This window comes from Danio rerio, chromosome 15 (genome assembly GCF_049306965.1).
Source record: "Danio rerio strain Tuebingen ecotype United States chromosome 15, GRCz12tu, whole genome shotgun sequence".
NCBI classification, from domain to species: domain Eukaryota; kingdom Metazoa; phylum Chordata; class Actinopteri; order Cypriniformes; family Danionidae; genus Danio; species Danio rerio.
Window position 1 is genome coordinate 3,748,975 of NC_133190.1, and position 72,089 is coordinate 3,821,063.

General features: G+C 37.5%; 1 protein-coding gene across 7 annotated transcripts; it reads left to right on the plus strand.

Moving 5' to 3' along the window:
* The first annotated feature begins 4,826 nt into the window (after positions 1–4,826).
* On the plus strand, positions 4,827–31,846 carry nek3 (NIMA related kinase 3). 7 transcript variants are annotated; one of them, XM_073924328.1, is made up of 14 exons: positions 4,827–5,354; positions 14,488–14,581; positions 14,655–14,752; positions 17,023–17,106; positions 17,963–18,030; positions 18,171–18,257; positions 19,307–19,361; positions 20,012–20,212; positions 22,021–22,129; positions 22,211–22,381; positions 23,863–23,991; positions 25,721–25,802; positions 25,901–25,976; positions 28,514–31,846. In XM_073924328.1, exons 2-13 carry the CDS (start codon positions 14,500–14,502, stop codon positions 25,968–25,970), a joined length of 1,236 nt encoding a protein of 411 aa, XP_073780429.1. In that variant the 5' UTR covers positions 4,827–5,354; positions 14,488–14,499; the 3' UTR covers positions 25,971–25,976; positions 28,514–31,846. The 7 variants fall into 7 exon arrangements, with proteins under 7 accessions (XP_073780429.1, XP_073780424.1, XP_073780426.1 ...); XM_073924323.1 differs by lacking the exon at positions 4,827–5,354 and adding an exon at positions 12,522–12,861 and having other exon boundaries at positions 17,023–17,127; XM_073924325.1 differs by lacking the exon at positions 4,827–5,354 and adding an exon at positions 12,522–12,861.
* Positions 31,847–72,089: the final 40,243 nt, after the last annotated feature.

A 72,089-nucleotide genomic window follows, 5' to 3' on the forward strand; every position in this document is an offset into this window, starting at 1 on the left:
GAACCGTGGAGGTCGTACCATACGGTTCAATATTATATTGAGAACCGTGGCATCCCTAGTGTTTGTGATTCACACCCTGCGCCGGCTCTCTCATTAGTGTGGCATGAAGCTGCTCCTGTGATGTGCTGGCATAATGAGAATATACCCATGATACCTTGCACACACAGAGGGAACCTCTGTCTCTTTCATTCCTGCTTCTGAGAGCTCCTGTGCTTTTGGTGCTAAGTGTCTCTCAGTCGCGCGTAAGATCTTTTCCCTCCCATTGATATTGCTGGAGACGGCTGGAAGTTTTGAGGTGCGCCGCGTGACACATTGGGGTCAAGCGAACAGAGCGTTTCTCCCCTCCATTATCTCAGTTTGACATCTCACCACTGGCAGTCAGAGACGACACAGCAAAAAAAAAAACAGTTTGATATTGCTACAGCCATTATATGCAACCACTTCACTGAAAACGCTACTATTATTAGGCCTGACATGTGAAGGAGATGTGAGAAAGCGAGTTCTGCTGCCAAGAAATCGATAATTAAAACCCAGATGGGCCAATTATGTGTAATTAAGCATGTCGCAAGAGTTTGGCTTGATGTGTTCAAGTTATCAACAAAATCCCACAAACAAAAAGTACATTATTATAAGTGTAGTGACTTTCAAATCAAGCAGTTCAATGTAGAAAGCAGAGCTGATTTCAAAAGGCCCTAAGCAACTTGGAGAGTAGGGCTCTTGTCAGTGCAATTATAAAAATATCAAAATGACTCCTAAAGCAAAGGTTTAAACTAAAAAAATGGGCAACCCGGGCTCATTGTGGGCTCACGTAGTCCCGCGGACGTTTCTGGAGACCGCGGAATACGTCCAGGCGGGTACGTACGGCTGCAGTTTTTGTTTTCGCGAATCCGCGAGAGGCCGCCGTTGTGCGCTTTTTCCCCATCTCGAAAGTCACTCGCGAGCGCGGTTCGCGCCCGCGCTGTTCTCGCGTCCACCCGCCAGAGGCCACTGTCCGACTGACCGGATGATTGACTGCGCAACCGGCCAATCGGCTGACCGCCCTCCTCTTTCCCTCAACCCAACCAATTTCACCGATCGACCCGCCCGCTCGCTTCCCTGAACCCGAGCAACGGTTTTACATTTTTTGTTTTTGTTTTTATCCCACCGCGTTTTCGGATTTCGCCGCGTTCGCGCCCTGTCACGAAACTCGTTCACTTAATTTTTGGGATTCTGTTTTTGTCTTACCTGATTGCTGGAACTGCTCTCCCCCGGACTCGAAACCGATCACCGTGGTCGACTCCTCCTCTCCGCGTCTCTCGAGCTTGCCGACGTTACACGGTGAGCTGAGTGGACAAACGGGTTGCAGCGGGAAAGCCCTCCACAAGAAGGTGAGCGGTCAGCCGGCAAGCGCGAAAGGGGAACAGCATCACACCGCCCCGCAACGTTCGCTTGAAAAAATAATAAATGCAGCAGTACGTACCTCCCGGGACGTATTCCGCTGTCTCCAGAAACGTCCGCGGGACTACGTTTTCAGAATGAGCTTGGGTTGAAAATGGGAATTTAATTACCTTTACGTGGTTCCATAACTTTACGAGTTTCGATTTTCTGTTGAACACAAAAGAAGAGATGTCAAAAATTAAGTATGAAGTCTAAAACAGATCTAAAATGTGAATCGAAAGGACTGAAGTCAATTTAACATCCACACGGATGCCACCTCCTACGCCTTGTGTTTTGATGGAGCTCTCTGTGTGACTGCAGTAAGAAAAGTCATCGCTGTGCACAGGGCCGGAGTGGGACTCCTTTTCAGCCCTGGAGTTACAAGCCTCAGACCGGCCCACCTCAGTTCACGACTGACTATATTAAAGTAAGGTCATTTCCAATTCAGTTGCTAATTACACTATCACGTCTTTTTTTTGAGAAAACAGCTGCTTTAGAACTTCAAATGTTCAACAACCCTAACAGTATTATATATCTTAACAATAAAAATGAAAACAATAAATTGTTCTAACGAGGATCGAACCCGGGTCCGCGGGGTTTTAACCGAACGTGCTAACCGCTGGACCACAACAGCTGTGTACAGTGTGGAGACACAATTAAGTTTTATTATCATTAAAATAGATATGAAGAGAAAAATTGCGATAAAATAATGAATAAAAAGGCTGTGGTCAAGTAAATAAATAAATTTAAAAAGTGTGACTGCTGAGAGCAACAGATTCTGGAGCTAGGGACACCGGCCCTCGCGGCCAAAAAACGGACCGGCCCACCGGGAATACTCCCGGTCCTCCCGATTAGCCAATCCGGGCCTGGCTGTGCAGAAAAAAACACCTGATGTCACGCGCTCCAGCATGAAGAAGCATGCCTAGCATCCTAAAACATCAAAAATGTGAATTAAAAGGATTAACATCAATTTAACATCCACATTGATGATGCCCCTTTTGAATGGCTGTTTAAGCCACGATCACACCTAATTCATTTATTTATTTATTTATTTTTTGTGGTGACAGGAGCCTTTTTAAAGTGGTTTTCCATTGGGATCAACTATTTTGTTCATTGTTTTTGCACTCTGCGCATCTTGCGTTCTAACCACCTGCTTCAACTTGTGTTTTGATGAAGCGCTCTATATGACTGCAGTAAGAAAAAGTCATCGCTGTGCAGAAAAAAACACCTGATGTCACGCGCTCCAGTAGAGGTCTGCATTTCCAAATAAATTGCGGGAGCGGTCGGTAACGGGCTTAATTTGGGACTGGAGCGGGCTGTCTAGCAATATCGCGGATATTGCTATGCGAATGAGAGAGAGAGAGAGAGAGAGAGCTTTTCCTGTGTGTGTGCTTGGTGCTTGTGTGTGTGTGTATGTTAGTGCGCGCGTGCGCGAATGAGAGAGAGAGAGAGCTTTCCCAGATAGCAAAATACACTCGGGCCAGTTCCGGCTAGATTCTCACCTGCCGGAGACTTACCACTCAGCCCGGCTCCGGCTGCCGGACTCCAGATGCTTGTGGACTCACTGCCCGATTCCGGCCCGAATCAATCAGGCCAGATGTGGCGGCCATAAGCGAGCCGACGCTGCCGCATCCGAGCCGGAATCGGCCCGAGAGTAATGTGCGCTGTGGCCCGGAGCTGGCGCGACTCAGTATTTATTTACCTTTATATAAAACCTTTTGGTATTACATTGGTACTTGATACATGGTATTACAAGCATTTGAGTTGATATAACAGCAAAGACCTGTGTGTCTGCTTGGGGCTTGTGTCTGTGTTAGTGTGCGCGCGCGCGTATGAGAGAGATAGAGATTTGTCTGTGTGTGTGTGCTTGGTGCTGTGTGTGTGTGTGTTTATACAGACAGCTTGGCTGTCTGGACTGTATAGCTGGGGGATTTTCGGTTTTGTTCTCCCCCGCTCTTTAGCGGATTCGGGCGGGGCGGCCAGAAAACGGGGCGGGTCGGGCAGCGGGACAATAAATTCTTAATATAAGCGGGAGCGGTCGGGTTCGGGCTAAAACCTGGCGGGTGCGGGCGGGAGCGGGATTCAAAATTTAGTCCCGCGCAGATCTCTACGCTCCAGCATGAAGAAGCATGCCTAGCATCCTAAAACGTCAAAAATGTGAATTAAAAGGATTAACATCAATGTAACATCCACATTGATGATGCCCTTTTGAATGGCTGTTTAAGCCACGATCACACCTAATTCATTTATTTATTTATTTATTTTTTGTGGTGACAGGAGCCTTTTTAAAGTGGTTTTCCATTGGGATCAACTATTTTGTTCATTGTTTTTGCACTCTGCGCATCTTGCGTTCTAACCACCTGCTTCAACTTGTGTTTTGATGAAGCGCTCTGTGTGACTGCAGTAAGAAAAAGTCATCGCTGTGCAGAAAAAAACACCTGATGTCACGCGCTCCAGTATGAAGACAGATATACAGAGTGGTTGCCTAGTATCATAAAACATAAAAAATGTGAATCAAAAGGTCTAACATTAATTTAACATCTACATTGATGCCTTTTTGAATGGCTGTTTAGGCCACGATCACACCTAATTAGTTTTTTGCAGTGACAGGAATCTTTTTAAAGTAGTTTTCTATTGGAATCAAATATTTTGTGTGTTGTTTATGCACGAACCGTGCATACTAACCACTTGCAATGCCTTGTGTTTTGAAGTGCTTTGTGTGACTACCGTTAAAAAAGTTATCTCTGTGCAGAAAAAAAACCTGATGTCACGCGCTCCAGCAAATAGACAGTGGTACAGTATGGGCTAGCATAATAAAACATCAAAAATGTCAATCGAAAGGACTAACGTCGATTAAACATCCGCATTGATGTCCTGTTGAATGGCTGTTCAGGCCATGACAACACCTAATTAGTTTGTTTACATTAGTTGCAATGACAGGAGTCTTTTTAAAGTGGTTTTCTAATGAGATCAACTATTTTGTGGGTTTTTATATGCACTCTGCGCATCTTGCGTTCTAACCACCTCCTGCGACTTGTGTTTTGATGGAGGCCTCTGTGTGACTGCAGTAAGGAAGTCATCTCTGTACAAAAAAAAAAACACCCGACGTCACGTGCTCCAGCATGAAGCCCCTTTATACAGTGTGGTTGGCGAGCAAAATAAAAAGTGCAGTGCTCTGTTCTTTTGAAGAGTCTTTTCTAAAGTCAGCAAAGCGTGTAAAAGTTTGATCCACACCCAACATCAAAACCTTCATCACCATTTTACTTTGTCTTGTTTTGATGCCATAATTGTCTGTCTTTAATTCATAATTTGTCTTCTTATAATTTTCTCTAGATAAGCACCACATTGCAGAATGCCCTTATATGGAACTGGTTTGGGCGTGTATTATGCTAATTACTAACCCCTTGATTGCGGGTGCTCATTTAGAACACTCCAAATAAACAGTGGCGTAGCGGACGGGCCCGCAGGGCACGCACCGCGGGGGGGGCCCCGCGTGATTAGGGGGCCCCGCGTCGTCGTGATTTTCAATAAACTCTTGGGAACAACTGTGGTCGGAACTCGGAACCAAAGTTCACAGGTCTGTGTTCTCTAAACACCTTTCAAGCGGTGGACTACTTCATTGCGATTGCTTGCCGCCAATGTTGCCAACTTAGCGTCTTTGTCACTAGATTTAGCGACTTTTCAGACCCCCCTAGCGACAAATCTAGCGACTTTTTTGTGTGTTATTGGAGATTTTTTTTAGACTGTCATTTGTCCATACTGTACCGTCCCTACTCTTCTTAACGAGCTGCGTGTGATGCCGCCGGCCCCTCCCCCGCCTCACAGCACTGACAGGCGGCCCAGTCAGTCCTCTACAGCAGCCTCTCCCACCTGCAGCCCGAGAGCAGATCACGCCTCTGCGTACCGACGACAAATGATTTAGCACAGGCAGTGTGAAGGTATTTCCCTTGTACAGTCAAACCGATCTACTTCTACTTTGTTTTAACAATTTAATTGGACCGTTTATTCTTTTCTTGTTCACAATCACAGATATTTTAGTGACAGTTTCTGAACTTGTCTGAGTTTATTACATGAGAGAGATTACGGCACATTCACTACACATCTATAATGACATACTGTATTCAAACAGCAATAAATTTAGTTAAATAAACATGCTTATATAAAGTGTAGTGCAATTATAAATACCCCTTTATTAACCATATGCTGTTAAACAAACAGAAACGGTAGAACGTGATGACGTAAGTGATATGCAAATTGACGTATGACGTATTCCCCCCACTTCATCAGGGGGCCCAGTCAGCGATCCCTGCAGGGGGGCCTCAGCATTTTGCGCTACGCCACTGCAAATAAACTAACAGAAGAACGAGCTCAAGAACAAACTCATCGGCGTACGCATGTGTTTTGAATTAGATGGAAAATTTCCATGAGAAGTTAATGTACACCATTATTATTCATCCATTCATTCATTTTCTCGTCGGCTTAGTCCCTTTATTAATCTGGGGTCGCCACAGCGGAATGAACCGCCAACTCATCCAGCAAGTTTTTACGCAGCGGATGCCCTTTCAGCCGCAACCCATCTCTGGTAAACATCCACACACACATTCACACACACACACACTCATAAACTACGGACAATTTAGCCTACCCACTTCACCTGTACCGCATGTCTTTGGACTGTGGGGGAAAGCGGAGCACCCGGAGGAAACCCACGCGAAGGCAGGGAGAACATGCAAACTCCACACAGAAACGGCAACTGAGCCGAGGTTCGACCAGCAACCCAGCGACCTTCTTGCTGTTAGGCGACAGCACTACCTGTGCCACTGCCTACAACATTATTAGTTTATTAATTTTGTTTATCAATGTAGTAAAGTACAAGTCATACTTTTCTAAAATTTACTTAAGTACAGACGTGAAGTAAAACTAATTACAATCCACCACTGCATCTAGAAAGCAGAATATCATGCAAACTCGCGATGTTCTATAACAGCCATATATCAGCACATGAAGGTAGCACTCGTAGAAAATGCACACATCATAATAATAATAATAATAATAATAATAATTCGTTACATTTATATAGCGCTTTTCTGGGCACTCAAAGCGCTTTACACAATGGGGGGGGGAATCTCCTCATCCACCACCAGTGTGCAGCATCCACCTGGATGACGCGACGGCAGCCATTTTGCGCCAGACCGCACACCACACACCAGCTGATTGGTGGAGAGGAGACAGAGTGATGATATGCCAATCATGATATGGGGAGGGTTAGGAGGCAATGATGGACAGAGGCCAGTGGGCAGATTTGGCCAGGATGCCGGGGTTAAACCCCTACTCTTTTTCGAAGGACATCCTGGGAATTTTAACGACCACAGAGAGTCGGGACCTCGGTTTAACGTCTCATCCGAAAGACGGAAAGACATGATGACGAAAGACATCAGGTTTAAAGGCTGCTCTGCTTCAGGCTGGACACGTGCTTTCATGACACCTATAAAGCCTTAAACTGCTCCCTGAAGGAGGACGATGCTGTTTGCCATAAATCTTGTTTGCGCATAAAACATTTGAAAAGGCGTGCATATCATCGTTTGGCCAAAGTTCAGATTTCACATTTGTCTTTGGATTAAATACCTCTTGGTTTTTGGAGATTAGTGAAAGGTCAGCTGTAAATGTCAGCTGTACTTTGTGTAATCTGGAGACGTTTGATTCAGTGTTATGCATTAGTCTACAATGTGTGCCAGTAAAATCTTCCTGGATGCTCAAAGTATTTTTTTATGACCGGCACATTAGCATGGACCATTAGGTAATGAATAAAAAATGCAGCCTAGTCTCATTGGAAATCGGTTACTCGTGCAAAATTTTAGCGAAATGTAAAATATGCTTCTCCGGGTATGTTTCGTTGTACGTTTCAAACGACAAATCCACTAGAGGGCACTGTCTACGTTTTCATTCATTTACTTTTCAGCTTAGTCCCTTTATTAATCAGGGGTCGCCACAGAGGAATGACCTGCCAACTTATCCAGCATATGATTTACACAGCGGATATAATTCTAGCTGCAACCCAGTACTGGGAAGCATCCATACACACTCAAACAACCACATACACTATGGACAATTTAGTTTTTTTAATTCAACTATAGTGCATGTGTTTGGACTGTTAAAGAACATGCCAACTGACCTAGCCAGGGCTCGAACCAGCGACTTTCTTGCTGTGAGGTGACAGTGCTAACCACTGAGCCACTATGTCGCCCTATAATCTAATATAATGTAATATTTTAATCATTCCTTGCTGTGTAAAACATATGCCAGAGTAGTTGACGATTCAGCGAAGTAGTGGTCGCTGGGTCGCTGGTTCGAGCCTCGGCTTAGTTGGCGTTTCTGTGTGGAGTTTGCATGTTCTCCCTGCATTCGCGTGGGTTTCCTCCGGGTGCTCCGGTTTCCCCCACAGTCCAAAGACATTCACTACAGGTGAATTGTGTAGGCTAAATTGTCCATAGTGTATGAGTGTGTGTGTGTGTGGATGTTTCCCAGAGATGGGTTGCGGCTGGAAGGGCATCTGCTGCGTAAAAACTTGCTGGATAAGTTGGCGGTTCATTCCGTTGTGGCGACCCCGGATTAATAAAGGGACTAAGCTGACAAGAAAATTAATGAATGAGTTGGCGGTTCATTCTGCTGTGGCAACCCTTGATAAATCAGCAACTAAGGCAAAGGAAAATGGATAATTGAATAATATAATATGTAATGATTAATAATATATAATGATTTTGCGTGCAAATATAACAACAATGAGAAAATCTGCCGACTGCATGTGAATGTATTTTACATTTTCTGACATTTTTCCATATTTTGACCTTTCAAAACCCTCTCAAGATTTAAACCTCAGTCTGCTGTTAAGCACTCCCACAAATAAAGGTAGAAAAGCTGTCACTGGGGTGCTTACCTTTTCGAAAAGTACAGGCTCGAACCTAAAGCAACTTTATTGGTACATTAAAGATCGACAATTAGTACCGAATTAAATTTAGTTAACACTTAAAACGTACAAAGGTGTTAGAGATATAATATCCGCATGTTAAGTGTGACGTCCGGGTCCAAGCGCTCAATCAAACTGTATAAGGGAGACTCATCAAATGGTAATAATAAACGTTTACAAAGCAATTTAATGCTTTCGAAAATCACGATCGCAATATATATGTCCATGCCTAATATCCGATGGCCAGAAAGTGATTATTTTTTTAAAAATTGTTAAATTTTTGGTATTTGTTATGCAGCAAGCTCAGAGATTGTTGCGTACACTATGATTCTATATAAAATTAACTTTAATGTGTGATAGGAATAAAACGTGATCATAAACGAATGATTCTTCCACTCAAATGAGTGGCGGCTTGGACCCGGAAACAGTATTACATACGTCACCAACACGTCACCACTTAACAAGCGGATAGAAGCGTCAGCCAGTGAAATTCAGTCAGCTATTGGCCACTGTCTAGCTGGTGTATTTGCATACAGTGATCTGAATGGCTGACGCTTCCGTCGGCCCTTGAAAAGTTGAGCTGGTCTTCTGCAGCGAGCAACGCCTCTGAAGTGGCGCTGACGGATCCACAATGCAGTTCGGCAATGATGTCACCCATTCAAAGTAAATGGGAAGCATTGAAGCTGACGCCTCGTGTGAATGGGGCGTTACATACCTCTATTTCAGACCAGCACACCCATGAGTCCACAAAGTGGCGCAAATGGATTTGCTATTTAAACAATGTGACGCAAAATGTGAAAATTAGGGTTGCACTGGTCTGAAAATAGCATCATATCGTGCCAAGCATGTCTTGCGCCCTATTGCGCCAGGTGTATGATAAGACCCTTTATGTGATCAGACTTCAGTGTTCTCATTTAGACATGTTCACTAAAGCTGAAAATGACTAATCACTCCATTTAAATCCAGAGCCCTATTTCCCTCCAGTACGGCCGGTAAACTAATGGCCGGCCGCTGACATTAACGGCGTGCGGTAATGAGCAGTCTATCGCAAAAACCATAAAATAAATGTGCGTCTGGACGAGGTTCAGCCAAATGGAAATCAGGGGTTAAGTGAAGAATGCAGCAGCTCATTTCACAACGCGGGGAATTCATATTTCTTTATGTTCGCTGTGGGGATCTATTTTTTCATTAAATATTAATAAAGCTCTTTCCTCTGCATGCATGCTTTCATCATGTACATATTTTAAGAGAAGGTGTTTACAGTCATTATCTTGATGCTTTCATTAGCGCTCGTCAGGTTCGTTTTTTTGTCAAATTCATTGCATCTTTATATTGTATGAATATAAATCAGAAATAATAAATAAATAAATTGATTGTGACAATTGGAATATTCTTAAATATATATATATATATATATATATATATATATATATATATATATATATATATATATATATATATATTCATATTCATTCATTGTTTTTCTTTTCAGCTTAGTTCCTTTATTAATCTGGGGTCGCCACAGCCGAATGAACTGCCAACTTATCCAGCATGTGTTTTACGCAACGGATGCCCTTCCAGCTGCAACCCATCTCTGGGAAACATCCATAAACAGTTACTCACATTCATACACTACGGACAAATTTAGTCTACCCAATTCACCTGTACTGCATGGCTTTGGACTATGGGGGAAACCGGAGCACCCGGAGGAAACCCACACGAACGCAGGGTGAACATGCAAACTCCACATAGAAACGCCATCTGAGCTGAGGCTCGAACCAGCGACCACTGCGTCGCCATATATATATATATATATATACACTATACTACACAATATTAACATAAATGATAAATAAAATAAAGAAGTAAAAAAAATAAACATTTATTTATATATATATATATATATATATATATATATATATATATATATATATATATATATATATATATATATATATATATATATATATAGCAAAGGTTTTAACCTACTAGGTTAACTACTTAATTTGTTTAGTACCACAAATTTTAAGTTTAGTTTTAGTTTAGTATTTAGTAATACTAGCTTATTATTCTTTGCAAATTCTAAATAGTGAAATCATATTAGCAGCCAATGACTACCAAAGTACAACATTGTTCATGGTCACAAATAAATAGTGCTTTGAAGTCATATTTAGGCCTACTTTGATTTCAGATAGAATATTTAAAGTATCCCTGCTGGAAAATCTAGCTTAAACCTGCCTACGATGGTTGGCTAGTTTTAGCTGGTCGACCAGCTTGGTTTTAGAGGGGTTTTGGCCATTTCCAGGCTGGTTTCCAGCCATTTCCAGCCTCGTCTTAGCTGGTCAGGCTGGGAAATGCCCAGCTAAAACCAGCTTAGCCAGGCTGGGAGCCCAGCAACACCAGCTATGTCCAGCTTAAACCAGGCTCAATATGCAGATCAAGTTGGTTTTAGCTGGTTTTAAATAGTATATGGATAATATAATATAAGACAAGTTCACTTTTTAAAAAAAGAAATGAATGGGTGAATAAAAAACTATTTTACCTCAACAGTCTTACACTATGTGTCAGTTGTTGTTGATTCAGTACTGATGCTAGGAAATGCTAAAGGCTTTATATGAAGCATCTGTGCTCATAAAGCTTATTTTGTCACTCGCTGAGCTTTTGAACATAGAAGTGACTGCTGATTAAACCATATACTGTAAAAAAATGATTAAACAAGACACATCATATATTTTTAACTATTTAAAAACTCGTCTTTGATATTTACTAAAGCCTCTCCTGTCATCTAGAGGTTAACTTGAGTACAGCAATGGCAGGTTTAACTGTTGACCTCTAGAGGGCGCTTCAAGGCTCACAAACCGAATTCTCCGTTTATTCTATAAAATAATAATAATAATAATAATAATAATAATAATAATAATAATAATAATAATRATRATATATATATATATATATATATATATATATATATATATATATATATATATATATATATATATATATATATATATATATAACTACGATCTTAATTATAAAAGTCCTCTCAAATGACAAATCAAATAGAAATGTGAAATGGAATCTAAAAAATGACAGGAAGTAATCAATAAAATAGTTAACAATAGTCAATAAAATGGGATAAACACACGTTTTTAATATGTTTTATTGATACAAAAGTCGCTTTAATATACATTTTTATTGTTGTTATTTTTAATTATTGTATTCTATAATCTTTGTTGAGGACGAAACCCGCAAAAACATTTAAAAAATGAATACGCAAATAAACAAACGAATGAATAAATAAATCCACAAATTCCTGCATAAATAAAACAATTAATATTTTCCTGCCCCCCTTCAAACGTATTTTTAAACGTATTTCGTATTTACTCTTACTGAGCTCAACATGCAAATGAGAGGCTGTTTATTAATTAATGCATTTATTTATGTAGGAATTAGAGAATTTTAATATTTATTTATTTATTTGCGTATTTGTTTATTGTTTTATTTATGCCGGGATTTATAGATTTTACTCTTTTTTTGTTTATTTGCGTATTTATTTATTTATTGTTTTTGCAAGTTTCGTCCTCCATATTAGTAAATATATTCTTAAACAAATATTTAATGTGTTTAGGTTGTACCTGTTTAACTTTTTTATTATCTCGGGCTATTGATTTCATTCGTTAATTTTTTTTTTTTTTTTTTTTTTTGGCATAGTCCCTTAACTATTGATTTATAATTTATTTAATAAATATAAATAGTGAACGGCATTTTTTATAATTTATAAGAGAAATAATAGTTAAAATTAGTTAAAGCCTGATAGAAATGTATATATTTTTTCTTATTTATTTATTTATTTATTTATTTATTTATTTATTTATTTATTTATTTATTTATTTATTTATTTATTTATGTATTTATGTATTTATTTATTTATACGAGAAATGTATAAAGTTGCTTTTTCAAACAAACAAACAAACAAATAAAGCATCCAAAGAAATGAATAATTTTTTTTGTTTTTATGCTGATAGAATAAGAATAGACATTTAAACAATATATGTACACAAAATATCAACAAAGGGAAAAGAAATCTGTGCAGTCCACGCCACAGGTCAGAGGCGTCATCGTCGCTACGTCATGTAAATACGGAAGTGATACTGTCGCGTCGCGTCTCTACCTGAAATTTTATGGCAACAGTGCAGTCATAAGCAAAAACATAATTTATTCAGTTTAAAGCTACTCAACAATTACAGATAAAAGACTTGCAATTCAGTTGTAAGTTCCTGTAAATAATAGCGCTATATTGTTATGTATTTCTGCTCCTCTACGTTGAGTAATAGGAGCATTATCCCGTGTCGGAAGTTGATATCATGGATCAATATTCAGTGGTGAGAGTTATTGGTGAAGGATCTTTCGGTCGAGCTCTGTTGGTTCAGCCGATACATGAGGAGAAACACTATGTTATGAAGGAAATACGACTGCCAAAGGTAACGACATTAAATTGTAATGTGACCCTGGAGCACAAAAGCAGCCTTTACTGTATGCTCCTGTTTGTCTCTGTTCATGAGCGAGGCACTCACACACAACAGACAGAGAGAGGGAGGAAGATGTTTGTGGGGAATGAAAATATTTAAGGCAAAAATTATTATAATTTGAAATATTATAATATATAGTTTGAAATCTATTTCCCAAGTGCTGTTTAACAGAGATGTTTTTCCAACACATTTTTAAACGTAATTTTAAAAACATTATATATGTTTAAAATTATATATATATATATATATATATATATATATATATATATATAATATTAGTTTTGTCTTTACCATGATGACAGTACATAATAATATTCTAGTCAAGATAGTCTTGCAAGATAGTATTCAGTTTAAAGTGACATTCAAAGGATTAACTAAGTAGATTATTTAGGGGAGTCATTGTTGGTCAAAGGAGGTTTATTCTGCAATAATAATATTAATAATAATAATATGTCCAGTCAAACTAAAAGACAGGACTTTCTCCATATGAAAAGTCATGTAGGCAGTTATGTGAAACATTTCATTTCTTTTTAAGACAAAGGACAGCCTATTGAAAGGGGTAAAATCCAATAAATGAAGAGAACTCAAACTAACTGAGTACTGTAAAACCCATTAAGTTAAGCCAACTTAAACCGTTTGAGGGCAAACAAACCTTTTGAGTTTATCTAACTACTATGGGCCGTTTTCACTGGGTGGTACGGTACGGTACGGTTCGGTTTGGTACGCTTTTATGTCTGTTTCCGCTGTCAAAAAGCATTAGCAACTGAACCGTAGCTTACCACTTTTTCAGCACCCTTTTGAAGGGGAACCAAACGCTATTGGTGTGCAGAGATACGTCATTCGCTTACGCAACAAGTCAGAATGAAAACAAAAGAGCCACCATGTTTAAAATACACAGCTGAGAGATCTTTCACAGCGTAAATATTTATAACATTACATATAATAATGAGCCATGGTCGACCCGGGCTCAAACAAAGCTTGTCCTCGTCCATCATGAAAATAGACTTGAAAGTCTTGGGAAAATCATGGAAAAGTCGTCGAATTTTGGTAATTAAAATGTGTATGAACCCTGTCCTTGTGTTAGTAATGCTCCGGTTTCCCCCACAGTCCGAAGACATGTGGTATAGGTGAGTTGGGTCGGCTAATTTGTCCGTAGTGGATGTGTGTGAATGTGAGTGTATGGGGGTTTCCCAGTGTTGGGTTGCAGCTGGAAGGGCATCCGCTGCGTAAAACATATGCTGGATAAGTTGGCGGTTCATTCCACGGTGGCGACCCCAGATTAATAAAGGGACTAAGCCGAAAAGAAAATTGAAAAACAATCATGTGTTTTCCCCTATGGCACAATTGGTAGGGATGTTATTGTGGGTGTATCTATGTCGATTAAGTCTATGCAAGTCAGAGTGAACTTAAAGCCAACTTTACCCAAATAAATAAACCTTACACCAATGGAAAGCTTATTTATTCAGCTCTCAGGTCACTTAATGTATAAAAAAAAGACCCGCACGACTGGTTTTGTGGTCCAGAGTCACGTAAAAGAAGTCCTCAGTGGATGATTTTTCCCTCATGCTTTTATTTTAGGCAGAGTCTGGGATGAAGAAGAGCAGAAGTGAAGCTGTTCTTCTGTCCAAAATGAAGCATCCCAACATCGTGGCCTTCAGAGACTCGTTTGAAGGTTTGTCTGTAGTGTGAATGACTGAATGCTGGAGATCAGAAGTATGACAGGTCGTGTTTCTGTGTTTCTTCAGCTGACGGTCATCTGTACATCGTGATGGAGTTCTGCAGTGGTGGAGATCTAATGCAAAGGATACGACAGCAGAACCGACTGCTGTTCTCTGAGGAACAGGTAATCACAGTCATCCTGCTCTCAGATTTAGTCTTTTAGTTAATCTGGTGTATACTTTACATCAGGGGTCACCAAACTTGTTCCTGGAGGGCCGGTGTCCTGCAGATTTTTAGCTCCAACCCTAATCAAACACACCTGATCAAGCTAATCAAGGTCTCACTAGGTATCACCCAGGCAGGTGTGTTGAGGCAAGTTGAAGCTAAACCCTGCAGGGACACCGGCCCTTCAGGACCGATATTGGTGACCCCTGCTTTACATGGTTTTACTACAAGGCACGTGGAGCTGATACGCGGCTGCAATGATTGTTAAATTATTTGGGATATAAGATTAATGTATTTAAGAAACAATAAATATAGTTATATATTATAATTATATATCATAGGTTTATTTATATGATTAAATATCATTGTACTTATTTATTTTCTACTACGTGGTGCTTTTTTAATAAATACAATAATTAAAATTAAATGTTATAATAATAATAATAATAATATTAATATATTAAATATTTATTTATGTATTTATTTATTTATTTTCTATTACATATTTCTAACAATTTAATCATTTATTAATGTTTTTATAAATACAATAATTAAAATAAAATTTTACAATAATAATAATAATATATTAAATATTTATTTATGTATTCATTTTCTATTACATAATTCTAACAATTTAATAATTTATTAATGTTTTTATAAATACGATAATTAAAATAAAATGTTATAATAATAATAATAATAATAGTATATTAAATATTTATTTTTGTATTAATTTATTTTCTATTACATAATTCTAACAATTTAATCATTTATTAATGTTTTTATAAATACAATAGTTAAAATAAAATGTTACAATAATAATAATACTATATCAAATATTTATTTATGTATTATTTTCTATTACATAATTCTAACAATTTAATAATTTATTAATGTTTTTATAAATACAATAATTAAAATAAAATGTTATAATAATAATAATGAAAATAATTATAATATATTAAATATTTATTCATGTATTTATTTATTTTCTTTTACATAATTCTATCAATTTAATCATTTATTAACGTTTTTATAAATACAATAATTAAAATAAAATTTTATAATTATATATTTATTATTTATTTACATATTATTTATTTATTTTCTATTACATAGTGCTAACAATTGAATCATTTATTAATGTTTTATAAATACATTAATTAAAGTAAAAGGTACTGTATATCATTATAATTTATTATAATATTTATATAATTAAATATAATAATTATTATATTCATTATACCATAATAAGAATATAGTAAAAAACAATCAATGAAGCATTTCAAATGAACGAAAATGAATGTAAAAGTAGTTTATAAAAACTTATAAAATCCAGTAAGACTGCTTAGGCTAGGATTAATGAAAAATAAGTCTTTCTGTGGGCACCGTTTTACATGTGGAACTGTCATTTGGTGGCTCCATTCTGGACAAGAGTTATTCAAAACCTTGAGAAATGGCTGGGACAACCTTTACCTTATTCCCCATAAGTTTGTCTTCTTGGTGATACGTCCACTCTACAGAAGGGAATATTTAAACACAGGCTGTACTAGTCTATTATAGCTGTGAGACTGGTGCTGTGAAATTGAAAGAACTCAGATACTCCCTCTTTTAAGGATTGGATTGAGCTGATGCCTTCTACTGCATTATATGAGTGCATGTTAGCAAGGCTTCAGGACTCCACCCATACTTTCAATCAGAAATGGGGAAGATTTTTACAGTATTTGGAGAGCATGTAAAGGAAAAATTAAAAATGAATAGTTATATTATAATTTTTGTTTTGTTATTATTTTTATTAAAATTTGTTTACATTATTTTCCTGAGTGTTAATTTTGTGAATTTTATGTTGTGTGGAGTATAAAAGTAAAATAAAAAAAAATTTAAAGACAAAAAAAGAATAAAGAAGCCTACATATAAATTAAACATATTAAAATTTGTTAAAACAATGTGTTGAATTGCCTTAAGTTTAGATTATATAGATTAAGATTAGATCAATTAGATCACAGCAGATTAAATAAAAATCCCATTCTGTTGTTTTTCTTACAATAATAAATATGAATATTTTATTTATTTATTTGTTTGTTTGTTTTAGTAGTATTTAGGGTGAAGTGTGGTGCTAGTTTAGCATCGGCTTTACCGTGTACATTTCATATTTATGAGTTCTGACCTGAATTTGTAATCCATCAATAATAATCAGTACATTTGCTCTTGTGTTTCTCTCTGTTGTAGATCCTTAAGTGGTTCGCACAGATGTGTCTAGGCACCAAACACATTCACGACAAGCGAGTACTGCACAGGGATTTAAAGTCAAAAGTACGTGCTTATGGATGTCTGGTAATTACTTCATTGTTTTAATAATGTTAATAATAAATAAATTTCATAAATAAAATAATAATAAAATAAAATAATAATAGTTGTGCAAAACAAAGGAAGCCAAATTGTAATATGTATTTGCAGTATTTTGTTTAATTTTATCTATATTATACAATATATTATTTTATATTATCTTTTGTGCAGTAAGTTTTCTATTTTAGAAATTTTATTTTTTTAAATAATTTTTAAAGTTTTTATTAATTATTAATTTTACTTAGATAAAAAACTAAAATAATTTTATTATATTATATCTTTATTTTATTTTTAATTAGTTACAAAATACAGTTAAATAAATAAATTATTTTTAATAAACTAAATTTGCTATTTATTTAAATTAAATTAAATTATTTTATTTATTTTATTTTTTAGTTAGTTACAAAAATGCAGTTCAATATATGTAATTTTAAAAGATTAAATAAATTTTCAAAATTAATACATTTAATTTTTTATTAAAATAATTAATTAATAATTTATTAAATAAATGGATAAATATATAAAAATAATTAAATGAATATTTATTTATTTATTTTATTTAGTTAGCAGCAATATTATTATTAACTTATTTTTAATATTATTACTTCAAATATTGCTACACTACTAATACGTTAATATTCTTAATATCGCTTATACCTAATTACCCTACTAGATTTTTAATCTTATATAATGTAGGTTCACTTTGTTATTCATCTGTAGACCTGTCAATCAAATATCTTCCCTTGAAGAGTCATGATGGAAATTCTGGTGAATTATTAGCATGTTATGAATATCAACACTTTCCCTTTGGTTTCCACCGCAGAACATTTTCTTGACAGACAGTGGAACAGTGAAGGTGGGGGATTTCGGCTCTGCTTGCTCTCTCAACAGGTAACCAGAAGCTAGCATTAATAGTCTTAATAATACAGTGCTCATTCATGTATTTATCCTTGTTTTATTCTATTTTTACAATTTATTTATGTCTATAATGTGAGTTTTGATGTGTGTTATTTCTGAATGCATTTCTGCAGTGCAAAAGCATACGCTCAGACATATGTGGGCACCCCGTATTATGTTTCTCCAGAGATATGGGATAACAAACCTTACAACAATAAAAGGTACAACTTTCCACATAATAGCTGTCTCAGTTTGACACCATATTTCCATTTGAGATGATATTTAGACTGATATACGTGTTTATTTTTATTGCAATAACAACAAAGCAATTACAGTGTATATAAAATAGACAGACATATATTGTACAAACCATACAAATATGACAATAAGGGAAGTATTAAATAAATTTAAAAGGGACCTATTATGCAAAAATATATACCAAATATCTAGAAATATAACCAGCTTCTAATTGTAAAAATGTATTAATTTTATTTTTTTATAATCACACTTGATAAAACTGCAGAAACACTTTGATTGATATTCTCTCATTGTATGTGTCATCAGAGAGGGAAAGCCACGCCTACTAGTGACAATCTCCCTCTAATTAGCATAAGATATCAGTTTAGTTTTTGAATCTGCCACTATGCTGACACACAGGCATTTTAAATTAAAATTGGAGTATTTTATTAATTCTGAATATATATATATATATATATATATATATATATATATATATATATATATATATATATATATATATATACATACACACACAATTTCTGTTTAACACGTTTTTACTCATAATAGTTTGAATAACTCATTGCTAATTACTGATTTATTTCATCTTTGCCATGATGACAATAAATAATATTTGACTTATTTTTCAAGACACCTTTAATCAGCTTAAAGTGACATTTAGAGGCTTAACTAGGTTAATTAGGTAAAAAAAAATTACATGGCTTAAAGGGGCTAATAATATTGACCCTAAAATGGTTCTTAAAAAAATTAAAACTGCCTTATTTCTTGCCAAAATAAAACAAAAAAGACTTTCTCCAGAAGATAAAATATTATCAAACATGCTGTGAAAATTTCCTTGCTCTGTTAAACATCATTTGGGAAATATTAAAAAAAGAAAATCAAAGGGGCGCTAATAATTCTGACTTCAACTAATGTATATATATATATATATATATATATATATATATATATATATATATATATATAAGATCTCCTCTAATGTAGAATATATATATATATATTTGTATTACAGTGACGTCTGGTCGCTGGGCTGTGTTTTGTATGAACTTTGCACCCTCCAACACCCGGTATGTTCCTCTTAACATCCTCTTGATATTATTGTTACAGTGATCAAGAAAACTGCATTTATTTGATTAAAAACACAGAAAAGTGAAATTTTCTGTCAAATCATTATATCTTGGACTGGAGAATTCTCACAACTCCACATTTGTCCGTGACTTGCCATAATTGTGATGAACTGTCCAAAAGCTTTTTCTCATCCCAGATTGTATGTCACAGCTGACTACGGCAGCTGGTTTACTCCAAAAAAGCGTAGTACATTTTGCATCTGGGTCAATTAGAGGTCAGTTCACATTCTCACCACAAACAAAGTAAACGCTATAGGTTTCGTTTAAAATCGAGACCAATTCTTTCAATAGATCTTTGTATTTGGTCTGCTTTTGGTGTGCACCCAAGTACTATTGCTGCTTTCATAACTGAATTAAATGAGGTCTGTAAGCATTCTTAAATGTAAATACCATTTCACATTGTTACTGGGGTTGTATTTTTGATCAAATAAATCCACTCTTGGAATAGCTTTCTTCATTACAGCAAAATAAAAACCCAAACATCTGACTAGTACATCAGTGTAGAAAGTTGTAGTCTATTACGTTGTGTTTTTGGCCACCTAATGTAACCCTTTCAGATTTAGTTTTACCGCAGGTGTTTCTTTGCTCAGTTTCAGGCACGGAGCTGGAAGAGTCTGATCCTGCAGGTCTGTCGAGGGTCATACGCTCCTTTACCAAGTCATTTCCCTTATGAGCTGCACTACCTCATCAAACACATGTTCAAGACCAACCCTAAAGACAGACCCTCTATCCACACCATCCTGAGCTCCCACCGCGTGTCCCGACTGCTGCACAAACACCTTACACTTGAGGTATTTCAAACACCTACAAATAAATGAGAGTTAAGCCTGGTTTATACTTCTGCGTCAAGTGACCGGCGTGACCCACGCCGCATGCAACGCGCGTAGCTGTGCATTTATACTTCTGCGCGCTGATTCTGTTGGTCTGCATTAACACTTCCTAAACACTAGTGGGCAGTGAGGTGTTAATGTTCCTCTGTGTCGAGTTTCTTCGCTGCTGTTTTGTTTTTTCTGAACGCTTTTTGGATGTACAAGCGGCTCAAACTCGCTCATTTTGAGGCAGGAACCGGCAGACATGCAACAACTTTAACTATGACGTAAACACAAAACAAAACTTTCCTTCACGGGACTCCACACTTGTAAACAATCGCTCCATCGGGCTCGCGCCACTCGCACGGCTCTCGGTCCCGCCCAGACTCGTCAGCGCCACCAAGCCGACCAATCACAGAGCTTGCGCTACGCATCTTTGCGACGTGTAGTTACATTTTTGAGAGGTGCACGTCAGCGATGCCGACAGCCTCGGCGTAGGGCTTTGCGTCAATGCGTAGGCTGCTCCATAGCAAACGCGTGTGCTTGACGCAGAAGTATAAATCAGCCTTGAGAATGCAGTCCAGTGCCCGGTTGCATGGAAGTCCTTAAGTAATTTTGATCACTTAAAATTGTTAGTGGGAAATGGTACTACAGACTTTCTCAGCTACGTTTAAGGGAACACTTGAATCATTAAGGGGAAATACTCAATGGCAGCCTTAAATTCCGTACGTTGACCCTTAGATTTTTGTTTTTGCAATCCAAGTTTTACTCTGGGTACCTTCAAACTAAAGCCTCCTTTTCACTGCACACGACAAACGACAAGCGACAGACCGTAAGTCATTCATTTCCAATGGAGAGTAGTCTGGGAGCTGCGTGAAGTTACGATCATCTCCGTATGTGGAAAATTCGTATCCAATTTGAGCTGCGGATCTGTTGAAATAATTGAACTCCTGCGACCGGCCGACCGGGTGTGATGTATTCCAGTGTTTTCCAAGCAGGTCCATGTGCGCGAGATGAGAAATAGAAGTTTATTTGGTTATTTTTTTAATCAGAAAAAGTCTTATTTAAAAAAAAAAAAAACATTTCTATTTATAAATAAAAAAGTACAAAAAAATTAATGATCACTTTTTTTTGTATTTATTTGTATTTTTTTTTTGTATATGCTGAATATTTAACAATTAAAATAATACCAAAATCATCGCTCTTTATCTAGTATTTTTTAAAGGGAACCAATTGCACCCGTTGCGCTTCCTCTAGGCACGGTAGCTTTGCGCAAGTAAATGGGAGTGCGCGCATGCTTTTTAACGCGAGTGATCTCACTCTCATTCTGTATTCACCATTCTTTTGCTCGTGTGAACAGTTATTTTTGTCAGTCGTGCTGCTTCTCGATTCATAGATCACATTTGCACGGATATTGGGCCATGCATATTGTCGAACCCTAATTTTAAGAAAACTACTATTTAAAAATGATTTCCAACCAGCCAAAATGGCTAGTGGAGGTGTCTGTCTAACCCAGGGGTGTCAAACTCAATTCCTGAAGGGCCGAAGCCCTGCACAGTTTAGTTCTAACCCTGCTCCAACACACTTACCTGTAGGTTTCAAACAAGCCTGAAGGACTCAATTAGTTTGATCAGGTGTGTTTAATTACAGTTGGAACTAAACTGTGCAGAGCTGCGGCCCTTTTGGAACTGAGTTTGACACCTGTGGACTAACCCGCCAGAGCTGAAATCTACCCGCGGGTGTTAATGTAAAGCCCTGATTAAAATATTCTCTTTTCGTTTTGTGGACAGAATCAGGAACTGCTTCAAGAACGAACACGGCACTGGAGGAGAGAGGAAGGAGAGAAAGTGGCCGTGTTTTTAGGACAGAAGAGCTTACTGAACTCCTCCTCTGCTGAAGGTACACGTTTGCTTAAAGCTCTTCTCATTTTCATTCAAACCTGACCTGTAGTCAATCAGCCTGTTTTATTGATGTGTGCAGGAGCATTTCATGCAGGACAGTCCCTCTGTGAAAACAGCAGCAGTGATGATCCAGCATCCCGTAAGAAGTGGGCAGTCGGAGCATGTAACACTGTGCTGGGGGTCCTAGAAAATGCTGACATCATTTCCACTGGAAGCACGGCAACTGCAGAGCGGCCTGACCTCATCTCTGGTACAGTAACACAGATGCCCCTTTCACACATACTGACCTTTCCGGAAAACTACCGACAATTTTCCGGAAAGGTTGCATGTGTGAACAGGCACTTTTTGAAAATACCGGTAAATTCGTTCTGGCTATTTTCCGGAAAGAGAAGTTCTAATATTACCGATAATTTGCCAGAATGCTGCGCTGTGTGAATGCAGAAGGAAGATTGCCGTAATAAGCGTGTCCACGTCTAGAGCGTGCTGACGTAATACACCTGCTTTAGCCAGTCAGAACAGTCAGACGCATTCACGTGCGCGTGGTTTATGAGAATAAAAGCCTTTGAATATTTTTCCAGACACCTTTAGCTGCTAGATGTTAGTCAGATAACGTTTCTATGTTCCTTCTTAATGCTGACTATGTAAATAATTATCGATAAAATGTTTATGATAATCTGTTGTTTGTTTACCTTCAAGCTTTGCGTGTGCCCGTGAGCGCCCATAGCGCCAGCACACACACATATCATGCACATCTCGACATGCGAAAGTGTTCCTCTATATGTTTTTATTGGAGTTGTACTCAATACTGATCCATCCAAAGAGTTTGTAATGTAGTCAAATATTTACAAACACAAGCGCAGCTGTTTAGAGCTCATTTCTGGTTAATGATTTCAGAATTTACCGGCATTTTGCGATGGATGTGTGAATGCTCTTTTCCAGAAAAATTCCGTAACGTCCTCGCCTGTGTGAACAGCACTTTTTTGAATTTACCGATAAAGTTGTTTGCTCAAATTTTCCGGATATTTACCGGTATCACTGTGTGAAAGGGGCTAGAGACTTACAAAGACCTTTAAAACTGTGAGAGGACTTGTCTTTCTGCACCAGCAGGTGGCAGTATATGTTTTCCCATTCCCCTTAGGGAAGCCAGAAATGGAAATGGACACTGACCACAGAGGAATTCATTCATTCATTTGTTTTCTTCTTGGCGTAGTCCTTTATTAATCTGGGGACGCCACAGTGGAATGAACCGCCGACTTATCCAGCATATGTTTTATGCATTAGATGCCCTTACAGCTGCAACCTATCACTTGGAAACATCCATACACACTCATTCACACACATACACTACGGACAATGTAGCTTACCCAATTCACCTATAGCCCATGTGTTTGGACTGTGGGGGAAACCGGAGCACACGGAGGAAACCCACGAGAACATGCAAACTCCATACAGAAATGCCAACTGACCCAGCTGAGGCTCGATCCAGCGACCTTCTTTGCTGTGAGGCGAATGTTAAATATGGAGTAATCGCTCACTTTATCGATGTCTGTTCATGTTGTTTTATCCTGCCCCTTCTCATAGCGTCATACGACAGAATTTTGCATGCTCAAACTCTAGTGTGATCTCAGCTTTATTCTGCAAAATACACAATAAAATAATAAATAAATACAGTTACTCTGAAATGATTTATACAGAACTGTTGGATTAAATGCCACTCTGTTTGTGTTTCAGAGTGTGTGGAGACGCAGGAAAGACGAGTGAGGAAACAGTGGGACAGAGATCCACCACAGAGACTACTGAGTGTCCTGGAGAAAGCACAGCTCAGCTTTGGCTTTGAAACATACACGATACACAGAGACGGTCAGTCTGAACACACACTTCTTGACATTAATAACTGTAGCTATTATGCAATTATCCATAATGATTATGCAAAACAAAGGGCGTGATCGTACACACCAACACGCAAAATGCCAGGCTTAAAGGGGTCCTTTTATGCCCCTTTTTACAAGATCTAAAATAAGTCTCTGATGTCCCTAGAGTGTGTATGTGAAGTTTCAGTAGATAATACCTCACATATAATGTTTTATAACTCTTTGAAACTGCCCCTTTTAGGTTTTGATCTAAATTATGCCATTTTGGTGACTGTCACTTTAAATTCAAATGAGATTGTGGTTTTTTCAAAAGTGGGCGGAGCTACAAATGCCTAGGTGTCAGCATAGCAGCAGATTTAAAAACAATCCTATGCAAATGAAGGAGAGATTGTCACTAATGGGCGGGGCTTTCACCCTCTAATGACAAGTACAAATGGAGAATGTCAATCATCGTTTTTTCTGACTGTTTTTATTAAGTGTGATTATAAAAAATAAAACCTATAAATTTTTACGATTGGAATCTGGTTATATTCAGACTGTTCATCAAATGCACCAAAGCTCCAAAAATACAAACTTATTAAATTAAAAAGGCTAACACAAAGCGTTGAACGTCTAATTCAAAGCAGCAGCAGTGTTTTTGCCATCTCCTGTAGTCCTGTCAGGTTCCTTTACTGAAGAAAAGGGCTAAATACTCTGCAGTTGTAAAGAATAACTGAAGTAAATAATTCAGGACCTTTGAACCCGTCTGTGTGGTTTTAATTTTATTTTTTTAATTGATATTATTAAATATATTGTTATATTTTATATTATAGTTAAATATATGCATATATATATATATATATATATATATATATATATATATATATATATATATATATATATATATACTGTATATATATATATATATATACTGTATGTATATATATATATATATATATATATATATATATATATATATATATATATTGGGGATGTAACGGTATTGTAAATACCGTCATACCGCAATATTAATTTTTTTCGATATTACCGTAGTCGAATGACTCGGTAAAACTATAGGTCTTCTGAGAAAATTTGCTCAGGCGAATGAAGCGAACGAGAGGTAGCGAAAACTACAATTCCCATCAGCCCATGCTTGACCATCATCCCTTGTGGTCTGTTGTCGCTACAGATCCAGTAATGCGGAAATGGAGTGTGCTGCTAGAAGCGGGGATGAAAAAGAGCTGGAAAACTCTAAAGCGGGTGTTGTTGCCGCGCGCGTACTGAATAGCGGTGTTGTCACGCGAGTTCTTATCAGCTGTGTTGTCGCGCGTGTACTGAATAGCGGTGTTGTCGCGCGAGTTCTTATCAGCAGTGTTGTCGCGCGCGTACTGAATAGCGGTGTTGTCAGCACACTGTTCAGATTGATGCAGACGTGAAATTCTGATACCGTTACATCCCTAATATATATATATATATATATATATATATATATATATATATATATATATATATATATATACTGTATATTCATCTATCTATCTACCTATCTATCTATCTATCTATCTATCTATCTATCTATCTATCTATCTATCTATCTATCTATCTATCTATCTATCTATCTATCAATGCTGACTGTCTATCTATATATCTGTCCATCCGTTCATCCATCTATCTGAGCTGACCTTCCGTCCATCCATTCATCCATCTATCTATCTCATACCCGGCTGTTTTGTGTTCAGGTGATGTAGATAGAGTTGACGGATCTGAAAAGATGATCCCAGACTACAGCAGACTGGATCCGCGTTCAGATGATGAAGACACGTGAGTTTCTGCTGTTTTCTCTCTGCCAGTAATTGTGTCTCTTACCTCCACCCAGTCCATTATATCCCAGAATCCTCACATTACTTTCCTGACTGCAGGGATTTTGAAGAGGATTGTCCGCATGACTGGATCAACCACCTAGAGAAAGCGCTTGATGAGCATGACTAATATAATGTGAGTTATTAAATGTGTACGCACCACTTTATTTCTGTTTGATCAGTCTCTTTCTAATACTCTTAATAAATCATAAAAATGTAACAACAGAGTGATTTCGGATTGTTCTTGAAAAGTATTGACTTTCACGTAAACCCTTCACGTGTGATCAAACGTGTGCTGTTTTTACACAACACTGCTGCAACTCATTTGTAATGTGTAATAGTGAGGGTGTCCATGGCAGCACTTCTTTGTTTATTAACAAAAATCAATCAAAGTCAGACTCTGGAAAAGTGTATTTGACTATGGCATGTTAAAGCCGGATAAGTTGAGTCACTAAATAAACAATAAAAAAGCACGCTGTATTAATGTCACCTGTTGAAAACATGTGCGGGTAACATTTGACTTCAAGTCAAAACAAAACATATTCACGCACATACACTAAGCACAGTTTAGCTTTCATTTTGTCAGTTCACCTATAGCGCATGTGTTTGGGCTGTGGGGGAAACCAGAGGACATAGAAGAAACCCACGCCAACATGACATGCGCTTTAAGCGTATTGAATAAACTAAATTGTCCATAGTGGATGAGCATGTGTGTGAATGAGTGTGTATGGGTGTTTCCCAGCACTGGGTTGCGGCTAGAAGGGCATCTTCTGTGTAAAACATATGCTGGAATAGTTAACGGTTCATTCTGCTGTGGCAACCTCTGAAATTAAGACTAAGCTGAAGGAAATGAATGAATGAATGTTTGAGTAAATATTCAACTGCTTATTTAAAAAATTAAAATTGTCATATTTTAAATGCTTAAGAACTTCTTGCTGACTTATGGGTTAATTCTAGTGTTTTGAAGTATAAAGAACGTAAAGGGACACTTAGTATTTTGATATATAATATATATTTGTAATGCTGATTGTGGAGAAAGTGTGTCTCTTTTTCTCGCCACTAGGTGGAACACAGAATATACAGATAAAACTGTTGCAGGGAAATTCAGGAGCTTGCAGGTTAGATTAAATTCTCACCCTGCGGAAATAACCACAGCCTACAACCTCATCAAGAGATGTTGCAATGTTCAGATTTATCATCTTCATATCTTCAAAAGAAACTCTTTCAATGACTGACTTGCGTTTTCCCCACAGATACTTTTCTTAGAGTAATTTGTTCTGTAATAACCATGACACAGATTGGCATCCTACAAATAAATAAAACATACATATATATATATATATATATATATATATATATATATATATATATATATATATATATATATATATATATATATAGTTTTAGAGGTCATCTTTATAATATGTTGTTTTATCAGTGTTGTTTTTATTATTGATTAGATTTACAGAATGGATGGACAGAAAGATGGATGGATGGATAGAAGAATAAGGATGGATTGATAGATAGATAGATAGATAGATAGATAGATAGATAGATAGATAGATAGATAGATAGATAGATAGATAGATAGATAGATAGATAGATAGATAGATAGATAGATAGATAGATAGATAGATAGATAGATAGATAGACAAAAGGAAAGATGGATGGATGGGTAGACCGAGAGATGGATGGATTATTAGATTGATGGATGGATGGATGGATGGAAGGATTAGGATGAATGGATTAATAGACAGAATGATAGATAGATAGATAGATAGATAGATAGATAGATAGATAGATAGATAGATAGATAGATAGATAGATAGATAGATAGATAGATAGATAGATAGATAGATAGATAGATAGACACAAAGAGAGAGATGGATGGATGGATGGATGCATGGATGGATAGAATGGCCTTGTATTGTGGCCAGCCTAAGGCTTACATGTGCAATAATCATGTTCTTTAATCTCAGCATTTAACACAGATTTAGACTTTTTTTTTTTTGACTGACACTATTTGAGAGATAAAGGCCTTCTGTGTTCATAGAAGATGTTTTAGATTGTTGAGTTCAGCTTATAAAAATGGGAGCAAAACAAAAGTGTTGTGTTTATAGTTTTGTTGAGTCTAGATGGAGTGATGAAAAGGTAGGTAGATGGATATTTTGTCTCAAATGCAGTGATGTAGTACAAATCCATTTTTTTCTGTATTCCACATTGCTCTGTTGCAGTTTCCATCTATTAAGTTGAATAGATGGATGGATGCTCATTAGGTTAATTAGGTTAATAATGATGGTTTGTTCTGTGGACTGTCAAAAACAAATACAGCTTGAGGGGTTTAATAATATTGACTTTAAAATGGTTAAAAAAATAAAATAAAAACTGCTTTAATTCTAGCTGAAATAAAACAAATAAGTCTTTCTCCAGAAGAAAAAAAATATTTTAGGAAATACTGTGAAATATTCTTTGCTCTGTTTAACATCAGCTCTGTTAAACTTCAACTGTAAATGATTTTGACCCACACAATGTGTTTTGGGCTTTCGGCACACATATGCCTGTGCCACGTTTACATGTATCACATATACAGTAAGCACTGATATTATATGTGGAAATATTGTTCTCAAATCCTGCCGTTTGAAAACTAAAACCTGTTCAAACCTGCGTCTACAGGTTGAATATTTCCAGCTAAGGGCTCTCATGAAAGGAATGCTGCCACACTCCTGCCAAGGCTTCAGTCAGTTTGCTGCCAGCTTGATTTACAAGTGGTCTCTGGCTGACTGTTGAGCCGCAGATAAATGCCCCCGCTTGTGTTATTGAGGAAATGCTGGGCCAGCGTTCAAGCCTTATCTGGAAGCCACACAGAGTGCCGCAGGGACCAAGTCTAATTTTTTCAATTCGCCTCAATCGAAGCAAGAGACTGGTGAGAGACTCAGATAAATGTTTAAGGAAGAACTGTTATAAGATAATGACCCATACACTCATTCTGAAAACCTCCTGTTCCTGTGGGGTTTGGCTACTCATGGGACACATGAGGCAATCTTTTTTTCTCTCTCTCTTTCACATGAGCTTAAAATACATGCAGCATTGCTCTTCATTTATGATGTCAAATGATGGCCAATGCCGTCTATTACATTTCATTTAGACGTCATTGACTGAGTTATAGTGAAAACAGACAATTTCTAGCTGCAGTGACTCAATTTGATTAGATTATGTTGGATTATATTAGATTATCATGGTAGGAAATGCACTTCAAACAGTTTTGTTCTCATTTAAAATAATGAAGAGCATCAAAAGGTCACCGGTCTATCAAATAGCACAAACACTAAGGGATTGTTCATCCAGAAATTAAAGTTCTGCCATCATTTAGTTACTTTTGACTTGTGGAAGACTGGATATTTAGTGGCTACAAGTGTCCAACATTCATCTATAACTGAGGCTCCGTTTACACTAGTGCGTTTTAGGCCATGTCTACACTAATCTGGATGAATTTGATTTGAGTTTTCCTCTAAAAACGCTTCACATCCACACTGTCGTCTCTATTCGTTTTCCAAAACTTTGTCATCCACACTGAAACGACTACAAATGCTTTCATTTACTGCGCATGTGTGAAACGTAAGACACTTCGGCACGCGTCATTTCCGCCTGACGTTTATTTTCTTTCCGGCTCTTTGAAACGTTGCGGCAAAATGTCAAGGAAAAGCCCAGAGTTTTTTAAATGGACTGACAATGAAGTAGAGTTGCTGCTTCGAGTAACACATGCATACAAAGTTGCAAAAGAGAGTGAAAATGTACACTTGGAGATATACTGGACCGCTTTAGATGAACAGTATCCTGCTGATGAAGCTGCTTACCCTCACAGCAGTAAAGACATCACTAAAATCATAATCACAACGAAATTAAAGTAATCAAATTGGTAACATGACTGTGTCACATGACAAAAAAAAAACATGTCGTTTTCGAAAGACTCCGTTTTCACAGTCTACACTACAGCATTTTCAAATTTATTCACTTTGAAAGAGCGTTTTCAAAAATATATGTTTTTGTTTCCTAAAAACGCGTCTCAGTGTGGACGGAAGGGCAAAACGGAGACAAAAATATGCATTTTCAAGTGAAAAAGCATTAGTGTGGACATGGCCTTAGTTTTAAAACGGCATTTTAGAATGAAAATGATCCGCGTCCACACTAGTGTTTCAGCCAGCGTTTCTGAACTGCTCAGAAATGCTGGAAAATTTCCGGAACAAATTTACCGGTTGTGGCGAGGGGGCGTGGCCGAGAGCCGTGGGAACGGGGTGAGGCCACCGCGTGAGTGGATACACGTGCGGTGCGCACCTGCCTCGGATCCCACGGAAGGAGCTAGACTGGCTGTGTGGACAGCTCTGTGTGCCAGACAGCTACCTGAGACAAAAGAAGATTTACATCAAAGAAAGGCACAGAATTTTGCAAAACAGGGAACGTATGTGACTTCAACTTCAGGGGATGACACCATGCTTTAAAAGAGATAAAAGATGAGGGAGCTTGACAGCCTCTTGAAGTAGTTTTGGACTGAGAAGACTGATCCTGATGGCAGAATGAATGAGACAGCAGGCGTTTTTTAACTTCATCATGGACTATCTGCTCTATATTGACCCAAGTAACCTGGAGAGTGACGCATCCCTATTGAAGGCGGAAGGAGTTAGACTGGCTGTGTGGACAGCTCTGTGTGCCAGACAGCTACCTGAGACAAAAGAAGATTTACATCAAAGAAAGGCACAGAATTTTGCAAAACAGGGAACGTATGTGACTTCAACTTCAGGGGATGACTTCAACTTCAGGGAGTTACAAAGAGAGAGGACCGGGCCCGGGCATGTTATTTTACTTTTGCTTTCAGTTTGACGGCAGTCTCCGCGAGGAGCTGCCGTCCGTTTGTTTTGATTTAAATGGCAGTCTCCGTGAGGAGCTGCCCTCATTATTATTAATAAATCATTTTAAACTCCGTCGGTTCTCCGCCTCCTTCTTCCCGGCGGCCAAAGGGCCGTAAACTTCATTAAAAGTGGTGCCGAAGCCCGGGAGAAGAAGGGACGCGTTGTCCAGATGCCCTCGCCGCTGAGAGAGGGGGCGAGTGTTCGGGAGTTAACCCGAGTGGGGGAGAAACCCGTTCGTCTGCCCAGAGTGCCGGGGCGGCCTGAGGCTGGCGAGGAAAGGATCTGCCTGCTGCCGTCTCCCAGCATGGGGAGGAGCAGGGGACGCGGGGCTCACCACCGGAAGGGAAAGAGCTGAAGGGAGCCATCCCACAGAACCCGGGGGAGTCGCCGCGATCCGCCATGATGCCAGAGCCTGCATCCATCCACCGAAGCGGGAGCGGAGCAGGAGACCAGAAATGCCGCCAGCCAGCCAGGAGAACCGCCGCCGGACGCCAGAAGACGGACGGGTGGATAGATTCCTCCACAGGGCTCCCAGCACGTCGTCGCATCTCTCAGCTGGTGGAGGAACGAGTGGCAGCGTGTCTGGAGAACCGAACCCCAATTTTTTTTTTTTTTTCCTCTCTCCCCTTTCTCGGTCTACTCTGTCGTTCCTCCTTTTTTTTTCCCATCTCCTTTTCTCTCGGCCCGTCTCATATAGGTCTCGCGGGTGCTGTGGCGCCAAACCCCCCCCCCCCCCCCCCCACCCCCCCACCCCCCCCGGAGTATGCACAGCCACAGGGTGCCCCCGGCCTGTGATGGGAGATGGGGGTATGTGGCGAGGGGGCGTGGCCGAGAGCCGCGGGAACGGGGTGAGGCCACCGCGTGAGTGGATACACGTGCGGTGCGCACCTGCCTCGGATCCCACGGAAGGAGCTCTGGACCATAAAAGGAGGACCGATGGCAGAGGAAGCCGAGAGAGGACCGGGCCCGGGCATGTTATTTTACTTTTGCTTTCAGTTTGACGGCAGTCTCCGCGAGGAGCTGCCGTCCGTTTGTTTTGATTTAAATGGCAGTCTCCGTGAGGAGCTGCCCTCATTATTATTAATAAATCATTTTTAAACTCCGTCGGTTCTCCGCCTCCTTCTTCCCGGCGGCCAAAGGGCCGTAAACTTCATAAACAAACAACGGCTTATCATAAGCATTTAATCAATAATTAATTACACGGTTGGCATTAAGATTAACATATAAATGTTATCCGACTAATTCCTAGCAGCTAAACGTGTCTGCAAAAATATTCAAAGGCCTTTATTCTCATAAACCGCGCGGACGTGAATGCGTCTGACTGTTCTGATTGGCTAAAGCAGACGTCTCACGTCAGCACGTTCTAGACGTGCGCGCGCTCTTTCCAGCAATCTTCCTTCTGCGTTTACACAGCGCAGCATTCCGGCAAATTACCGGTAATATTACAACTTCTCTTTCCAGAAAATAGCCAGAACGAATTTACCGGTGTTTTCTGTATGAAAGGTGTGTATGTGTGAAAGGGGCTAATAATTAATCTAACCACATACATTCTGTATATTGAGTAATTGCTTGCCTTTATTTCCTGTAATGTATGAACTTATTGTACGTTATACTTTAATAATGGCCATTATTGATTATTAAAAGTGATATTCAGCAAAAGAGAGGGCATGTTTCGTAATTTCAATGTACATGAAGAGGAGGCAGTGATGTTATAGGCTCCGATTTCTTATGAATACGCATACAGTGAAGATGACGCTCATATATGCAGCACAACGCCTCAACATTTGTGCTGTCTGTTAAAATGTTAATGTCAAAATGAAAATAGCAGTGCCTTCATGTTTTTATTTTATTGTTAAAAAAAGTGAAACAACGTAGCCAGGATGATGTGAAACCGGTTCGCGTGGGTTTCCTCCGGGTGCTCCGGTTTCTCCCACCGTCCAAAAGACATGCAGGTGAATTGGGTAGGCTAAATTGTCCGTGGTGTATGTGTGTGTGTGTGTTTGAGTGTTTGTGGATGTTTCCCCAGAGATGGGTTGCGGCTGGAAGGCCATCCGCTGCGTAAAAAACACGCTGGATAAGTTGGCGGTTCATTCCGCTGTGGCGACCCCAGAATAATAAAGGTACTAAGCCGACAAGAAAATGAATGAATGAATGGACATGCAGAGTGTAGAAGGTGCTCAGCGTCATTCACATCACTACTAAACACCATCACAGTAACACACATGACACTTGAGTAATGCAAACATCATTTGTCAACTTTAGATGTAACAAAACTCTAACGTAATGAGAAAAGAAGGTAATGTCAACAGAAGAGCAAAACAAGTGAAGTGCGGTTTTCTGGTTACAGGTTTGTCTGTATGTTGTTGTTGTTGCCTTTCTGCTAAGGCCTCAGCTAGCCAATCCGTCATTGAGCATTTCCCGTGGCAGGAAGGAGACGTGAGCTCATGTCTTTCTAAAGAATAACAAACAAAATCAGTAAAGAAATGTCTCATTGTATTAATTGTTTGGCTGCACAATGCTCACACATTGTAGACTAACATGCGTCTGCTGACTGCCGTCAGCTCTCTGACCTCTCAGTTGTATTTCACACACAAGTCCTCGGCTTTCGACGGTTTGTAAAAGTAGAAGTGGCTTTTTGGTGCTTAAGCATATCCTCGAGATGTTTACAATCTGTTATTAAGAACGTGTGAATAAAAGGTGTGAAGGCGCTCCAGGTTATAAGCCATGCTTTTATTAAAGCTGTTGCATGCAAAGCAGTTTTTACTCTCAGCACGTTATAAAGGAAATCCTGTGGCATCTCTTCGCTCTTCAGCAATGAGCGTGTCCTCTAAAATAGCATGAGAAATAAAATGTGCATCTATCTTTGGTCTTACAAGAAGTCTATTAAAAAAAACCATACCTCAAAACTGCAACATAGGCTCATTCTGAAAACGTAGCCCTTTATCAGGGCTCACCAATCTTGTTCCTGGAGGTCCGGTGCCCTGCAGGGTTTAGCTCCAACTTGTCTTGTCTTTATATTCTATACTGGACATTATTTCTATTACGTGACAAGACTTATGTCTAAGCAAAGTCAGACCTTACTCTCCTAATGAAATCAATAATCAAGGCATGATCATATTTTATCATGTTAAAATAATATTTTTTTTTGTATAGCATTTTTCCAACATACATGCAATTCAAAGTGCCTCACAAACAACAACAAAAAAGCATTAAAATAGACCACATAAACTTCACACATACTCAGATAAAAGCATTCATGTATACAAAATATAAGTATATATATCCACATGCTCACACACACAATAGTCCTTATATATGCAAGCACACACCATACATACACACATAAACCTCCAACAATGTAGATAAAATGCATACACCTTAAAAGCTTGTGTATTCTTACGCAATTTTAAAAAGATGTGTCTTAACACGCTTTTTAAAAACATGAATACTAGGGGTTTTTTTCACTTCAAGAAGGAGACAGTTCCAAACTTTTGGAGCATAATGGCTCAAAGAGGTGCCGCAAGATCGCATTAGGTTTACAGAGTAAAATTCTAAAAGTCCAGCGCTAGAAGAGCGTAGCAAACGGTTTGGATTATATTTTGATAAACAGTCGGAAATGTAGGAAGGTGTCATGTTGTGAATAAGCGTAATCTAGAGCAGGGGTTCCCAAACTTTTCAGCCCGCGACCCCCAAAATAACAATGCCAGTGACTCACGACCCCCAATATCCTCTGAGGTGGTTATAAGTACAGAAACCTTGCATGCAATGACGCAGACACACCAATTTAATTTGTGTCAGTGCTTTAAATGTGCCAGAAAGTATAACCTGATGTTATAAAATCAAAATGCATCTGACGCTATTGCTGCCTTTAATATAATGTAATTACCCCAGGGGTCGCAATCCAATAGAACTAGTAACTATAAGCTACTATAGTAACTATATAGTATATAGTAACTATAAACGACTATTTTTAGTTTCAGTATAGTTGTGGATAAAATATGTTAATTCTTATGGTTTAATAAAAATAAATAGATTTTTGGAAATCACCAGGCGACCCCCCCCTTCATTGCCCCGCGACCCCTCGGGGGGTCCGGACCCCCACTTTGAGAACCACCGATCTAGAGGCCTTTGCCTTTCATGTAAGCCACTTCTGATACCAAATGATCAACTAGAAGTCAAGTTATTATTTGTTGTGCCTAAAACTTGGATAGGCGGCAAAAATTTTGTCAGGTAGGGTTTAGATCTTTTTAAGACCACACTGAAATAAATATTCAAGGAATGTACTTATTATTTTTAAGATGAGAGTTTGCAAACCAGTGATACGGACTGAATTTAAACCAATAAATGAAGGACAGTATGAAATGTTATTATATTGTTTAAATTCAGCCCATATAAACTGTTAAAAGTGCCACCTCTTACCTTGAATTAATATTATTATTATTATTATTTTAAGTAAATCCAATTAATGGGCTCTATTTTTAAGGTCCATGCGCAGAACGCAAAACGCAGGGCGCAAACACTTTCAGGGCGTGTCAGAACGCATTTTTGCTAATTTACGGACGGGAAAATGCGCTTTGCGCCAAGGTGCATGGGCTAAAAGGGTTGAGTTTATTTTCTTAATGAGTTATAGGTGTGTTTTAGGAATAAACCAATTAGAGTCTCATCTCCCATTCCCTTTAAGACCCAGCTGTGTCGCGCTGAGAGCGCATTCGCTATTTACAGGACGCAAAGTAAGTCTAAGTGGAAAAAATGAGCATTTCACAAGCAAACAGTAAACAGTTGACAGTTTTTTTTACAGAAAACTGTTAAACAGAGCATCTACTGCGTGAGAATGAGAGATAATGGATCACTTTCACATTCGCTCTTGGATAGGGAAACCTTTACACACAGACATCAATTGGTCTATAAATAATTAATTTCGTTTGTTAAGTGCAAAGATTTGTTTCAAAACTATTTCTAAATTCAGTTCTAATTTCCAGCAAACGAATAAATGAACAATAATGACCAAGTGTGCTCAAAATACTTATTTTATTATTAATAAAAAAATAAAAAGTTATTTCCTAAAACACATGCTGTGCCCCATATGGTCTAAAACCTGACAGGTGGACCAATCTAAGCTTGTTTTTAATAAAACAAATATAAATATGGATATAATAAATAATACTGATAATAATAATAACATTATACAAAAGCAAATTGTTATGAATGAACTGAAAAAGCCTCCCGAGATGAAGAAGACATAAAAGCAGTGATTTTTCATATTTCTGTAGGCTAGAAAATAATATGTTTTGTAATATTTTAATCCTTTATATTTATATCCTATATCTATTCTTATTATATCCTATATATATCCTTAATATTTATTTTTTTCATATGTAAAGATATTTGCCTATTGCTCTCTTGTGTGTATTAAGCAGTGTGTAAGCGAGGCGCAACTCTGCACTGGAGTTTACTCCGGGTTAGTTTTGGTGTAATGAAAAATCTATTATAGTTTCTTAAAATAGCCACGCTAGCGGTCCGCCTCAGAACGCCTTCCTTTTTAGACCAGAACGCCTATGAGCGCACAAATGAGCACTAATGCATTTGCTATTTAAACAGCGTAGCGCAACGCCTCAAAACAACTCTTGCGCCAAGCTGAAACTACCAAAAGACTACTGCGCCGCGCCTTGCGCCACACTGCGCCGGGTGTATGATAGGGCCCAAAATGTTTTTTCAGCATTGTCTCTCTCTCAGTGTGTGTGTTTTCCAGGCTCGCTGTCTGTCTCTCAGTGTCTTTGTTTTTTACGGTGTCATCAGTCTTTCAGTTTGTGTTTGTGTGTGTGTGTGTGTGTGTGTGTGTGTGTGTGTGTGTGTGTGTGTGTGTGTGTGTGTGTGTGTGTGTTTGTGTGTGTTCATCAGGAAGAGGATGAGTCAAGCAGATGGACTCTGACCTACTGATCTCCACTTTCTACACACTCTATTCCTTCATGTCACGAATTGCAGACACAAAGCATTTATTAAATAAACTGTCTGGCCAGGTTTTCCTATATAGGATAATTTAATATCGAAAGTATGTAATAATGAATTTAAAATTGTGTGTGCGATTTATGTCTACAGTTGAAGTCAGAATTATTAGACCCCCTGTTTATTTTTTCCCTAATTTCTGTTTAACAGAGAGAAGATTTTTTTCCACACATTTATAAACATAATAGTTTTAATAACTCATCTCTAAGAACTGATTTATTTTATTTTTGCCATGATGACTGTAAATAATATTTGACTAGATATTTTTTCAAGACACTATCGAAAAAAATATGTAGCTTAAAGAGGCTAATAATTTTGACCTTAAAATGGTTTTTAAATACTTAAAAACTGCTTTTATTCTAGCCAAAATAAAACAAATAAGACTTTATCCAGAAGATAAAATATTATCAGACATACTGTGAAAATTTCCTTGCTCTGTTAAACATCATTTGGGAAATATTTAAAAACATCAAAAAATCAAAGGGGGGCTAATAATTCTGATTGTGGTTTCCCCCACAAGTCCAAGCATATGCGCTATAGGTGGATTGGATAAGCTAAATTGTCCGCATTATGTGTGTGAATGAGTGTGTATCAGGCCCGGATTGGCTAATCGGGAGGACCGGGAGAATTCCCGGTGGGCCGGTCTGTTTTTTGGCCGCGAGGGCCGGTGTCCCTAGCTGCTTGCACTCTCAGCAGTTGCACTTTTTGATTTATTTGTTTATTTGACCATAACCTCACTCTTTTTATTCATTATTTTGCCGCAGCTTCGCTCTTTTTATTTATTTTCTCGCAGCCCCGTGAGCAAAATGCAGCCCGCAGGTTAATGATGATGTAATCACCATTAACCTGCGGTCATTCCACCCCAAACAGCGGCACCTTTAGTGAATATTAATTAATATTAATGAATATGACTCCTGCTTAATGAAAATAAGATGATTCACTACATTAATAATTCTGACATAACTTGATCAGAAATCTAAAAAGGGGAGAAAAAGAGTAGGGTAAAAAAAAAAAGAATATACATCAATAGCAGCACATAACAGTGCAATACTTATTCTCTATCCCAAACTCCTTAGCTTAATAGCGCCATTGTGGTCTAGTGGTTAGCATGTTGCGTTATCACACCTCTGATATGTGTTCGAACCTCACCAGAATAAAATATATTTTTACATTTTTAGTGTTAAGACATATAATACTGTTTGGGTTACTTATGTAGGGGTACATTTTTTTTTTGTGTGGACAAAGGACTGGATATAAAGCATTAATGTTGCTATATTTATGAAAAAAACATTTGAAGTTCTAAAGCAGCTGTGTCCTTAAAAAAGACGTGTTAGTGTCATTAGAAACTGAATTGGAAATAACGTTATTTTAATATTGTCAGTTGGTAACCGAAGTGGGCCGGTTTAAGGCTTGAAACTCCAGAGCTAAAAAGGAGTCCCACTCCGGCCCTGGTGTGTATGGATGTTCCCCAGTGATGGGTTATAGCTGGAAGGGCATCCGCTGTATAAAACATATGCTGGATAAGTTGTTGGTTCATTCCGTTGGGGTGACCCCAGCTTATTAAAGGGACTAAGCTGACAATAAAATAAATGAATTAATGAATATTTATATTATTTGCTAATTACTAACAACCTTATGTGGAACTCTGAATCTGCGTCTCATTTCGGAGTCTGCTACTGTCCACCGGAGTTCGTATTTCTGTCATGGACGCATGCTTAGAGAGCCTTCCTGACTAAAAGAATGAAATACGTTGTTTTCCATCAAGGCAACCCAGGGTGTTGGAATATAATTGGCTAAACTGGCAGTGGGCGGGTTAAAATTACCAAAACAAAGACAGCCATTCCAGCACGTAAGGCACATTTTCAAAGCAGAATATCCAACACAATCTCACGGCAATTTGTAACTTTTTCCTTTAGTGGCTAATTCGTATGAATTCGTACGATCTAATTCGTACTATTTAGTACGATTTGCTTATCCCCCAATGACGGTTGGGGTTAGGGGTGGGGTTAGGTGCCACGCCTCCTTTTTAAAATCGTACCATTTTGTACGACTGAACTCGTACGAATTCGTACGAATTAGCCACTAAACTGGCAAAACGTAAAATACTTACGTTTTCTCGTGAGATCAGGCTGGAATATCTGACTTCAGCATTGTTTTTCAGATAAACAAAAATGTTTACTTAGCATGTTTTTTAAACACCTGTAAACATATTATGGTATTTTTATGTTTTAGAAGAGTTAAAAACTTACATACAGCACCTTTTAGACCAATATTTAACCCTTCACCTTCACTCAGAGCTCTGTTGTGCACTGCATAGAAGGTGATTTTGTTTTAAACCCATAATAGTCCGTCTTTAAGATTTTGATGAAGAGTGTATTACAGTTGTACATGAAGAATCCGTCATAAACAGTAAAACAGGTAATCGCCTTCATGTGAGAACGCAAACAGTGGAAACACATGACTAAATAGTGTGAAACCACTTACTGGCATAAGAAGTCGTTTCTCTCCCTCTCTCTGAAATCAACACGTTCTAAAGGAAATCCTGCTGTAGCTTCTCTTCACGTTTCCTTTCTTTTACTATCACTTCTTCAACGTCTTTCATAATATATCATGACTGTAAATTTAATCCGAAGCTAACTTAAATACATTAAAAATATGTAATTTTCCAATGTAATTTGAATTTATCATTCGTTTAATGTCTCTCAAAAAAATATTCGGTTCACTGTTAGATTTGGCAGCAATTTTACAGTTACTTACTGTGGAAAAATGGCCAGTAAAACCACATACGTTCAGTTCATTGCAGTATGCACTGTATTGTGTGTAATTTTAGAATTTTTCCAGTAACTTACTGCATATTAATAGTTCGTGATATTCAACTAATTCATATCTAAGATTATCCGCAACGCTTTTCATCATGAGCATTGCATTGTGGGTAATTTTAGAACTTTTACAATAACGTGCATATTAAGAATTTGTGTTATTCTACTGTAAATGTTTTTAAATTACCCACAATGCAGAGAATAAAGAGCATTGCTTTGTAGATAATTTAATAATTTTAAAGTAGCGAGGCAGTGGCGCAGTAGGTTGTGCTGTCGCCTCACAGCAAGAAGGTCACTGGGTCGAACCTCGGCTCAGTTGGTGTTTCTGTGTGGAGTTTGCATGTTCTCCCTGCCTTCGCGTGGGTTTCCTCCGGGTTTCCCCCAAGACATGCGGTACAGGTGAATTGGGTAGGCTAAATTGTCAGCTTTGCGTTTTTGACTGTTTGGCGCCATCTTGTGACTGAATAATGCGTAGGTTAGTGTATACTCCATCAGCTGTGTTTGTTTCTGTCGTCTTTACGTTTTTGACTGTTTGGTGCCATCTTGTGACTGAATAATGTGCAGGTTAGTGTATACTCCATCAGCTGTTTTCGCAGCTGTCATCTTTGCGTTTTTGACTGTTTGGCACCATCTTGTGACTGAATAATGTGCAGGTTAGTGTATACTCCATCAGCTGTTTTCGCATCTGTCATCTTTGCGTTTTTGACCGTTTGGTGCCATCTTGTGACTGAATAATGAGCAGGTTAGTGTATACTCCATCAGCTGTGTTTGTTTCTGTCGTCTTTACGTTTTTGACTGTTTGGCACCATCTTGTGACTGAATAATGTGCAGGTTAGTGTATACTCCATCAGCCGTTTTCGCATCTGTCATCTTTGCGTTTTTGACTGTTTGGCACCATCTTGTGACTGAATAATGAGCAGGTTAGTGTATACTCCATCAGCTGTGTTTGTTTCTGCCGTCTTTACGTTTTTGACTGTTTGGCACCATCTTGTGACTGAATAATGTGCAGGTGAGTGTATACTCCATCAGCCGTTTTCGCATCTGTCATCTTTGCGTTTTTGACTGTTTGGCGCCATCTTGTGACTGAATAATGCGTAGGTTAGTGTATACTCCATCAGCTGTGTTTGTTTCTGTCGTCTTTACGTTTTTGACTGTTTGGCACCATCTTGTGACTGAATAATGTGCAGGTTAGTGTATACTCCATCAGCCGTTTTCGCATCTGTCATCTTTGCATTTTTGACTGTTTGGCGCCATCTTGTAACTGAATAATGCACAGGTTAAGCTGTACTCCATCACCTGTTTTCAATTCTGTCATCTTTGTTTTTTTATTGTTTGGCGTCATCTTGTGACTTAATAATGCGCAGGTTAGTGTGTACTCCATCAGCTCTTTTCGCTTCTGTAATCTTTGCATTTGTGACTGTTTGGCGCCATCTTATGACAGAATAATGCACAGGTTAGTATATACTCTATCAGGTGTTTTCAATTCTGTCAGCTTTGTGTTTTTGACTGTTTGGCGCCATCTTGTGACTGAATAATTGACAGGTTAGTGTATACTCCATCAGCTGTGTTTTTTTTTTATTCTGTCAGCTTTGTGTTTTTGATTGTTTGGCGCCATCTTGTGACTGAATAATGTGCAGGTAAGTGTATACTCGATCCGCTGTTTTCGCTTCTGAAAGCTTTGCGTTTTTGACTGTTTGGCGCCATCTTGTGACTGAATAATGCGCAGGTTAGTTTATACTCCAGTTTGTTTCGTTTCTGTCAGCTTTGCGTTTTTTTGGCGCCATCTTTTGACAAATAATCAGCACAGCTTTTGTAAAAGATGCACACAGAAAACAATAATTTTAAATAAAGCAATAATTTCGTCTCCAAATATGAAATGAGACACGTCTGATGACTCTTATGATTAATGTTTGTCTAAATTAAGATCTTCCCATAATCAGTCACATTAGCAGTAGCAGTAGCATAAGTCACAGTAGCTATTTATGTAGCAGTGACATTGTTGTTGTGTCTCTCCATTGTCTCCGAGTGCTGTTTTTGGACCGGATGGCACAAGAGAAAGCGGCGCTAAAATGCCACTGTAATTCATCCTGTGTTCACTGCCCAAAGGTCGTGTGTGTGTGTGTGTGTGTGTGTGTGTGTGTGTGTGTGTGTGTGTGTGTGTGTGTGTGTGTGTAAAAATGGAAACTGGCCGATCAGGGCGGTGTTTTTTAGGAGCATGGTGTTGATCCATTGTTTGTCCACTGTCTCTGATATACGTCTGTCCACAGCTGCCAAAAGAAATGAAACACTCCATCTGTCCTTCAGTCTTCCTTCCTTTTCCAGACCAGAATAGACGAGCACGGCCTTACTGAATCCTTCTTAGATACTGTCAGTATCTACTGCAAAGCTGAAACCTGCGTTGGTTTTCATTTAGAGCATTTATGCTTTTGGTTTTCAGTGTTATGTTAGCAAAGACAATGTGCTGTATTAACAAAGACATTGTTTTTAACATCTTGTAATTTTAAAGGTTTTAAAGACTGTATTTATTTCTGATATTTTTTGTTTTGGCTAACAGTAATACATTTATTATTTCATTTTCACATACAGTTTTATGCAAAGTATAGCCACCCCTGATAAATTTGTCCTTAAAATGGTGTTTTAAAAATTGAAAACTGCTTTTATTCTAGCTGAAATAAAACGAATAAGACTTTCTCCAGAAGAAAAAATATTATCAGACATACTGTGAACATTTCTTTGCTCTGTTAAACATCATTTGGGAAATATTTAAAAAAAAAAATTCAATGGTTGCGATGGTTCATCGTCCAGCAGGACAATGACCTGGAGCACACCGCCAAAATATCAATGCAGTGGCTTCACAACAACTCGGGGAATGTCCTTGAGTGGCCCAGCCAGAGCCCAGACCTAAATCCTATTGAACATCTAAGGAGAGATCTGAAAATGGCTGTACACCGTCGCTTTCCATCCAACCTGATAGAGCTTGGGAGGTACTGCAAATAGGATCGGGCAAAATTTCCCAAAGACCACCAAGCTTGTGGCATCATATTCAAAAAGACTTGAGGCTGTAATCGCTGCCAAAGGTGCACCAACAAAGTATTGAGCAAAGGCTGTGAACACTGATGTACATGTGATTTTTCAGGTTTTTTATTTTTAATAAATTTACAACAATTTCAAGAACTCTATTTTCACATTGTCATTATGGGCGATTGTGTGTAGAATGTTCAGGAAATAAATGCGGTTAGTCCGTTTTGGAATAAGTGAAGCGCAATGAATACTTTCCGGATGCACTGTGCTGGAATCAAGGCAAAGATAAAATAAATCAGTGATTAGAGATGAGTTATTAAAACTATTATGTTTAGAAATGTGTTGAAATTGGGGGAAAAATAAACAAATGGGTTAATAATTCCGGGGTGGGGGGGTTGGGGGGGGGGGGGGGGGGGCTAATAATTCTGACCGTAAGTTTTCATGTTCTGAAGTTTTTATTGACAAATGCTTGTAAACCTAAAACTGCATTAGGTTGCATTACAGTGTACTTACCACAGCAGCGTCATGCTCAATTATCCAGTCACTGTAATACATCAGAGTATTGATGTGTTGGAATTAGTCTCTCTCTCTCTCTCTCTCTCTCTCTCTCTCTCTCTCTCTCTCTGATTGAGTGAATGATCAGGAAGTCTTTTCTTTGTTTCTCTTCTGGAGAACTTGAGCAGATGTGAATGTGGGAGTTCAGCTTCTCTCTCTCTCCCCCGCAGGTCTCACTGACACCACTTTCACATTCCTTTTACCTGAAAAGGAAAGAGTTTTGTTTTGTTGTTTTTAATATGTAAAGGCTGTGAGCGCCTAGTGCTGTCTGTGAGAAACTAGTTATGTCCTGAAGAAATTTTACTCGTCAAGCTCAGCTTTGGAAACAGACAGTAGATTGTATAATATATTTATAGTTGAAGTCAGTATTATTCACCCTGCTGTGAATCTTTGTTTCTAATATTTCCCAAATGATGTTTAACAGAGCTTGGGATTTTTCACTGTATTTCCTATATTTTTGTTCTTCTGGAGATTTCTTTTTTGTTTTATTTTGGCTAGAATAAAAGCAGTTTTGTTTTTTAACCACTTTTAGGTCAATACTATTAGCCCCCTAATATATTCCACAATATCATTTTTCGATAGAACAAACCTCCGTTTTAAACTCACCAGCCACTTTATTAGGTACACCTGTCCAACTGGTTGTTAACACGAATTTCTAATCATGCATTTAAGCTTGTAGACATGGTCAAGAGGATCTGCTGCAGTTCAAAACGAGCATCAGAATGGGAAAGAAAGGGGATTTAAGTGACTTTAAACGTGGAATGGTTGTTGGTGCCAGACGGGCTGGTCTGAGTATTTCAGAAACTGCTGATCTACTGGCATTTTCTCGCACAACCATCTCTAGGGCTTACAGTGATTGGTACGAAAAAGAGAAAATATCATTTGAGCGGCAGTTTTGTGGGCGCAAATGCCTTGTTGATGCCAGAGGTCAGAGGAAAATGGCCAGACTGGTTACAGCTGATGGTAAGGCAACAGTAACTCAAATAAGCACTGGCTACAACCGAGGTCTGCAGAAGAGCATCTCTGAACACACAACACGTCCAACCTTGAGGCGGATGGGCTACAGCAGCTGACAACCACACCGGGTGCCACTCCTGTGAGGTAAGAACAGGAAACTGAGGCTACAATTCACACAGACTCACCAAAACTGGACAACAGAAGATTGGAGAAACGTTGCCTCATCTGATGAGTCTCCATTTCTGCTGCAACATTTGAATGGTAGGGTCAGAATTTGGCATCAACAACATGAAAGCATTGATCCATCCTGCCTTGTATCAACGGTTCAAGCTGGTGGTGGTGTAATGGTGTGGGGGGTATTTTCTTGGCACACTTTGGGCCCATTAGTTCCAATTGAGCATCGTGTCAACGCCACAGCCTAACCGAGTATAGTTGCTGACCATGCCCATCCCTTTATGACTACAGTGTGCCCATCTTCTGATGGCTACCTCCAGCAGGATAACACGCCATTTCATAAAGCGCAAAGGTCCCACTTTATATTAAGTGGCCTTAACTAATATGTACTTACACAGGAATTAATAGTTTGTTACAATGTACTTATTGTGTAAATACATGTATTTACTGTGCGCTTACTGGTTTCCTGAACATGACTGAGTTCACCGTACTCAAATGGCCACCACAGTCACCAGCTCTCAATACTATAGAGCACATTTGGAATGTAGTGGAACGGGAGATTCGCATCATGGATGTGCAGCCGACAAATCTGCAGCAACTGTGTGATGATATCATGTCAATATGGACCAAAATCTCTGAGGAATATTTCCAGTGCCTTATTGAATCTATGCCAGAAAGGATCAAAGCAGTTCTGAAGGCAAAAGGGGCTCAAACCTGGTACTGGTAAGGTGTACCTAATAAAGTGGCCGGTGCGTGTACAATGATTTGTTTAATTTAATTTTTCTAATTAACCTAGTTAAGCATTTAAATGTCACTTTGAGCTGAATACTAATATCTTGAAAAATATCTAGTCAAATATTATGTGCTGTCATCATGGCAAGGATAAAATAAATTATTAGAGATTTGAGCAATGAGTTATTAAAACTATTATGTTTAGAAATGTGTTTAAAAAATCCATTAAACAGATATTGGGGGGGGGGGGATATACAGGAATAATTCTGACTCCAACTGTATTTATATAATCAGGTGAAGTGTGCACTGGGGTTATTCCTGCAATAAATATATTGTCCTCCCCTGCGGTCTTCCTTTCAGTTGTGCTTGCTCGTGCTCTCCATTGTTAAAAGTGACCCACCTCTGCACCCTTACACACATCAGCACATTTGGTTCAGGCGTTTGAATGGCTGTTAAACAGATCCCTCTCCCACACACACAAATGGATGTAAAATTCGGCGCCAGCTATTGTTGAGAGATGTGCTGATCATGTCTTCAGAGTGTCACGTTCAACTGGACAGTTTTGATAAGACACTCCAGCTGAACCTGTAGCTACTCTTCTGTCGGTTTATCTGTGTGTGTGTGTGTGTGTGTGTGCGTGTGTGTGTGTGTGTGTGTGTGTGTTTTGTAAGGTGTCTAGAAGCTTATCGTTTCCCCTTTCCTCCAGATGAAGTGAATCATCATAGTCATGACATCCGTGAGTCACTTTCAGGACTGATTTCAGTTCTTATAAACCAGTGTTATGGTTACCTTTCATTTGGCGTGTAAACACAATTACGAAAGCAATATTGTTAACATCACTTATGTCACTAAACTCTAACATACAAACCCATATGCAGTATGTAAACCAAAAGTTTACATACACTCTAAAAAAAGGAACATAACCATTTTTTTTTAATGTCAGATGGTAAATCATACTAAACGTTTACTATTTTATGTCTGTTAGGATTACCTAAATGATTTACATTTGATAAATGCCAGAATAATGAGATTTTTTTTTGAGAATTCTTTATTAATTTCTAGACAGTCAAAAGTTTACACACATTTCCTTGGTATTTTTGTAGCTTTGCTTTTAAGCTGTTTCACTTTGGTCAAATGTGTTGTCCTTCCACAAGCTTCTCACAATAATTTGCAGGAATTTTGGCCCATTCCTCCTGACAGAATTGGTGTAACTGACTCAGATGAGTAGGCTGTCTTGCTCGCACAAGCTTTTTCAAGTCTGCCCATAAATTTTCTACAGGATTGAGATCAGGGCTTTGTGATGGCCACTCCAAAACATTCACTCTGTTGTCCTTAGAGCACATTTTAACTAATTTGGCAGTTTGCTTAGGGTCATGGTCTGTTTGGAAGACCCATTTGTGGCCAAGTTTTAATTTCCTGGCTGGTGTCTTGAGATGTTGCTTCAGTATTTCTTCATAATGTTCTTTCTTCATGATGCCATCTATGCTGTGAAGTGGACCAGTCCCTCCTGCAGCAAAACAGCCCCACATCATGATGCTGCCGCCCCCATACTTCACAGTTGGGATGGTGTTCCTTGGCTTGCAAGCTTTCCCTTTGTCCTCCAAGTGTAACACTGCTCATTATGGCCAAACAGTTCAATCTTAGTTCCATCAGAGCACAGGACATGTCTCCAGAAATGAGTCTTTTTCCCAGTGTAATTTAGCTAATTGTAATCTGGCTTTGTTGTTGATTCTGGCTTGTTGATTTTCCCATGTTGTCACACAAGGAAGCAGTGTGTTTGAGATTTTCCTTAAATACTGTTCTACAGTTGTGCCTCCAATGAACTCAAATGTTGTCAATTAGCCAATCAGACACTTCCAAAACCTTGACACCATCATCTGAGCTTTCAGAGGCAGAACAATCTTATTGTATGTAAACTTGACTTTCAAGAAACGTTATAACAATTTCTCAAAAAATCTCTATCTCTTTATTTTGCTATTAAGCAGAACAGAAACAAATGTGATCATCCTAACCTAATTAAAAGAGAAAACGTTTAGCCACATTAACATCTGACTTTTTTGAAATGGTGATGTGCCTTTTTATACAGTGCATGTAAACTTCTGGTTCCAACTGTTTAGATTTATACAGCAGTTCTGTCTGGTTCTTGAAAATGATTGGCTGATAGCCAATACTCTGCCCACATTGAGTGCCAAGAAGATATAACCCTAACCCTATACATATATATGTACGTTTTTGTAACTCTAATGGCTGAATAATATATATTCAAATTGGCTTTTTTCAGTAATATGAACTTGTGTTTGCATATATTGCCATATTTCTGATTTTTCATAAAAAGTATGAATCTCAAAAATTAGTTCTTGTTCATGATTCAGATTTTTTTACTATTGTAAAATACATGACACAAATACAGAGCACAACAGTCCCGAAATAAAAACTCCATTATCTGATAACCCCTTCATTTCAAGCTCAAAAGGTTGTTAAAACATAATGTTTGCTTTTGTTGAAATGATGCATTTGCATTATTTGAACTTATATTTTAAAACAATCATGATAACGACTGAATCTGTGATGAAAACAACACAAAAACTACATTACCCATGATGCTGTATAATGAGTCCACCAATCAGAGAGCAGTGGTGAAGATATCTTTAGCTCCGCCCACTCTCACAAAGTACCACAACTGGCTTAAAATATATTATTTCTATAAACACAACTTAAATTAAAAGAGTTTGATTAGTTGTACAGTTCTGTCATTTAATTGTTATATCCATCCGCAAAGCATCATGGGATTGTAGTTCTTTATTTCATTAAAACTGTATCAGTCCAGGCAAAGAGCTTAGAAAGACCAAGAGGCGACACTCAATAGATCGTTCCGTTGCATCAGCAGCGCCCAGCAACAGCCCTGGATTCCGCCATTTTGGAGTGAACGTGATCGGCCGTCCATTGGATCTTATTGCTGTCGCAATGGCAAGCAGCTGCTTTGTTTTTTATTTATTTATTTAAAAAGCGTATTAAAGCTGAGGTACAACCTGAAAGATGACAATACAACACTAATTATCACAGTCATTAGCATTTTTAACTGTTTATTTTACAGACTTATAATATGCTGTTGTTCTATTAGAGTTTTAATTCCAAAATGGCCGCCGCGCCCTCTAGTGGCTGTTTCCCATATTACACTAGAGTGTCGCCTCTTGGTCATTCTAAGCTCTTTGGTCAAGGTAAAAAGTCATGGCAAAAAAATCGAACTTATTTTAATACGTTTACAAGTTCATTTTTAACCAATATTTTTGTTTTGTAAAGTTTAACTTAATAATTTTTACTCAGCTTGGCTGGTGTGTTAAAATGACTAGACAAGTTCATTTGATTCCACAACTCCAAAACAAAACAGGCATTAAGTTTGTTTGTGTCATGTCTGATTCTCATTATTTAGGTTTTTCTTTGCGTTAAGCTTATTAAATTAAACTTAGCATTGTGCGTTTCTGCCTGTATCTATTTGGCTTGATTCATGGCCTATAATACTTTAACACAAATACAAAAAATAAAATGAAAAGTACAAGAAAAAAGTACTTCCGTGATGCCAAAAAAGACAGGCCTTGTTTTACAGCTTTATAAAAGGGAGTCCTCATGTAGCAGCTTGAGTTTCAAAAGCACAAAATGATTTCAGAAAGTCACGTTTGAGGTTTACCGAGTGACTTTGTGAAATACATGTGGTGGAAGCTGAAAGTGACGTAAACCACAGACCATGTTTTAGTCATTATAACTGAACTATTGTTAAAAAACATTAGGAAGTCCAGAGTGAACTTCTGGTGAACCAGCCATCCGGACCAAATTGATGTCATGGTTGAACAGCTCTATTGCTTAAATGTGACCGTATTTGTGTGTGTTCTTTTTCTTGATCTATCTTGCTTGCAAAGATAGCCTCATTACGTTGATGTTTATTTTTTGTTTACTTTACATTCATCATACCAAGAGGTCAAGCGGTGATGCATAAGGTCAGTACTGTTAGCTGTTCAAACAGGTCTGATGTTACTTGAAATAAACTGGACAATTATACACTAGCCGGCCACTTTATTAGATACACCTTTTGCCTTCAGAGCTGCCTTAATCCTTCCTGGCATAGATTCAACAAGGTACTGGAAATATTCCTCAGAGATTTTGCTCCATATTAACATGATAGCATCACTCAGTAGCTGCAGATTTGTCGGCTGCACGTCCATTATGCGAATCTTCCATTCCACCACAATCCAAAAGTGCTCTATTGCAGTGGTTCTCAAACTGTGGTACGTGTACCACTAGTGGTACGTGGGCTGCCTTCTAGTGGTACGCAGATTAATCCAATATGTCATATGTACATGTAACATAAATTAAAAAATTTAGCAAAAATGGTTCATATATGAATATGATGACATAAAGCCTATATTTATGAGGTCCAAGCAGCATTTCCAGGCTTTGATGAATAGGATACTATAGGTTAACACATTACATTTAAGAACAAGAGATTTGTTTTTACTTTAAAAGAACAGTAGCCTACCATTTTAATGAACTTTTAAAAGCACATTTTAATTTAAATGTTGACATTTAATTATTATTATTTTTTTAATATAAGCTTAGCAGTGCTAATGTTCAAACTAATTATAAGGTTTAAAGTGGCTGATAATAATAAATATTATTAATGATAGTAATTAATCTGCTGCGTTTTTAAACTGTGCAGAGCTGTTGCTTCTTAATTGGGTCTACTACGCTACTGTATTTCAATTCTGCTCATATGGTGGTACTTGGAGGGACATTTTTTCTGAGGTGGTACTTGATGAAAAAGGTTTGAGAACCACTGCTCTATTGGATTGAGCTCTGGTGACTGTGGAGGCCATTTGAGAACAGTGAACTCCTTGTCATGTTCAAGAAACCAGTCTGAGATGGTTTACGCTTTAAAACATGGCGCGTTATCCTGCTGGAAGTAGCCATCAGATGATAGGTACTCTGTGGTCAAGGGATAGACATGGCAGCAACAATACTCAGGTAGGCTGTGGTGTTGACATGATGATCAATTGGTACTAATAGGTACAAAGTGTGCCAAGAACAAGACATTTGCACCCACTGATCTGGATATTTTCTCTTTTTTGGACCATTCTTTGTAAACCCTAGAGATGGTTGTGAAAATACCAGAAGATTAGCTGTTTCTGAATTACTCAGACCAGCCTGTCTGGCGGAAACAAAGTCACTTAAATCACCTTTCCTCCCCATTCTGATGCTCAGTTTGAACTGCAGCAGATCGTCTTGACCATGTCTACATGCCTAAACTTGCTGCCATGTGATTGCCTGATTAGAAATTTGCGTCAATTGGACAGGTGTACCGATTAAAATGGCTGGTGAGTTTAATATAAGACGGTAAATTATTTGCATATTTATCAATGAGTCATATGTTTCAGTTTGATATCCTGTTCATTACATGTTCGTTTTAGCTGTAAGTACTGCCCTCTCACTAAACTTTACAGAAACCAAACTGTGAACAGAAAAACCTGTTTGAAGGTCAACCAAAATGGTATACTGCCATAATTTACTCATATCCAACCAGAATAATCTTAAGCCATATATTCGGTTCGGTACAAGACTTTTGGTTTGGTACGCATTACAACCGAACGATTCAGACTAATAATAATAACTAAAATGATAAAAGAGAATAAGTGAACAAAATATAATGTTTTCAGTGCAATAACGCTCAACAAGGCATCCCAAATGACATTACAGGCAACATGCTTCCTTCCCCGCCCACCTCCAAACACTTCTCCAGTCAGGTGAGCGCTGCACTCCAATAGGCAAAAGCTGTTGATGAAATCCAGGCATAACACTGTATGACAACGCTTCAGATGACTGTTCTAGAGCCTACAGCTAATCATTACAGGTCTAAAGACAATTATAAATGATAAATGATCTTAAATAAAACAAATACATTTATAGAGATAGTTTATAAGTATATAACTTCACTCACCTGGGAAACGGAGGCCAGGTGAATGGTTTGTGAGCACAATTAAGAGCACACAGCATGCCATATCATCTGATAAATAAAGGAAATAATCCCAAAAGCCAACTCACGAGTGACGGCAACCAGCGAGACCTAGCGGTCACTCAAGTGGCCACTCCCTTAATAATGCAAACTTAATATAACCTAATATAAAGGAAAGGATGAGTTATAAAAGAATTCACCCCTCAGAGTTGTCATGAAGGGTAATATTAGCTATAGGACCCAAAATCGTTCTTTGTACCAGGCTGTAAACAGCTTTTTTCTGCTGTAAAGTTAGCCTTTCTAACAGTGGGCTCAATAGAAGTTAGCTCCATATGGAGCCAGGACTAGCGGACTATCGATGAATTGCAGTTTCAGTTACTTCCATATTGGCTTCCCGAGGAAGAGCGGGAGGTTGCCGCTTGGTTTATACCCTTTTATAAAAATTATTTTAGCATAATAGGTCTCATTGAAATACAATTTTTAAAAAAGTTTTTGCTTTATGCATTATCCTTCAGACAATATTCAGTTTTAATGGTAACACTTTACAATAAGGTTCATTGGTTAATGCATTTAATAACATGAACTAATCATGAACAACACATGTACAGCATTTATTAATTATAATTGAACATTTACTGATGTATTATTAACATCCAAGTCCATGCTTGTTAACATTAGTTAATGCACCGTGAGTTAACATGAACTAACAATGAACTACTGTATTTTCATTAACTAACATTAACTAACATGAACAAATGCAGTAGTAAATGTCTTGTTCATTGTTTGTTCATGTTAGTAAATGCATTAATTAACATTAAATAATGAACCTTATTGTAAAGTGTGACCGTTTTAATTAAGCGGCTCATGTCATACAGCATAATAAAAATCAAACATTCTCCCGAGGCACAATAGAAATTCCTTACAAAATCAGTCAAAAATCAGACTGGCCGCCAAAAGCTGTCATTGATCTTAAAGAGAGATGATTCAGCAGCCTGAAGCCTTTCTGCCGCACGTGATGGATCACTTTCTGCCTCACCTAGACCGACCCGCCGAAACTCGCTCATACAGGTGAAGACTAAATGATTTGCCCTTCTGTGAATTTTCTATCTTATTCAAACATTTCCCAAATGATGTTTAACAGAGCAAGGAATTTTTCACAGTATTTCCTACAATACTTTTTCCTCTGGAGAAAGTTTTTAATTTTTTAAAAACAATTTTAATGACAAAATTATCAGCCCCCTTAAGCTATATATTTTTGATTGTCTAAGGAACAAACCAAAGTTATACAATGACTTGCCTAATTACCCTAACTTGCCTAATTAACCTAGTTAATCCTTTAAATGTCACTTCACGCTGAATACTAGTATCTTGAAAAAATATCTTGTCAAATATTATGTACTTTCATCATGGCAAGAATAAAAGAATCAGTTCAGAAATCCAACCCGGGCTCATTGTGGTAACGTAGCCCTGCGGACGTTTCTGCGGACCGCGATTTACGTCCCGCGAGGTACGTATTTGAGCGTTTTTTGTTTTCGCGGATCCGCGAGAGGCTGCTTTGCGCGCTTTTTCGCATCTCGGGTGCCTCTCGGAAACGCGCACAGTTCGCGCCCGCGCTGTTCTCGTGTGAAAAGCCGGTGGATATGCCGCCCCGGCCGCCCTCCTCTTCCTCCTCCTCCTTCCCTAAACCCAAGCGACGGTTTGCAAAAGCCGTCCAGAAAGAAAAAAAAAAAAAGCAAAAGCCTTCGTCTTCGATTTCGACCGCGTTTTCGGATCCCGCCGCGTTATCGCCCTTACTTTTCGGATTCTGTTTTTTATCTTACCTGATTTCCGGAACTGCTGTTCCCCGGACTCGATCGTGGTCGTCATCCCCGTGGCCGGCTCCTCCTCTCCTCCTCCGGGGCCTCTGCTCCGCCGACGCAACGCTGTGAGCTAAGCGGACAAACTGGTTGCATCGGGAAAGCCCTCCACTCGGAAGCGAGCCGTCTGCCGGCGAGCGCGAAGAGAAAAAGCGGACCGGCGCCACACCGCCCCACAGCGTTCGCTCGAAAAAAACTAAACGCGGCCTTACGTACCTCCGGCCACGTAAATCGCGGTCTCCAGAAACGTCCGCGGGGCTTCGTTTCCAGAATGAGCTTGGGTTGTAGAAATCAGTCATTAAATCTATTATGTTTAAAAATGTGTTGAAAAAAATAGTGGTGACACTTTACAATAAGGTTCATTAGTTAATGCATTTACTAACATGAACTAATCATGAACAACACATGTACAGCATTTATTAATCATAATTGAACATTTACTAATGCATTATTAACATCCAAGTCCATGCTTGTTAACATTAGTTAATGCACCGTGAGTTAACATGAACTAACAATGATCTACTGTATTTTCATTAAGTAACGTTAACTAAAATGAACAAATACAGTAGTAAATGTATCGTTCATTGTTTGTTCATGATAGTAAATGCATTGATTAACATTAACTAATGAACCTTATTGTAAAGTGTGACCAAAATAGCTCCTTTAAACAGAAATTGGGGGAAAAAATATACAGGAGGGCTAATCATTCAGACTTCAACTGTATATATGTCAATCATTAATCTTCACAAACCATAAATCCACTGTCTTGGGGAAACCCTAACAGCTCGGGACATTTCTCATAAACCTGCGATTGTCCCCCAACACTGATAATCATACGATAAGCAACTTAGTTAACCTCTAACCCACTTATCTGGTATATATGTTATGACGTAAACTCAAACCACAACCAGCAGCAGTCAATATTGGAGAACAGGAAGCTGCTGATGTGTTTTAAAGTGGGAATTTCCGCATGAGTATAGAGGTTGAGCGTTTATGGCTTTCAGTCAGTGAGTGAGTAGCGTTGCTTCACTGTTGTCTGAAGCTCCTCACAGACGTGTCTGAACAGGACAGAGTTCAACCGAAATAACCAAAGCCGTGTGCTTCAAGGGAATAAGTAATGTCTTGATTAGATGTTGTCAGATTTAACAGAATCCTATCAGTGATCCCAATATAGTGATGTTGTGATGTGTTTTGACGCATGAGATGGATTTGGTTGTGAGAGTATAATCTTATCTGTGAGAGAGGAAACCTGTCGAAGTGTAAACTTTTACTTTCAGCTGTAATCTGTTGGTGGATTATAGAGACCTTTGTCTGTTACTCACCCTTTACGTATAAACATGACCAAATTTGTAAAGGAGGGTATAACCGGTGCCAAATGGGCTGTATAAACCTCCTGGAGTTTCACTGATTTATTGTCTTGCACTTGACAGAGAGTCCAACCTATTGTGTTTTATTATGTCTGTACCTACTCTAACTCACCATTGTCCGCACCATTGCCACCATCCAGGCACACGGTCCGCTCCGCAAAGACGGAAAATCCTCCCGGTCCCTCGGATTCAGAGAAGACACCGGATGACACGTGATGGGGGCCACCAACAAGACCCGCCCACCACCGCGAGCGACAGGAAGGGTGAGAGATGTGTCTCCCTTCCCAAAAACACTTCGCCGCAGCTCACGAGAGCAGCGAGTGGATAGGAGCCTCTGGAAGTTGTGGTCCAGAGTCCGCCTGGCAGACCAGGAGGTCTGTCAGCCCGTACATCGCCCAGCCTGTTACATTGTTGTACTGGATTGCTCGGTGGCGTGGAGAGGAAACACACCGGCTAGTGGTACCGCAGGCCAAGATTCCGGAGCTGATGGCGGCCGTGCACATACCCCGCACGGACATCACGGGGTAAAGGCCACCCTCCAAGAGTTCCAAAAGCAGTACTACTGGCCAGGACTGGAAGCGGAGGTACGTCTACACTGTCAGCAGTGTCCGGACTTCCCATGTACCTCCCCTCAACATCCCCCTAAACCACCAGTGCCGTCACCCATAATCTGGGTGACCTTTAGCTGCACTGGTAAGAAAACAGTGAGAGAAGACTCGTTTTTCTGTCCCTCCCTCCCACCTGTGTTCTGCCTCTTGTTTCAACAGCTATCGGCGGAGAACCAGGTCGACGCTTCAGGGGGGGGGGATGAAGCAGACCTGCCAGTGTGGCTTCAGCATCGCCATGGAAAAGACTCACTCACCGTAATCACTGCTCCTCACATGCTGATCAGTGACAGCTGCTTCTTGTTGAAAGTGTTTAACAGACACAACGGCCCGCTGAGTTCTCCCCGTTCACTGGGCACCCTGATCGGCACTTCACACCGCACAATCCCCGGACCCTTAGACACTGAATCCATCGCCCTGCACATCCCAGCGCATTTATCCTCTGCTCCACTCCCTCAATAAACATTCCTACGGGGATTTTCACTGCCTCTTTGTGTCCGTATAATCTCTCACCTGGGATAACACCTACACTAACCCAAAACCCAACCTCACAGTAACATGTTGTGTTTTATTAACGTCTGCACCTACCCCAAACCCAACTTCACAGTAACCTGTGTTGTTTTATTAACGTCTACACCTACACTAACCCTAAACCCAACCTCACAGTAACCTGTTGTGTTTTATTAACGTCTACACCTACACTAACCCTAAACCCAACCTCACAATAACCTGTTGTGTTTTATTAACGTCTACACCTACCCTAAACCCAACCTCACAATAACCTGTTGTGTTTTATTAACGTCTACACCTACACCAACCCTAAACCCAACCTCACAGTAACATGTTGTGTTTTATTAACGTCTGCACCTACACTAACCCTAAACCCAACCTTACAGTAACCTGTTGTGTTTTATTAACGTCTACACCTACCCTAAACCCAACCTCACAATAACCTGTTGTGTTTATTAAGATCTACACCTACACCAACCCTAAACCCAACCTCACAGTAACCTGATGTTTTTCATTATTGTTTCCATTTACCCAAACTATAAATCCAACCTTACAGTAGCCTGTTGTGTTTTATTAACCTCTACTAAACCCACCCTAAAACCAACCTACTTGTGTCATTAGTCTCCCAACCTGGAGGTCTAAGGGCTGCAGTCATTCATTCATTTTTTTTTTCAGCTTAGTACCTTTATTTATCCGGGCTCGCCACAGCGGAATGAACCGCCAACTTATCCAGCAAGCTTTTTTACACAGCGGATGCCCTTCCAGCCGCAACCCATCTGGGAAACATCCACACACACACACTCATACACTACGGACAATTTTAGCTTACCCAATTCACCTGTACCACATGTCTTTGGACTGCGGGGGAAACCGGAGCACCCGGAGGAAACCCACGCAACGGCAGGGAGAACATGCAAACTCCACACAGAAACGCCAACTGAGCCGAGGTTGGAACCAGCGACCCAGCGACCTTCTTGCTGTGAGGAGAACGTGCTACCCACTGCGCCACTGCCTCGCCCGGCTGCAGTCATACATACTTGAATTTGTATACCACCTTAATAACTAGAGGTTTAATCTTAGCACTTAAGTTAGGACAACTTATCTAGCATATGTTTTACACAGAGGACGCCCTTCCAGCTGCAATCCGTCACTGGGAAACAACATGTTTTTGGACTTGTGGGGGAAACCGGCACACCCAGAGGAAGCCCATGCGAACACAAGGAGAACATGCAAACTCCACACAGAAAAGCCGACTGGCCCAGCCGAGGCTCAAACTAGTTATCTTCTTGGTCCCTGTAAACCACTAATATTAACATGTGTGAGTATGTGGTAAGCATGTGTGTATGTGTGTGTGTATGTGTGTTTTCAGGTCAACAGTTTCAAAAACAAATCACTATCGTATCACTATCATCAGTTTGACCTGTTGATCAGTCTTGCAACTGTTTCCTAAATAAACAAAACTCATTTAACCCCTTCAGACCTGAATTATGTTCCAAATTTCAGAAAAATGGGATGTCATGTGATGTCCGTAGTAATGGACGCAGGTTCTGAAGGGGTTAAAAAAAACAAAACACTTTATTTAATATTCAATTTATGCTATTAACAAACCATCAACTAAGACTGTTAGCTCAATAAACTATTAATTAGCTTCTCAGTGTTTCCTCTAGGATTTTCTTCCAGCTGTGGCAGCAGGTCTTTTTTACACAGCTCTAGCAACTAACTGTGGTGTTACTTCACTGACAAAAGTCGTGAGCGCAGTATTACAATTTGAGATGGCATTGTAGTTATGTAGTAGCCTACAGCATGCAAATCTCTTTGCTTGCGCGCCGATTTCCTCTGCTCGAGCACAAAACTTCTTGCACGCCACCTCAAATAAGCACTGCGGAAGTGCGATTTAGTGCGTTTTTGTAACAAGTATGTTTCCAACATTTATTGGATTTGCTAGGAATATATGTGAACGTCTTCAACCTTAAAGGGTTAAACAAATAACGTTCAGCACTACTATGGTCGTTTACAGAAAAGTTTGCGCTGTTATAATTCACTTTCCCTTTAATACGTTTTGGTGTGATTATTACCGGCTATTAAAAAAAAAACACGACTGTATGATTTGAATGAGAATCGGTAATGTAGCTGTGGCGGGATCAATTTTGGCGTGGCGCCCTGCCATGGAAGAACGAAAGTAGCGGAAACCATGCATCTTTTTGATAGTTAGTAAAATACTAGTCAGGTTTAGGTTAGGATATTGGGTAGGACTAGGAATGTAAAATAAGATCTTCCTTTATAAGTGCTAATAAATCGTTAATTTCTTACTATATTAGCCAGTAGTAAATAGTTAGTAAGGTACTAGTCAGGTTTGGGTTTGGGTTCTGGGTAGGACGAGGAACTTAAATTAAGATCATACTTTATGAGTGCTAATAAACCATTAATTTCTTACTCTATTAGCCAGTGGTAAATAGTTAGATAGAAAGGTACTAATCAGGTTTAGGTTAGGGTATTGGGTAGGACTTGGAATGTTAAATAAGATCATATAAGTGCTAATAAAGCATCAATGTCTTACTCTATTAGCCAGTAGTAAATAGTTAGATAGTAAGGTACTAATCAGGTTTAGGTTAGGGTATTGGGTAGGACTTGGAATGTAAAATAAGATCTTATACAGTAAGTGCTAATAAACCATCAATATCTTACTCTATTAGCCAGTAGTAAATAGTTAGATAGAAAGGTACTAATCAGGTTTAGGTTAGGGTATTGGGTAGGACTAGGAATGTTAAATAAGATCATATAAGTGCTAATAAACCGTTATTATCTTACTCTATTAGACAGTAGTAAATATTTAGATAGTAAGGTACTAATCAGGTTTAGGTAAGGGTACTGGGTAGGACGAGGAACGTAAGATCATACTTTATAAGTGCTAATAAACCGTTAAAAGCTTACTCTATTAGTTAGCAGTAAATGGTGTGATTGTTATACTTACACTAAATTGTTACCAACATTTGTATGTTCACCACATCATCATCATGTAAACATAATAAATAACACCGCCTTATAAAACAGCAGCTCAGTTTGAGTCCCGCTGTCAGTGCAGTGTTGTTAAAGCGGATGGGAGTGAACTCTGGGTTTTATAGTTTGTTGTGACACTCGCTCTTATGCAAGAAAACACAGATCCAGTTTCTCCTCTCAGCTTTGATAAGACTTGTTTGTGCTTTCAGACGTCTGGATTGTATGACAGCCCGTCTGTGTATTCCTCCCCTTCCGAAGCCTCAATCTCTAGAGCTTTGCACTGACACGATAAAGCTAAAGGAGAGATAAAGGAGAAGTTCATTTCGCAGTTGCTTTTTCACAAAGTGTTATGCTTTGTTAATGTCACATGTGAGAAGTTAAATTCTGACGCTGTGGTGTTTTTCAGTACTAATGATGTGTGAATAATTTCTTACAGCGGACTGATGTTCACACATATATTTGGGTAACACTTTAAAATATGTAGGCCTAACAAAAACTAATTGCATATAACATTTACATCTGTTTGGATTACATCATTTTAACATAATTGAACAAATAAGCTTCATGTAATTGATATTTGTTCAAAAATTGGACAATAGACGATAGAAAAATGTTGCCTGGTCTGATGAGTCTCGATTTCTGCTGGAACATTTGAATGGTAGGGTCAGAATGTGGCGTCAACAACATAAAAGCATGGATCCATCCTGCATTATCAATGGTTCAGGCTGGTAGTGGTGGTGTAATAGTGCAATGCAGTGTAAATTCACTAATGTTGATCCTGGACCATCATCAGTTAAATACAGTGTAAATTCACTAATGTTGATCCTGGACCATCATCAGTTAAATACAGTGTAAATTCACTGATGTTGATCCTGGACCATCATCAGTTAAATACAGTGTAAATTCACTGATGTTGATCCTGGACCATCATCAGTTAAATACAGTGTAAATTCACTAATGTTGATCCTGGACCATCATCAGTTAAATACAATGTAAATTCACTAATGTTGATCCTGGACCATCATCATTTAAATACAGGGTAAATTCACTAATGTTGATCCTGGACCATCATCATTTAAATACAGTGTAAATTCACTAATGTTGATCCTGGACCATCATCAGTTAAATACAATGTAAATTCACTAATGTTGATCCTGGACCATCATCATTAAAATATAGTGTAAATTCACTAATGTTGATCCTGGACCATCATCAGTTAAATACAGTGTAAATTAACTAATGTTGATCCTGGACCATCATCATTAAAATATAGTGTAAATTCACTGATGTTGATCCTGGACCATCATAAACATTTAAAAACAGTGTAAATTCACTGATGTTGATCCTGGACCATCATCATTTAAATACAGTGTAAATTTACTGATGTTGATCCTGGACCATCATCAGTTAAATACAGTGTAAATTCACTGATGTTGATCCTGGACCATCATCAGTTAAATACAGTGTAAATTAACTAATGTTGATCCTGGACCATCATCAGTTAAATACAGTGTAAATTCACTAATGTTGATCCTGGACCATCATCATTTAAATACAGTGTAAATTCACTAATGTTGATCCTGGACCATCATAAACATTTAAATACAGTGTAAATTCACTAATGTTGATCCTGGACCATCATAAACATTTAAATACAGTGTAATTTCACTAATGTTGATCTTGGACCATCATCAGTTAAATACAGTGTAAATTCACTAATGTTGATCGTGGACCATCATAAACATTTAAATACAGTGTAATTTCACTAATGTTGATCTTGGACCATTATCAGTTAAATACAGTGTAAATTCACTAATGTTGATCCTGGACCATCATCAATTAAATACAGTGTAAATTCACTAATGTTGATCCTGGACCATCATCAATTAAATACAGTGTAAATTCACTGATGTTGATCCTGGACCATCATAAACATTTAAATACAGTGTAAATTCACTAATGTTGATCCTGGACCATCATCATTTAAATAAAGTGTAAATTCACTGATGTTGATCCTGGACCATCATCAGTTAAATACAGTGTAATTTCACTAATGTTGATCCTGGACCATCATCATTTAAATAAAGTGTAAATTCACTGATGTTGATCCTGGACCATCATCAGTTAAATACAGTGTAAATTCACTAATGTTGATCCTGGACCATCATCAGTTAAATACAGTGTAAATTCACTAATGTTGATCCTGGACCATCATCAATTAAATACAGTGTAAATTCACTAATGTTGATCCTGGACCATCATCATTTAAATAAAGTGTAAATTCACTGATGTTGATCCTGGACCATCATCAGTTAAATACAGTGTAATTTCACTAATGTTGATCCTGGACCATCATCATTTAAATAAAGTGTAAATTCACTGATGTTGATCCTGGACCATCATCAGTTAAATACAGTGTAAATTCACTAATGTTGATCCTGGACCATCATCAGTTAAATACAGTGTAAATTCACTAATGTTGATCCTGGACCATCATCAATTAAATACAGTGTAAATTAACTAATGTTGATCCTGGACCATCATCAGTTAAATACAGTGTAATTTCACTAATGTTGATCCTGGACCATCATCAGTTAAATACAGTGTAAATTCACTAATGTTGATCCTGGACCATCATCAGTTAAATACAGTGTAATTTCACTAATGTTGATCCTGGACCATCATCAGTTAAATACAGTGTAAATTCACCAATGTTGATCCTGGACCATCATCATTAAAATACAGTGTAAATTCACTAATGTTGATCCTGGACCATCATCATTTAAATACAGTGTAAATTCACTGATGTTGATCCTGGACCATCATCATTTAAATACAGTGTAAATTCACTAATGTTGATCCTGGACCATCATCATTAAAATATAGTGTAAATTCACTGATGTTGATCCTGGACCATCATCATTAAAATACAGTGTAAATTCGCTAATGTTGATCCTGGACCATCATCATTAAAATACAGTGTAAATTCACTAATGTTGATCCTGCACCATCATCAGTTAAATACAGTGTAAATTCACTGATGTTGATCCTGGACCATCATCATTTAAATACAGTGTAAATTCACTGATGTTGATCCTGGACCATCATCATTTAAATACAGTGTAAATTCACTGATGTTGATCCTGGACCATCATCAGTTAAATACAGTGTAAATTCACTGATGTTGATCCTAGACCATCATAAACATTTAAATACAGTGTAAATTCACTGATGTTGATCCTGGACCATCATCATTTAAATACAGTGTAAATTCACTAATGCTGATCCTGGACCATCATCAGTTAAATACAGTGTAAATTCACTAATGTTGATCCTGGACCATCATCAGTTAAATACAGTGTAAATTAACTAATGTTGATCCTGGACCATCATCAGTTAAATACAGTGTAAATTCACTAATGTTGATCCAGGACCATCATAAACATTTAAATGGACCATCATCATTTAAATACAGTGTAAATTCACTAATGTTGATCCTGGACCATCATCAGTTAAATACAGTGTAAATTCACTGATGTTGATCCTGGACCATCATCATTTAAATACAGTGTAAATTCACTGATGTTGATCCTGGACCATCATCAGTTGAATACAGTGTAAATTCACTGATGTTGATCCTGGACCATCATCATTTAAATACAGTGTAAATTCACTGATGTTGATCCTGGACCATCATCATTTAAATACAGTGTAAATTCACTGATGTTGATCCTGGACCATCATCATTTAAATACAGTGTAAATTCACTAATGTTGATCCTGGACCATCATCATTTAAATACAGTGTAAATTCACTGATTTTGATCCTGGACCATCATCAGTTGAATACAGTGTAAATTCACTAATGTTGATCCTGGACCATCATCATTAAAATATAGTGTAAATTCACTGATGTTGATCCTGGACCATCATCATTTAAATACAGTGTAAATTCACTGATGTTGATCCTGGACCATCATCATTTAAATACAGTGTAAATTCACTGATGTTGATCCTGGACCATCATCAGTTGAATACAGTGTAAATTCACTGATGTTGATCCTGGACCATCATCATTTAAATACAGTGTAAATTCACTAATGTTGATCCTGGACCATCATAAACATTTAAATACAGTGTAAATTCACTAATGTTAATCCTGGACCATCATAAACATTTAAATACAGTGTAAATTCACTAATGTTGATCCTGGACCATCATAAACATTTAAATACAGTGTAAATTCACTAATGTTAATCCTGGACCATCATAAACATTTAAATACAGTGTAAATTCACTAATGTTAATCCTGGACCATCATAAACATTTAAATACAGTGTAATTTCACTAATGTTGATCCTGGACCATCATCAGTTAAATACAGTGTAAATTCACTAATGTTGATCCTGGACCATCATCATTTAAATACAGTGTAAATTAACTAATGTTGATCCTGGACCATCATCAGTTAAATACAGTGTAAATTCACTAATGTTGATCCTGGACCATCATCATTTAAATAAAGTGTAAATTCACTGATGTTGATCCTGGACCATCATCAGTTAAATACAGTGTAAATTCACTAATGTTGATCCTGGACCATCATCATTTAAATACAGTGTAAATTCACTAATGTTGATCCTGGACCATCATCAGTTAAATACAGTGTAAATTCACCAATGTTGATCCTGGACCATCATCATTTAAATACAGTGTAAATTCACCAATGTTGATCCTGGACCATCATCATTTAAATACAGTGTAAATTCACTAATGTTGATCCTGGACCATCATCATTTAAATACAGTGTAAATTCACCAATGTTGATCCTGGACCATCATCAGTTAAACACAGTGTAAATTCACTGATGTTGATCCTGGACCATCATCAGTTAAATACAGTGTAAATTCACTAATGTTGATCCTGGACCATCATAAACATTTAAATACAGTGTAAATTCACTAATGTTGATCCTGGACCATCATAAACATTTAAATACAGTGTAAATTCACTAATGTTGATCCTGGACCATCATCATTTAAATACAGTGTAAATTAACTAATGTTGATCCTGGACCATCATCATTTAAATACAGTGTAAATTCACTAATGTTGATACTGGACCATCATCATTTAAATACAGTGTAAATTCACTGATGTTGATCCTGGACCATCATCATTTAAATACAGTGTAAATTCACTGATGTTGATCCTGGACCATCATCAGTTAAATACAGTGTAAATTCACTAATGTTGATCCTGGACCATCATCAGTTAAATACAGTGTAAATTCACTGATGTTGATCCTGGACCATCATCAGTTACACACAGTGTAAATTCACTAATGTTGATCCTGGACCATCATCAGTTAAATACAGTGTAAATTCACTAATGTTGATCCTGGACCATCATCAGTTAAATACAGTGTAAATTCACTAATGTTGATCCTGGACCATCATCATTTAAATACAGTGTAAATTCACTGATGTTGATCTTGGACCATCATCAGTTAAATACAGTGTAAATTCACTAATGTTGATCCTGGACCATAATCAGTTAAATACAGTGTAAATTCACTGATGTTGATCCTGGACCATCATAAACATTTAAATACAGTGTAAATTCACTAATGTTGATCCTGGACAATCATCATTTAAATACAGTGTAAATTAACTAATGTTGATCCTGGACCATCATCATTTAAATACAATGTAAATTCACTAATGTTGATCCTGGACCATCATCATTTAAATACAGTGTAAATTCACTAATGTTGATCGTGGACCATCATCATTTAAATACAGTGTAAATTCACTGATGTTGATCCTGGACCATCATCATTTAAATACAGTGTAAATTCACTGATGTTGATCCTGGACCATCATCAGTTAAATACAGTGTAAATTCACTAATGTTGATCCTGGACCATCATGATTTAAATACAGTGTAAATTCACTAATGTTGATCCTGGACCATCATCATTTAAATACAGTGTAAATTCACTGATGTTGATCTTGGACCATCATCAGTTAAATACAGTGTAAAATCACTAATGTTGATCCTGGACCATCATCATTTAAATACAGTGTAAATTCACTAATGTTGATCCTGGACCATCATCAGTTAAATACAGTGTAAATTCACTAATATTGATCCTGGACCATCATCAGTTAAATACAGTGTAAATTCACTGATGTTGATCCTGGACCATCATCATTTAAATACAGTGTAAATTAACTAATGTTGATCCTGGACCATCATAAACATTTAAATACAGTGTAAATTCACTGATGTTGATCCTGGACCATCATCAGTTAAATACAGTGTAAATTCACTAATGTTGATCCTGGACCATCATCATTTAAATACAGTGTAAATTCATTGATGTTGATCCTGGACCATCATCATTTAAATACAGTGTATATTCATTAATGTTGATCCTGGATCATCATAAACATTTAAAAACAGTGTAAATTCATTAATGTTGATCCTGGACCATCATCATTTAAATACAGTGTAAATTCACTAATATTGATCCTGGACCATCATCAGTTAAATACAGTGTAAATTCACTAATGTTGATCCTGGACAATCATAAACATTTAAATACAGTGTAAATTCACTAATGTTGATCCTGGACCATCATCATTTAAATACAGTGTAAATTCATTGATGTTGATCCTGGACCATCAACATTTAAATACAGTGTAAATTCATTAATGTTGATCCTGGACCATCATCAGTTAAATACAGTGTAAATTCATTAATGTTGATCCTGGACCATCATAAACATTTAAATACAGTGTAAATTCACTAATGTTGATCCTGGACCATCATCAGTTAAATACAGTGTAAATTCACTAATGTTGATCCTGGACCATCATCAGTTAAATACAGTGTAAATTCACTAATGTTGATCCTGGACCATCATCATTTAAATACAGTGTAAATTCACTAATGTTGATCCTGGACCATCATCATTTAAATACAGTGTAAATTCACTAATGTTGATCCTGGACCATCATCATTTAAATACAGTGTAAATTAACTAATGTTGATCCTGGACCATCATCAGTTAAATACAGTGTAAATTCACTAATGTTGATCCTGGACCATAATCAGTTAAATACAGTGTAAATTCACTAAAGTTGATCCTGGACCATCATAAACATTTAAATACAGTGTAAATTCACTAATGTTGATCCTGGACCATCATCAGTTAAATACAGTGTAAATTCACCAATGTTGATCCTGGACCATCATCAGTTAAATACAGTGTAAATTCACCAATGTTGATCCTGGACCATCATCAGTTAAATACAGTGTAAATTCACTAATGTTGATCCTGGACCATAATCAGTTAAATACAGTGTAAATTCACTGATGTTGATCCTGGACCATCATCATTTAAATACAGTGTAAATTCACTAATGTTGATCCTGGACCATCATCAGTTAAATACAGTGTAAATTCACCAATGTTGATCCTGGACCATCATCAGTTAAATACAGTGTAAATTCACTAATGTTGATCCTGGACCATCATCAGTTAAATACAGTGTAAATTCACTAAAGTTGATCCTGGACCATCATCAGTTAAATACAGTGTAAATGCACTAATGTTGATCCTGGACCATCATCATTTAAATACAGTGTAAATTCACTGATGTTGATCCTGGACCATCATCAGTTAAATACAGTGTAAATGCACTAATGTTGATCCTGGACCATCATCATTTAAATACAGTGTAAATTCACTGATGTTGATCCTGGACCATCATCAGTTAAATACAGTGTAAATTTACTAATGTTGATCCTGGACCATCATCATTTAAATACAGTGTAAATTTACTGATGTTGATCCTGGACCATCATCAGTTAAATACAGTGTAAATTCACTAATGTTGATCCTGGACCATCATCATTTAAATACAGTGTAAATTCACTGATGTTGATCCTGGACCATCATAAACATTTAAATACAGTGTAAATTCACTAATGTTGATCCTGGACCATAATCAGTTAAATACAGTGTAAATTCACTAATGTTGATCCTGGACCATCATCATTTAAATACAGTGTAAATTCACTAATGTTGATCGTGGACCATCATAAACATTTAAATACAGTGTAAATTCACTAATGTTGATCCTGGACCATCATCATTTAAATACAGTGTAAATTCACTAATGTTGATCCTGGACCATCATCAGTTAAATACAGTGTAAATTCACTAATGTTGATCCTGGACCATCATCATTTAAAAACAGTGTAAATTCACTAATGTTGATCGTGGACCATCATAAACATATAATTACAGTGTAAATTCACTAATGTTGATCGTGGACCATCATAAACATTTAAATACAGTGTAAATTCACTAATGTTGATCCTGGACCATCATCATTTAAATACAGTGTAAATTCACTGATGTTGATCCTGGACCATCATCATTTAAATACAGTGTAAATTCACTAATGTTGATCCTGGACCATCATCAGTTAAATACAGTGTAAATTCACTAATGTTGATCCTGGACCATCATCATTTAAATACAGTGTAAATTCACTGATGTTGATCCTGGACCATCATCATTTAAATACAGTGTAAATTCACTAATGTTGATCCTGGACCATCATCATTTAAATAAAGTGTAAATTCATTAATGTTGATCCTGGACCATCATCAGTTAAATACAGTGTAAATTCACTAATGTTGATCCTGGACCATCATCAGTTAAATACAGTGTAAATTCACTAATGTTGATCCTGGACCATCATCATTTAAATACAGTGTAAATTCACTAATGTTGATCCTGGACCATCATCAGTTAAATACAGTGTAAATTCACTAATGTTGATCCTGGACCATCATCAGTTAAATACAGTGTAAATTTACTAATGTTGATCCTGGACCATCATCAGTTAAATACAGTGTAAATTCATTAATGTTGATCCTGGACCATCATCAGTTAAATACAGTGTAAATTCACTAATGTTGATCCTGGACCATCATCATTTAAATACAGTGTAAATTCACTGATGTTGATCCTGGACCATCATCATTTAAATACAGTGTAAATTCATTAATGTTGATCCTGGACCATTATCAGTTAAATACAGTGTAAATTCACTAATGTTGATCCTGGACCATCATAAACATTTAAATACAGTGTAAATTCACTAATGTTGATCCTGGACCATCATCAGTTAAATACAGTGTAAATTCACTAATGTTGATCCTGGACCATCATAAACATTTAAATACAGTGTAAATTCACTAATGTTGATCCTGGACCATCATCAGTTAAATACAGTGTAAATTCACTAATGTAGATCCTGGACCATCATCAGTTAAATACAGTGTAAATTCACTGATGTTGATCCTGGACCATCATAAACATTTAAATACAGTGTAAATTCATTAATGTTGATCCTGGACCATCATCAGTTAAATACAGTGTAAATTCATTAATGTTGATCCTGGTCTATCATCAGTTAAATACAGTGTAAATTCATTAATGTTGATCCTGGACCATCATCATTTAAATACAGTGTAAATTAACTAATGTTGATCCTGGACCATCATCATTTAAATACAGTGTAAATTTACTGATGTTGATCCTGGACCATCATCAGTTAAATACAGTGTAAATTCACTAATGTTGATCCTGGACCATCATCATTTAAATACAGTGTAAATTCACTGATGTTGATCCTGGACCATCATCATTTAAATACAGTGTAAATTCACTGATGTTGATCCTGGACCATAATCATTTAAATACAGTGTAAATTCATTAATGTTGATCCTGGACCATCATCAGTTAAATACAGTGTAAATTCACTGATGTTGATCCTGGACCATCATCAGTTAAATACAGTGTAAATTCACTAATGTTGATCCTGGACCATCATCAGTTAAATACAGTGTAAATTCACTAATATTGATCCTGGACCATCATCAGTTAAATACAGTGTAAATTCACTGATGTTGATCCTGGACCATCATAAACATTTAAATACAGTGTAAATTCACTAATGTTGATCCTGGACCATCATCATTTAAATACAGTGTAAATTCACTGATGTTGATCCTGGACCATCATCATTTAAATACAGTGTAAATTCATTAATGTTGATCCTGGACCATCATCAGTTAAATACAGTGTAAATTCACTGATGTTGATCCTGGAACATCATCAGTTAAATACAGTGTAAATTCACTGATGTTGATCCTGGACCATCATAAACATTTAAATACAGTGTAAATTCATTAATGTTGATCCTGGTCTATCATCAGTTAAATACAGTGTAAATTCATTAATGTTGATCCTGGACCATCATCATTTAAATACAGTGTAAATTCATTAATGTTGATCCTGGACCATCATAAACATTTAAATACAGTGTAAATTCACTAATGTTGATCCTGGACCATCATCAGTTAAATACAGTGTAAATTCACTGATGTTGATCCTGGACCATCATAAACATTTAAATACAGTGTAAATTCACTAATGTTGATCCTGGACCATCATCAGTTAAATACAGTGTAAATTCACTAATGTTAATCCTGGACCATCATCAGTTAAATACAGTGTAAATTCATTAATGTTGATCCTGGACCATCATAAACATTTAAATACAGTGTAAATTCACTAATGTTGATCCTGGACCATCATCAGTTAAATACAGTGTAAATTCATTAATGTTGATCCTGGACCATCATAAACATTTAAATACAGTGTAAATTCACTAATGTTGATCCTGGACCATCATCATTTAAATACAGGGTAAATTCACTAATGTTGATCCTGGACCATCATAAACATTTAAATACAGTGTAAATTCACTAATGTTGATCCTGGACCATCATCAGTTAAATACAGTGTAAATTCACTAATGTTGATCCTGGACCATCATCATTTAAATACAGGGTAAATTCACTAATGTTGATCCTTGACCATCATCATTTAAATACAGTGTAAATTCACTAATGTTGATTCTGGACCATCATCATTTAAATACAGTGTAAATTCACTAATGTTGATCCTGGACCATCATCAGTTAAATACAGTGTAAATTCACTAAAGTTGATCCTGGACCATCATCAGTTAAATACAGTGTAAATTCACTGATGTTGATCCTGGACCATCATCATTTAAATACAGTGTAAATTCACTGATGGTAATCCTGGACAATCATCATTTAAATACAGTGTAAATTCACTAATGTTGATTCTGGACCATCATCATTTAAATACAGTGTAAATTCACTAATGTTGATCCTGGACCATCATCATTTAAATACAGTGTAAATTAACTAATGTTGATCCTGGACCATCATCAGTTAAATACAGTGTAAATTCACTAATGTTGATCCTGGACCATCATCATTTAAATACAGTGTAAATTAACTAATGTTGATCCTGGACCATCATCAGTTAAATACAGTGTAAATTCACTAATGTTGATCCTGGACCATCATCATTTAAATACAGTGTAAATTAACTAATGTTGATCCTGGACCATCATCATTTAAATACAGTGTAAATTCACTAATGTTGATCCTGGACCATCATCATTTAAATACAGTGTAAATTCACTAATGTTGATCCTGGACCATCATCAGTTAAATACAGTGTAAATTCACTAATGTTGATCCTGGACCATCATCATTTAAATACAGTGTAAATTCACTAATGTTGATCCTGGACCATCATAAACATTTAAATACAGTGTAAATTCATTAATGTTGATCCTGGACCATCATCATTTAAATACAGTGTAAATTCATTAATGTTGATCCTGGTCTATCATCAGTTAAATACAGTGTAAATTCATTAATGTTGATCCTGGACCATCATCATTTAAATACAGTGTAAATTCATTAATGTTGATCCTGGACCATCATCAGTTAAATACAGTGTAAATTCACTAATGTTGATCGTGGACCATCATAAACATTTAAATACAGTGTAAATTCACTAATGTTGATCCTGGACCATCATCATTTAAATACAGTGTAAATTCACTAATGTTGATCCTGGACCATCATCATTTAAATACAGTGTAAATTAACTAATGTTGATCCTGGACCATCATCATTTAAATACAGTGTAAATTAACTAATGTTGATCCTGGACCATCATCATTTAAATACAGTGTAAATTCACTAATGTTGATCCTGGACCATCATCAGTTAAATACAGTGTAAATTTACTGATGTTGATCCTGGACCATCATCAGTTAAATACAGTGTAAATTCACTAAAGTTGATCCTGGACCATCATAAACATTTAAATACAGTGTAAATTCACTAATGTTGATCCTGGACCATCATCATTTAAATACAGTGTAAATTAACTAATGTTGATCCTGGACCATCATCATTTAAATACAGTGTAAATTCGCTAATGTTGATCCTGGACCATCATCATTTAAATACAGTGTAAATTAACTAATGTTGATCCTGGACCATCATCAGTTAAATACAGTGTAAATTCACTAATGTTGATCCTGGACCATCATCATTTAAATACAGTGTAAATTCACTAATGTTGATCCTGGACCATCATCATTTAAATACAGTGTAAATTCGCTAATGTTGATCCTGGACCATCATCAGTTAAATACAGTGTAAATTCACTAATGTTGATCCTGGACCATCATCATTTAAATACAGTGTAAATTCGCTAATGTTGATCCTGGACCATCATCAGTTAAATACAGTGTAAATTCACTAATGTTGATGCTGGACCATCATCATTTAAATACAGTGTAAATTCACTAATGTTGATCCTGGACCATCATCAGTTAAATACAGTGTAAATTCACTAATGTTGATCCTGGACCATCATCAGTTAAATACAGTGTAAATTCGCTAATGTTGATCCTGGACCATCATCAGTTAAATACAGTGTAAATTCACTAATGTTGATGCTGGACCATCATCATTTAAATACAGTGTAAATTCACTAATGTTGATCCTGGACCATCATCAGTTAAATACAGTGTAAATTCGCTAATGTTGATCCTGGACCATCATCAGTTAAATACAGTGTAAATTCACTAAAGTTGATCCTGGACCATCATCAGTTAAATACAGTGTAAATTCACTAATGTTGATCCTAGACCATCATAAACATTTAAATACAGTGTAAATTCATTAATGTTGATCCTGGACCATCATCAGTTAAATACAGTGTAAATTCACTAATGTTGATCCTGGACCATCATAAACATTTAAATACAGTGTAAATTCACTGATGTTGATCCTGGACCATCATCATTTAAATACAGTGTAAATTCACTAATGTTGATCCTGGACCATCATCATTTAAATACAGTGTAAATTCACTAATGTTGATCCTGGACCATCATAAACATTTAAATACAGTGTAAATGCACTAATGTTGATCCTGGACCATCATCAGTTAAATACAGTGTAAATTCATTGATGTTGATCCTGGACCATCATCATTTAAATAAAGTGTAAATTCATTAATGTTGATCCTCGACCATCATCAGTTAAATACAGTGTAAATTAACTAATGTTGATCCTGGACCATCATCAGTTAAATACAGTGTAAATTCACTAATGTTGATCCTGGACCATCATCATTTAAATACAGTGTAAATTCACTAATGTTGATCCTGGACCATCATCAGTTAAATACAGTGTAAATTTACTAATGTTGATCCTGGACCATCATCAGTTAAATACAGTGTAAATTCACTAATGTTGATC

Bases quoted from the DNA above. Each gene is read 5' to 3' on its own strand.
- nek3 (XM_073924323.1), top strand. From the start codon at position 12,745: ATGGATCAATATTCAGTGGTGAGAGTTATTGGTGAAGGATCTTTCGGT. The intron at 12,862-14,487 runs GTAACGACATTA...CTTTTATTTTAG, and splicing joins AGGAAATACGACTGCCAAAG to GCAGAGTCTGGGATGAAGAA. The intron at 14,753-17,022 runs GTAATCACAGTC...TCTCTGTTGTAG, and splicing joins TGCTGTTCTCTGAGGAACAG to ATCCTTAAGTGGTTCGCACA.